This window comes from Tenrec ecaudatus, chromosome 6 (assembly GCF_050624435.1).
Source record: "Tenrec ecaudatus isolate mTenEca1 chromosome 6, mTenEca1.hap1, whole genome shotgun sequence".
NCBI lineage: Eukaryota > Metazoa > Chordata > Mammalia > Afrosoricida > Tenrecidae > Tenrec > Tenrec ecaudatus.
Genome location: NC_134535.1, coordinates 36,417,932 through 36,490,020, shown reverse-complemented (window position 1 = coordinate 36,490,020; position 72,089 = coordinate 36,417,932). Strand labels below are relative to the sequence as shown.

The following is a 72,089-nucleotide window of genomic DNA, read 5'->3' as shown; positions in this document are numbered from 1 at the left end:
CAATAAATATGAATGTCATCCATAAATCAGGAGAACAACTTCAAAATACATAAAAGCATTATAGGGATTATTTCAAGTTAAAAGAAGAATAAAATGCTAAAAAAATTAATTAAAAATAAACATCAGTCTCTCCCCAAAAGAGAATGTCTTAAAAAAAGCAAACTACAAAACAATACAAATGAAACAAAAATGCAACAGTATGAAAATCAACGTTAGTAACAAAGAGATGACATATCCAAGCCCATCGTGATATCAGTGCACATGCTGTGCAGGAGTGAAAATGAAAAACCCTTGTGAAATACAGCAAACTGTCCATGGTGTTGCCAGGAAGATAAAATGACTCAACCTCTCAGTTAAACATAAGCAGATCCTCTGACCCGAGTTTCTTCCTTCACTCTATTTACAACAGAACTGTGAGCTGGGACAGGCATGGGAATGTGCAAGGCAGCACTGTCCCACAACTCCTGTGACCGCAGGACAGAAATAAAATTAATTTTCATTTTATTAAAGCACGTTTTGTCTAATACTATTACAGAAAACTCTAACTACTTCCTTATAATTGAAAAACAAGCCAACGATGTTTTCAGAGAGCCTCAAGTTACATTCTAAGTAAAATTGGTAAAAGGCACGTGACATGCCAGCGTTGTGAAAGGGGTGCAGTCGTGTTCCATTGTAGGAGTAGACATTGGCAGGCATCAGCGGGTGTGCTGCATGCTCCCACGGCCACCGCCGCCCTCCTTTCTCTTTCTTTCGTTCTTCGATTTTCTTACTTGCCACGGGGCACTCTTTCTGAACGTGCTTACACAGTGTCTCCACTTTGAACCCTTATTCTTTATGTAGTAGTAGACCATGAAATCTCTTCTAATTAATACGTGCTGATAAAAATTATGGGAAAATGATGCAAGCGGTTAAATAGAATCACATCGAGAGATAATATTGCCCACAAAGCCACCATTTGATGACAATATCTTGCTTATGGGTTGATACAAAAACTATTGTCTGAGCATTTTAATTCTAGCACCATCTGTTGATTAGAATCAATATGAGCTCTAAGAAACTGCTTATGTGTTTGGAGCTGATGTGTAACGTATTACATACATTTCACGTAAGATCGTGGGAAGTGGGCTTTCTGTTGGTGTTTTCATGTGGCCTGTGTGCTTTATAGGAATGGACTTTGAAGTTAGGAGGGAGATGAGTGTCTTAATAAAATCCTCAATCTGAGAGCAATCTTAAATTCATCCATAGTAGAGGCATGCCAATGGACTAACCAGATACATGCAACCTGTCTGAATCTAAAATAAAAATTCTTTCTCCAAATACCTAAACACAATGAGTGCGGGATATCCCCTTTGCATATCGTGTCATAAAAAGTAAAGCTTACGTGATAAGTTTGGGAAAGTGGTTATGTTTAGTGATCCAAGAGGAGATGCATCTTGGAAATGACATCAGAGACGCTGGCCATGATCAAGGCCTTCACCCAGAGCGGGGTAGTTGAGTTTCTCCTTAGTGCTGATTGAGGCGCATCCTTACATGTTCCTGTACTTTTCTTTAGGGGGTTCTCGTACTCAGTAAATCAAAATAATGGGAGAGAAGAATATACCACAAATAACTAAAAATATTTACATTTTTAAATAAACTCTCTTCAACATTCAGGGTCAGTCCAAATGTGAAGAAATGGACGTTGTTCTCAGTCACAGTGCAACTGAGAGAATGGATATCTGAACTTTTTCTTGAGGAATTTGGGAATATCGGTTGTAACTAAATTTCCATAACACCTCTGGATGCTACTGAGGTCTCCGTATATCAAAACATCTAGAAATAACATACACTAAAGAAATATGTACAAGATTTTTGTTATTATTCGCACCACAGCTTATCATGAAAATAACAAAAAATGAAAGCAATTTGAGCATCCATTATTGATGGACAAGTTTGCCTGTTTATTTCAAGGGTTTTCCATAATAAATTACTAAGTGAAGAAGAAAGTTGCAGAAGAAATGCAGAGATGCCTTGATGCTGTAAAAATATGATCAAACACATTCAATTTATCTGTATAATGGTTTGTAAGAGACACGGTTAATTTGTTATTTTCAGAAATGCGGGAGTGGAAGAGGCTGAGGCTCAGTAGGAGACATTTGTTCCTGTTTCTATTATTTCATATGTCACAGTGCATGTGCATTCATTTTAAAAACAAAAACGTAAGGATATTTTTTAAAGAAAAGTATTTTCTTCACGTATCAAATTCATGGGACGCTGCTTTCTTTTCCGTGTAAACTCGTAGTGTTATTAGCTTCATCCGTTTAAAATATCCCCAATACGAGTTGTCTCTTGTCTCTGTCGCTAGCTTCCCTTGAAAGTGGGAGAGCTAGGCCAACTGTTCTTTTATTATAGAGGTTATGTAGGTACTATGTGTATTTACAGTGTGCCCAGTGGGTCTGCAGGCCAAGTTTAAAAGGGGGTTCTGAAAATCCCTTCCACTTACAACTTTTATCTATTAATTTTCTGTACTTCACTGCTCTACTCTTGTTTACCAAGGATTTCATCCAGGTTCTTTTGCTCTGCCAGCACCCCAGGCACACTGTCTCTTAATGCATTCCAGTTTCCATAGGATGATTTGCTGGCTTGATTCTCTAAGAGACAATTCTTTCATTGAATTTCAAAGCCTCTAGATTTACCCCAAGATAAATGTTGAAGATTGCTTGGGGTCCTGGAAAGTATCTGGCACTCTAACAGACTGGCCCCACCTTAAAATTAAAAGGCAGCCTGATTGAAATGCCAATGCACCTTCTCCATTAGTGTGTTCTATCTCCAGAAGATTCCTCTACCCGGGGCTCACCTTGACATCTTAAATCCTATTCTTTTGGGATCAGTTTCTTTCCTCTGGGAATCAAAGCAGAAAACAGATTTTGAGATTGTCCATTTCTCTCTGTGTGTAAGCAACAGTCTTATTTAAAATGCCACATTTTCCAGCGGACAATGATCCAAAATATCTATTAATGACAGATTCCATGTAATGGGTCACTAAATACTACAGATTTTAACCTAGCAAAATGCTATTAGAAATGCAATAGAACAGGTTTCCAAAACAAAGCCTTCTCGTAAGACCTGCCCAAAAGTCAAGGGTTCAAAGTTTCTTTTAAAACAAAAGAAATCTCTAATCTAAACCCTGCTCTCTTTCCCCTTCTCAATGACCACTAACCTTTCTTTGTCTTACCACATCTCTCCTAACTAAAACACAGTTCTCTTTTGTTAATATGTATGTTTTCCATGGTACTTGCTAGCATTCCTCACCACAAAAGTCCTGGTGGCACTGTGGTTAAAGCGATTGTCTGTTAAACAAAAAGTCAGAGCAACAAACCCACCAGATATTCTTGAAGAGAAAGATATTGCAATCTGCTTCCATAAAGATCAAAATGTTGTGAGCTAATGGGGCATTTGATTCCTCACCAAACTAATCCTGTCACACTGTATCCAGTGTTTTATTTTTTTTAACTTACAACTCATTTATCACTTCACTTCTTAAAGAATTTCAATGCTTCCCCAATACCAACAGGAAAACGTCTGATAATGGGTTATTCAAAGTATGTGCAAATCTTCCTATCCACATCTCTGTTCTCAGGATGGATATTCTGCCGTTGGTACTCTTCATGAAAGACTGCAGGCTTCAGGCCTCCTTGCATGTGATATGATGGTTCTTTTGTGAGAATAACTTTCCTAGTCTATCTGAGGAGTTTAAATTCCTTCTTTAAGACGTCACTATAAAACCTTTCCTAAGTCTCTTAAGCAAATAACAATGTGTCATTTTTATCTCCTAGTTCTATCTGATTATCTATTTTAGTGAATATGAGATTATTATACTCTAACCATATGACTCCCAATCTGACTTTCCTTGTCTCCCAATTTATGGATCTTTAAGGATAGGGATAACCTTCTCTCTACACTGTCTGATGCAGACTCTGATATGAAAACAATGAGTACAACGTGTGCTTCTTTGAAGACTATGAACACTATGCTGTTCTTTCCCCACTCCCATGGGACTCAGAAATCTCAGTATTCCATAAAAGCTCTTGTTAAAAGTTTACTAAGATCAGAAAATTAACTTGGGTGATTCCTCTGCTGAGTTATTTAAAGAAAATCCTCCTATAAGCCTCTGAAGATTCAGTGGAAAAATGATGATGAACTGAAATATATTGCCAAAGCATTCAACTATTAAAAACTGACCATTTTCAACAAACATACCTGGAACTATTTATAGGCTTTCCATTAATTCTTTCTTTTTTGGTTGGGTTGTTTTTTGTGGTTGTTGTTTTGTTTTACTCTGTCTTGTTTCTGTGATTATTGTCTCTGCATGTCTATCTAGATAAGGTGGGTGAAGTAAACAGTCTAGAGGAGAAAACAACTGACTGAGGGCTCCAGGGGGACACTGGAGAGGGGGAGGTGGGGAAAGGAAGTGGGTGTTAACAAACCCAGGGACAAGGGAAAAAATAGTGATCCAAAATTGATGGCGATGAGGGCATAGGATGCCTGGTAGGCTTGATCAAGGGCAATGTTACCGAGAGGAATTACTCATGTATATAGTAGCACATACAGAAGACAAAGAACTGAAAATGTCCTGGCTGTAGTCAAACATGTGGAGGAACTAAACGCTGAGTTTGAGGATCAGCATGAGCATATTTGGGGACATCAAGGTCAATTGGTATTATTTAGCCACAAAGATATGGCTCTCTGCTTTTTTGCATTGCGGTGGCTTGTGAGTTGCTGTGATGCTGGAAGCTATGTGTGTCACTGGTAGATCAAATGTCATCAAGGGCCACAAAAGTGTACAGGTTTCAGCAGACTTTCCGGATTAAGAACAGACAACTCAGAAGGACTCGGCGCCTCACTTTCAGAGGAAGGAACTTCTGAAAACATTGGGCATAGCTGCTGCTTCTTCTTCTTCTTCTTCTTCTTCTTCTTCTTCTTCTTCTTCTTCTTCTTCTTCTTCTTCAATTAAAACTCATTTTATTTGGGGCTCATGCAGCTCCTATCACAATCCATCCATCCATCCATCCATCCATCCATCCATCCATCCATCCATCCATCCATCCATTGTGTCAAGCACATTTGCTTATTAGTGTGAAGGGGCCTCAGGAATTCCCGGAAACTATGACCCTTTGATTCCCTTTAAACTTGAACCTGAACCCACCTCTGGGAATATATTTTCTACCAAATAATTATCAGGCCTATGAAGTGCCCAACATCACTTATAGGAATGTACTTCAGAACAATCAACTATATAATACAAAAAATGTGATATTTAACCCCTTCCTAAATTCAGAAGGCAGGTAACACCATGAAAGAAGAATAAATGGCACTCAGAGAGGAAATGAAAATAGGGTTGATAGAAATATAAGGTACATCAATTATTGAATGAGAAATAATGTGTTCTATATATTTTTATCCAAATTACAGTTTTAAAAGTTTACTGTTCAGAAAACCCTGTGAGGTAATTTGTCTCATAGAGTACAAGTCAACTTCTAGGATCTGTATTTTTGGAGTTGTACTATGTGTAGTGTATTGAGGACAGACAGACCTTCCTCTGTGGGTATCTTTTCCACCCACAAGAACTTGGCACTTGCACACCTTAAATTTCCTAGTTGCCAATACACCTCTGTGTTAGGTTGTGGGAATTCTTAAAATGTGTTCTCATGTAACTAAGGTCACTCAGTAGAAACAAATAAACAAAGACACAAATGGCAGAACTTTCTGTGTAATGACAACAAACTACAAACAAGCCAAAGTCTACCTCCCAAAATGTGATTACGTCAATCATGGTAAAAGAAAGAAGAAAATGAAACATTAATACTATATTATATATAATGTATATGTGTTATTATTTATATTATATAGTATTTTGTGGCTTTCATATTTGGATACCACACTCTGTTCACTGTGAAGATAATTCTTAACTGTTTATGTTCATAAAGCTTTCATGAACCCCAGTGTGTCTGCATACCTGCTCCCAAACCATGCCCCTACAATATAAATTTGTGGATTTTATAATGATGTGGAGAAGAGGATAAATGATAGCATTTACCTTGATTTGATGAAAATGAGAACAAACTAATGGTTGGGTTATAGGGAAGAGTAGAAGATAAATTTGGTAAATAAATATATTTTAAGTATAATGGCATCTATCACAAATCATAGTTCTAGTGATAGCCCCCCCCCACCCCAAATATATGTGGGTGGGGAAATTTTGTGAAATTTCCTCATCGGCCTTGAAACATTTTGAAGGGACCATGGCAATCCTTTCTTGAATGTAATTTAAAAGCTCTGATTTCCTTTACTCACCTTTCCTCAAGGTCCAGTCAAGGAGATAATAATATAGATAAGGTGATATTTTCAAAAGTATCTGAAAATGATGTGGACCTTACATGTCTTCTTATAAGAAAATGTTGAGAAAAATGGAAAAACCCACACAAAATGAGTTCTATAATATTGTACCTTCATCTAAGAAACTATAAATAATGGAACAAATGTTAGAACAAAGGTTTTAGACTTATAAGTATTTGCTTTATAAGTGCCTGGAGGAAAAATTGGCTGAAATAAATATGCAATTTTTTTTCCATCAATAAAATGAGAAAGAATTTGATTTGCTTTTCCCCAGAAGCATAAAAAGGAATTCATCTATGTCAGCTGTCCTCAACCAGTGGGTCGTGACCCCTTTCAAAGGGGTCGCCTGATTCGTAACAGTAGCAAAATGAAAATAATTATATGGTTGGGGGGTCACCACAACGCGAGGAACTCTGTTAAAGGGTCACAGCATTAGGAAGGTTGAGAACCACTGCTCTATGTGAACATGATACCTTCTAGTAAGAGGAAACAAGAAAATATTACCATCTAGCCGATGCCAACTCATAGTGAGCCCAGGGAAGTGTAGAAATCTACTGGAGCAGGCTCATCCTTTTCCCTTGGAGTGGCTGGTGTGTGTGAACCTCTGACCTTGCATAATGCTTAGCCCACTATATTACCAAGCCAACAACTGACTGCCATCGAGGAGGTGGCAACTCACAGTGACCTTATGGGACAGGGTAGAGCTGCCCCTGTATAGTACCTGTGCTTCTGTCAATATAATGGTGAGTACATTGAAATGGTCTCTTGCCCATGCCATAGGGCCCCCTACCCACTTTCATAAACCCTCTAATTGTAGAAGCAAAGAGCTTCTTTATTAGTATTTTAATGCAGGAGTGGGGGGGGGAATCTGGCCTCATGGCCCATGAAATCATTAATATCAGCTAACATCACACCCTCGCCAAACTGAAGCAGTTCAGTCATCATGCCAGCGGTGAGTTAAAGGTTTCACCAGTTTAGCTATCAAGTGAAGTTTTAAATACCCAAATGGCCTTTGGCAGAAAAACAATGCTGTACCCCAGATAAAGTATGATTCCTGGACAAGCACGGTGAGTATCAGGTGGAAGTCAAAAAGGCAAACACTCTGCTAACCATACCTAAGACCCTGGGCAATTATATTCGCAGTGAAGTGTAAGCGCAGTAACGTGCTGCAGCTGTTCCCAAGCTTGACGATAAATGATGACCACTGAGTGGGTGAGCTCGGGCGGTTTTTGATTTGTACCAATTCAATGCCTTAAGCCTCTTCGTTTCTCTGGGCTTTCATGCATAGGTATTACTCTTAGAAGTCTTCACCACGAGCCATTGCTGTTGTTATACTATTTTTCCTTACGTAAGGAGTCCCGACCATGGGGAGCTTTGGAGGTGAAGATTACACTTTGGGATGCTCATCACCAGGTGATCAGTATGAGACCACCAGGTTTACCAGGAGAAAGACGAGGGAGCTTTCTACTCCCATAAAGAGTTACAGTCTTGGAAACCCACAGGGGCCATTCTACCCTGTCTCACAAGGTCAGTATGAGTAGGCATCGACTTGATGGCCATCAGATGAGTTTTGAGAGAGAATGTAGTATGGAGTAGGTTACATATTTGGTCGTTAACCACAGCAGTTGGAAACGCCTGGGTTTTCTGTTGGAGTAAAATGAGGCTTTCCACTCCTGGAAAGAGTTATAGCCTCAGAAACTAATGGGGGCAGTTGTACTCTGTGTTCTCGGGTTGCTATGAGTCAGTGTTGACTAGATGATTGTGAGTTTTTCAGTTCTATTCTGTTTTGAGGAACATTACTAAAGGACTGCTTTGGCGTTTGGACTGGGAATGTGAATTTAAGGTATTTTAATGCTAGGGTGCCAGGGGCAGTGCAGGGGGAGTGAGTGATAACCAAAAACAGATCATTCAAAGCTTTAGGAACTCTATGATTGAGAAAAGTGTTGCATATGTAAAACACAGAAGAAATCTGGTTTTAGAAAAGAGAGAGGGAAACACAGCAAGACAGAACAAAGAAGTGCATATGAGGAGAACCAAAAATCTTATTGAACTTCACAATAAATCAAAATGAATAGAGACAGACCCAGCTGAGTTAGTTTCCAGGACTCAGGAAAAAGGGAAATTAAACAGTTGAGTGATAACATCTGTGCAATGTAGGGGAAACTTGAGTACTATTAAGAGAAAGGACAAAATATAAAGAATTTTATGAAAATAAAATAAAGATGTTTCACAGGCGATGACAAGCTAAAAAGGGAAAGGAAGATAGACGCTTAGGAATCCAGTTAGCCATCTTTGGGTGAAGGAAACCCTAGCTGAGGAGAGCAGACTGAAGAACAAATTACACCCAAGTTGATAGAAACAGGAGTAGAAGCTATGCAAAATGAGATAATGCTCTCATTATCATTAAATATGATTCCTGTTGTCATTGTTATGAATTATAGTAGAGCAGGTCAGTGTTATTAATTGCATTCACAATATTGTTCAACCATCAACATTATTCTCAAAATTTTTCTCCAGCCCTGCCCAAAACTCTACACACACTGAGCAGTAACTATCCATTACCTTATATCCATAAGTCCTCGGCAATCTTTAATCAACTTTCCATCTCTACACATTCATCTCTTCAAGATATTGCATACAAGCCTCTGGGATGTTAATTGAAAAGCTGGTGGTTCAAAGCCAGCAGGTACTTCATGTGAGAAAGATGCTGCGTTCTGCTTGCATTAAGATTAGGCTTGAAAACCTGTGGGGCTGGCTTGACTTAATGGAAATAGATATTCTTAAGCATACAAGTTTTAATCAGGCAACATTTGCCCTTTTGTGTCTGGCTTATTACACTGGACTTCATGTTTTCAAGATTTGGATATAGCCCACATATCCATCAACAAATGAGTGGGTAAATAAAATGTGGTAGATCCATACAATGGAATATTATTTACCCATGAAGAGAAAGCTCTGGTATTTACTACAACATGGCTGAGTCAGGAAGGCCCCTGGCCTGCTGTGTTTGAATTAAAGCAACAGGCAAATTCCACACCAGGGGAAAGATCTTAAGTTGCAGAAGAAATATAAAAAGCCAATAGTGAAAAGACTCAAAACAGAAAGATAGTCATTCCAAAAGTATACTTATAAGTTAAGATCTCAAAGTTAATTGTTTTCATAGACTTACTGGTAGAAAGGCAAAAGACAATAATAGCCCAGTTTTTAATAATGTATTAAATTCAGATGGGAGATTTTAGCACAAGAATGAATTGATTTTAGAAAGTAGATATTTTTTTTTTAATGGCGAAAGAAAATGGTATTTTAAACAGGATAACAAAGCATGCTATAAGGATCAGAGGGGGCCATGGGGCAAGGAGTCTGCAGATATAAAAATAAAAACTCTGTTCATCTAAGAGAATTGAGGAGACTCCACTCACTGACACCAAAGAGATTCTAATTCATAGTAAGCTTACAGCACAGGGTAGAACCGCTCCTAGGAGTGCACGAGAGAAGTAAATCTCTTCAGTAGAAAGCTTCATCTTTCTCTTCTGGAATGGCTAATGATTTCGAAGTGCTGATCTTGTGTTGAGTAGCTCAGTGCATATCCACTAAGCCCCTCAGGTTCCTTTCCACTCCTCTCTGGCACTGTGAGAAAGGAAATGATGTGGAGGCCACATCTGACCTTCTCCAGCTCCCAAAGCTGATTGCCACTCTCAAACCTTCCTTACCGATTCCAACACCAACTGCCCTCCCTCAGTAATCTCCAAATATCAGCTGCATTCTAGAATTCATTGCAATGGGCACACAAAATTCTCAGATGATACTCATGATTATGAAGTCCATTAAGGAAAAAACATGTTACAATTCAGGTGAGATATACTCAGGATACAATGGCTCACTCAGAGCAGATCATACTTACTGGCAGAGTCTCTCTGGCTCTAAGGGTCCTGGCCTGGCCTGGGCCCTGCTCTGGCAAAGCTCTTTTAGGGGTGCCAAAGGGCATGGCACTCTACCATAAACCCCAAGTCAAAGGCACTCGACTCCAGCCTCATGGGTCAGAACACCCAGCTCCCCCAATTCAGTACTCAGTGGCACCCCACTCCTGCCCAAAGCATTCAGCTTTACTTGCTCTGTAGATTGGAAGTCCAACTATCTCTCTCTATTCTCTGGTAACTGGTTCTGCTGTTTCTGCTCCTCTGATGTCACCAAGTTCTCCTGGATCAAGGAGGTTCAATAGGCAGGGATTTCAGGGCCCCAAAGATGCACTTCACACGCGACTCTTCTGTCTCGCTAGCAGTCAAATCCCTGCTCCCTGCTTCTGAGATGGCTCATTTTGTACCCAGCAGGTTGGCAGTTACAATGAATCATGGACAGCTGAACCGTAATCCAATCAGCATCGTCCCCTACCTGCTTGCCTAGACTCCTCAGGAAAATGAAGGTCGTTTGGTGGGAGTAAGCCAGGCTATGGTTTTTAAATTATCCACTACATTTCGGGCACATTTGAGTATACTTTATTCTTAAAATGGCGAGAAGCAGAAGACTTTCCTCTCACGTTTGTGTTGTTTCTCATTTTCTCACGGTTTTTGCTGTTTTGTTGTTCATTGTCTTTGTGTCAGTTCTGACTCATAGCAATCTTACGAGTAACAGAAAGAAACACAGCCCAGGCCTGTGCCTTCCTCGCAATACAGCCTTATAGAAAGCCATCTCGTGAAGGCCAGTTTCTTTTTCACTGCTCCTCTGCTTGGCCAAGCACGATGGCCTTGTCGAGGGACTGGTCTCTCCAGAAAATGTCCAGAGTATGTGAGACAAAGTTTCACCTTGCTTGCCTCTAAGGAGCCTTCTAGCTGCACTTTTTCCAAGACATCTTTGTTTTTCTGGAAGTCCATGGTATCTTTTATATCCTTAATGAGTACAATGCTTCAAATGCATCCTTTTTTTTTTTTTTTTTTGGTGTTTCTTATCAATGACTGGTTATTTGCTCGGCACACAGATTGAATAATATGGCAAAAGGATACAGCCCTGGCAAATACCTGCCTGATTTAAATCATGCAGTTCTAGTTCTGTTCACCCAAATACCTCTTGATTCATATACTGGTTCTGCATGAGGACAGCGTCGTGTTTTGAGATTCCCATTCATCTTAAAGCTATTGAGAGTTTGTTACACATTCAAATGCCTGGGCATATCAATGAAGCATAAGAAAATGTGTCTGATATTCTCTGCATGTAGCCAAGATCCAGCTGATATTGTTCCATGTGTTCTGAATCCAGCCTGGACCTCTGCTAGCTCCCTGTCAATGTCCCGCTGCAACTTTTGTCGGTTGATCTTCAGTAAAATTTTACTTGCATATGATTTTGTGATGTGGGTTTATTATTTGAGCATTCTGTTGGGTCACCTTTCTTTGTAATGGATGTAAACATGGATCTCTTCCAGTCAGGTAGCCAAATCAGTGTCTTCCGAATATCCCTAGCATAGATGAGTGAGTGATCCCAGTGCCTTATCAGCTTGTTGAAACATTTCAATTGATATTCCACCAATTCCTGGAGCCTGGTTTTTGGCTAATGCTTTTTGTGTACCTTGGTCTTTTTCCTCCGCACCATTGGCTTTTGCTCATATGCTACCTCTTGAAATGGTTGCTTGTTGACTAGTGTTTTTAATAAGGTGTTTCTCTGTATTCTTTCCATTTTCTTGTGATGCTTCCTGCATCTATCAATATTTTTCCCATTGAGTCTTTCAAAATTGCAGTTTGAGCTTAAAGGATCCTTCAGTGCTTTCCCTTTAAGATTTGCTTAGCATGTCCTTCCCTTTTGGTTTTCTAACTGGCGGTCTTTGCGCATTTCATCATAATCGTTTACTTTGAAATTTTGAGCTGCCTTTTGAATTTTTCTATTTGCCTCTTTGACTTCATCATTTCCTTCCATTTTCTTGAGCTACACACTGATTAAGAGCAAGTTTTGGAGTCGCTTCTGACATTCCACTTTGATCTTTCCTGTCTTTTAAAAAATTATTTTTATTTTATTGGGGGCTCTTATAGCTCTTATTATAATCGATACATATATCCATTTTGTCAAACACATCTGTACATAGGTTGTCATCTTTTTCAAAACATTTTCTTTCTACTTGAGCTCTTTTCCCCTTCCCTTCCTTGCCCTCCCTCCCCATGTCCCCTTGATAATTTATAAATTATTCTTTTATTTTTCATGTTTTACACCAACCGCTGTCTCATTTCAGCCACTTTTCTGCTGTCCATCCCCCTGGGATGGGGGCCATAAATTGATCATTGTATAGATTCCACTTACTCCCCACCCCTACCCTTCCTCCTAGCATCGCTGCTCCCCTTATTGGTCCTGAGGCTTTTATCTGTTCTGCATTCCCTGTGTTGCAAGCTCTTATCTGTATCAATATACATGTTCTGATCTAGCCAAAATTGTAAGATAGAATTGGGGTCATGTCAGTGGGGGGTAGGAGGACGCATTAAAGAACTAGAAGAAGGTGCTATACTGCATCCTGACTGGCTCTTTTCTTCCTTGTGGCTGTTCTGACAGGGGGTGACCAATTGACCACTGATGGGCATTAGGTCTCTACTCTGCCTGCCCCCTCATTCCCATTGATATGCTTTTTGTTTGTTTGTTTGTTTGTTTTGTTTGAGGGCTTTGATACCTGATCCCTGATCCCATTGACACCTCATGGTCACACAGGCTAGTGTCCTTCTTCCATGTGGGCTTTGTTGTTCTCAGCTAGATGACTGCATGTCTATCTTCAAGTCACTAAGACCCCATAAGCTATATCTTTTGATAGCTGGGCACCATCAGCTTTCTTCACCACATTTACTTATGCACCCATTTTGTCTTCAACAATCCTGTCAGGGAAGGTGAACATCACAGAGTGCACTGTTAGTAGGACAAATTATCCTTGCATTGAGTGAGTACTTAAGTGGAGGCTCAATGTCCATCTGCTACTGTAATGCTTTATAAATATGTGTACATAGCTGTTTGCCTGTCTTTGTATATAAATATATTTACATATATACATGCATGTATTTAGACCTCTATAAATATCATATGCCTCCCAGTTCTGTCCTCTATTTCCTTTTACTTTCCTCCCATACCATTATTATGTTTGGCTTTCATTCGAGTTGTGGTAATTCCTCTCAGCTATATTGCCCTTGATGGAGACCTTCCTCCCGCTGCCCCCCCCCCCCCGCCAAAGCACACTATGTCCTCCTCGCCACCAATTTAAATCACTTATTCTTCCCTTGTCCCTAGATTTGAAAGTACCCCCTCCTTAATTTTATGATGTCCTTGATGTAATCCCTTAGTTCATCAGATCTTCTGTAATTAGTGTTCAATACATCCTATCTCTTCATTAGATGTTCTCAAAATTTAGTTGGATATGCTCAAGGTCATATGTTGGCTCTGGTGTATTAATTTTATTCAGCTTTATCTTGATTTTACATATGTGCAATTGGTGATCTGTTCCACAGTCAGTCCCTAGGCTGTTTTATTGCTGCTTATACTGTTTATCATTTGTCTCTTCTCACAGATATATTCAATTTGATTTCTGTGTATTCCCTCTAGAGAAATCCATGAGTATAGTTGTTTTTTTGTTGTTGCTGAAGAAAGATATTCACAATGAACAAGTCATTGGTCTTGTAAAATTCTATCATCTGATAGCTAGTTTCATTTCTGTCACCAAGGCTATGTTTAGTCATTTGTTATTAACTGTCTCATCATTTTTCAAAAGACATTTGCCTCAGGGCCTCATCTCCGTGTGTGGTGCATTGACAGTGCCAATTTTACTGACATTGTGTTAGACAGGGTTCTCTAAAGAAACAAACTCAGAATGCTAATAGTTTTATATATACTTATACAGATAGATAGATAGATAGATAGATAGATAGATAGATAGATAACATAAGAAATAAACAGTTAATTAAATTATAAAGCAGTACAAATGGCTCAGTGCAACTGACTCCCGTGGGACAATTGTGAGACACTGGCAGTCCAAGTCTTGGGGCTGCCTGGTAGTCCTCTGTAGAGCAATTCAGGCTATCCTGGCAAAGGTAGCAAACAGCAAGGCAGGTCACCAGCAGTCAACCAGATGACAGGGTCTGACAGCCCCCAGCTCAAGAGATGTAAATTCCAGTGGTGTGGCAAAGCAGGTCTTGAAGGAACCTCAAAGTACAGTGACACAGTCCACGGCTTAGGTGTCCCACAGGTAGTATAGCTTGCAAATTGAGGCACAGAACAAGCAAGGCAGCCGTACACTGGTCTGATGATCAAAGAGCAAGAGACAAGAGAGGCGAGGCTCATCAAGCCATTTATCTTTCGGCCCTTCAATTAATCCCACATGTGCTCATTGGCCATGTTGGCACAATAAACGTTAACTATCTCAGACGTTGATCCTCATTATTTCACGTTAAAGAAAACATTTTTTTATTTAAAAAAATATTAACTAAATACTATGGTCATTATGTTTCTTCAAGGTTTTTCTGGTAGATGACTGATGAAAACATCACATTAAATGAATTTGACCTATAAAAACAATGATTAATTACAGTCGCTATCAAATCATATCCAGAAACATTGATAAAACCAATAAACATTTACCCAGAGCTTACGTCATTTTAAAGGTAAGGTACCCTGGTATCTGGTATCAGTGCTTATGCATTGGATCGCGATCCTCATGGGCAGCAGTTGGATACCCCAGCAGCTCTGCAGGAGAAAGCCCGAATTTTCTGCTCCCATGAACAGTTACCGTCTCAGAAACCACATGGGATTGCTATGAGTCTGCTTTGACTCCATGCTAGAGCTTAGTTTTTGATCAGCTGCTGGAAATTGTATAAAATACATCAATTCTATACGATACACAGTGCTATAATACTCTCACATCCAATTAGATCTGGTCCATATTCAATTCTACCATTATCCAATAATCTCACATCTACTCCTAAATTTATCAGTAAGGAGGAGAAACCACCCACAAGTAAACAATCCCTGAAATCAGGAATTCTTGAAAGTGTCATTCATGAAACGTTTGCGAAAGGCAGCGAAGTCGATCAAAAGTACAAGGCTACCATGGTTAGCGCACACGGCAAAGTCAGCAAGCTGGAGTGTGATTTCTACCATGGTTAGCGCACACGGTAAAGTCAGCAAGCTGGAGTGTGATTTCTATCATGGTTAGTGCACACGGCAAAGTCAGCAAGCTGGAGTGTGATTTCTACCATGGTTAGTGCACACGGCAAAGTCAGCAAGCTGGAGTGTGATTTCTACCATGGTTAGTGCACAGGGCAAAGTCAGCAAGTTTGAGTGTAATTTTTCTTTTAATTGACAGAATATACCTGTGGAAATATCCAATACCTTTCATCAAAGAAGATAGTGTACAATGATGTGACTATTGCTTAAGACATTTTTGAAAGAGTTTCAGGGAAATTTCATCAGGATCAGTTTCTAAATCACACTAGAAAATTATTCCCATAAAAAGAGTCATCACTTGGGTATTTGCATATTTCCACGTTAGCATCTGCATACCTATTTTTAAACACAGAAAACAAATACTTCTTGTTCAAAGAATACCTGAATATATATACATGAAGGTGACTAATGTAAATGGTTTTAATAAAAACCTGAGTCACATGGGACATAGCAATTAGTATGAGTGGCCTTAAAGTCCCAATTTCCTGACTTCTTACTGTAGTGCTTTCATTTGGTAATAGCTTCACAAGGCAAGAAAAAAATAAAGTGTGATTCATAACTTCTTTGAAATAAACAGACTAATTATTTCCCTTATGATTTCCTTGGGCATGAGAGGGAAATAATTTTGTAATATATTAACTTGGAATAATATTAATATACTCACCAATGTCAAAGCCAAAGTTCTGTGGTAACCTAAATTCTGGCAACTTTAAAGAGTCATTGTTCTAATTGAAAACTTCATTGTGTTTCCCTCCCAGCATGACGCGTGTGAAGTTACTATATCATCCCTATGATTCTGAGTCCAATGAGTGGAATCTGGTTACCATGTTGCTCTCTATCCTTGTTTGAAGTATTAACACAGTATTTTTATGTTCTTTTCTCCTAGTGTTAATGAAAGCAATTTTATACGAAAGTATATTCTTTAGTAAGGGAGTGTTGCTAATAACCTTATGGATATAAAGCGAGATATCCAAAAGAAACGGTCCTGAGAGTTGAAGTAAGATTAGAAGAGGGTGGAGTTAAAGATGAAAGCCTTAGCGTCATCACATAGTTTCCTGCTGTAGAGTCGTGTCTAACACATCGTGGCCCCAACACGAGAGAGGAGAAAAGCCCTCATGGATTTCTGAGACTGTGAACTCGTGTGGGGAACAGAGAGCCTCCTCTGTCTCCAGGGCTGATTTGGAACTGCTGACCTGGAGGTTAGGTAACCCACGGCGCTACCAGAGGTCCAGGTGTAATAACCATAAAGTTGGTCATTTAAATGTACTAGCTAGGGTGAACTCAACGAGGGACAACAGAAAAAGGAGACAAAGCGTTCAAACAATGGGAGGTGAATGAGACAAAAAGGAGACCACAAAAAAAGGATGAGAGGTGTGGGCTAGAAAAGAGAGGAAGACCATAGAAGCCTGAGTGTCCTTGACATCAGGAACTATTTCTCAAAATAGGGATTACGTGACCAGATCAACCGCTGCTGAAAGATCAAATAAGGCAACATAGGTAAGTGATCAGGTGAATGCATGGTGCTTAGTAGGTGTACAGTACATGTTTTGGTCTTTCACGTCTTGGTTGCTTTCCAAAAGGTCCCAGAGCTTAGTGGTTAAGAAGATAGGCTTAAGAGACTGTGAGTTTGAATTCTTCCTTAATATTGACGAACGAGCTGTCCTGTCTTGTCTGGCCTGCCATTGAATCAATTCAACTCATAGTGGTGTAACAAAAGATTTCCTGCTCCTGGGACATGTTCATGATTGTAACCATGCTTGAGTCCACTGGTGTGGCCATTTGTCCATCTGTTTCATCGAGTAACCCCCTCTTTTTGTTGGCATTATTTTTAATCAAACATGATGTGCTTCTCTAGTGGTTCGTCTCTTTTATGTGTCAGAATCAACTCCGTGGCAGTAAGTTGGTTTGTTTTCCAAGTCTTTTCTGATGAGGTCTTTCCATTCTTGGTCCTACATTCAGGTCAGTACCACCACCGTGAGTCAGTGTAGCATACATACCATGGTGACTTACGTTTTGCGATGCTGCTGGCCGCCATGTCACAGGTATTCAAACACCACCAGTGTCACCACTAGGGGAAGCGTCTAAGCAAAGCTTTCAGGTTAAGACAATTTAGGAAGAAAGTCTTCTGAAGTGAGATGACATTCTTCCAAAAATTAGTCCCGGGAAATCTTATCAATCACAGCAGAGTATTCTGTAGACTTAAGCAAGTCTTTTCGACCCGCAAGACTTTGGTTTTTAATATTTAAAATGGGACAATAATCGTGTCTACTTCAAAGAGATGCAGATAAAATATTCTATTCAATCTATAAGGTTGATCTTTTTAATTTTTTCAATAAATTATGCATTATTACAATTCCCAGTCCAAATCCATTGCTATTAAGCTGACTCCGCCTCTTAAAACACAAACTTACTGCCATCAAGTCAATCCAGAGTTAGGGTTACCTGTAAAGTGAGCGTAGAAGTGTCCTGGGTTCTCAGGCTATGATTCTTTCCCAGACAGAAAGCCCCATCCCTCTCCCTGCGAGTAGCTGATGGGTTGAACTGCTGACCTTCTGGTTGGTAGCCCAATACAATCCCCTAGATGACCCGGACTCCTGACCCAACTCACAATTTCTTTATGATTTCTCTAATGTCTACAGGTCTCCATGGTGTTACAAACGTTCATTTGTATCACTTTGCTTTTGCACAAGACTTATGGTAAAATCTGATTAGGGTTTCCACTTTTACCAAAAAGGGGTCGAGGCACCAGTGCTGATGTTCGTTTTGCAGTGAGCTTTTTCAAAGGCGGTCCACACTGTAAGCAGCGATAGCAGCACCCCTGAGCTACGGTCCCCAGGAAAACGCACATTAGGAGGCTGTAATGCACATGAGGGGGCTGCAAAAGGTCTGGGGATAAATGTGTGATAGTGGAATCATTCCATGAAATTTTTGAAGCCTCCTTGGTAAATTATTTCTATTTTATGTAATATACAAGTATTTATCTTATTAATCCCACTCTTCATCTCTTTTTGCTATTTTGGGTTTTATGTGCTATCTACTATGATTGGTAGGTTATTTGATGGACTGAGAAAGATAAAAAAAAAGTTCCCATCGAAATTCATGGTATTTGCCCCTTTGCCTTATGACATTTGGGCTTAAGAAAGGTTTGATAGGTGTGCTCTACTCTCAGACAGGGGAAACGGATGGAAGGATGACTTAATGATTATGCTTCCATAAGCAGTGAGACTTCTCACTCCCTATGGCGTGAAGTTCTTCCTGGAGTGTGGGCACGTGCACAGAACACAATGAGTGTGTTGATATGGATCCCAGAAACTAAAAACAGTGAGGAGTCTTGTTTGCCCTGTAAGAAAGTCGCATCCGACCTCCTCTGACTTCACAAAGGGGAGGGAAATCAAACTCAACATCAGCCCAAGACATTCCTCTACCCTCCAACTTTCTTTTCAATCTTAATGGGCTAAAAATGTATTGAGATGGCCACATGAAATTACGAAAACTAGTCACAAGTATGAGATCTATTGGGGAAGTTAACAGGTTACATCTCAAGCTCAGAGAAGCTCAGGATAGACTTCTTGCAGTAAGGAACCTCTGTCCTCAGCCTTGCCTGTGTGTATGCCTCTTTCTAGCCCTTGACCTCTCAACGACATGGTCCTTTGGCCTCTGTGAAGGCAAGTTCCACAAAGCATCTTTAGTGCTGCATACAGATGCCCAAATAGCACACCACTCCACCAAAAGATTCAGCCTGTAGGCACTAAGCTCTAGCTCTGTGGGTCGGCACACTTAGCTCGCTCCCTTTACATGCCTGGATGCAGTCTCCCCTCCCCAAGTAAACCTCCAGCCCAGAGGTTCTCAGTTTCACTAGCCCCGTGGTCTGGAAAGCCCACCATTCTGCCTTTCCTTCCTGGTTCTGAGACTGTTGCTCACCTGCTGCCACTGTTCCTTTGCCATTCCTCTGGTGCCACACTCCTCCTTCTTGGGGGCTGGGGAGACTCAGTACAGGAATCTCGGGATGTCTCCACTGCTGGCTCTTCTTTCATGAGCATAGTGAGATCCTCCAGCCCTACTTCTGAGATTTCAATTCTAGAAGGATGGCAATACTGAGCAGTCCCATCAAGGAAAGTCCCCTTCATCTTATCTGCATGTTCATTTGATGGGACTTACAAAGACGCTGGCTAGAAGAGCCATGGCAAGTGGTTTATCACTCTGCACATTGGCAGGATGGATGGGTTCAAAAGAAGAAATGATGTTTCAGTAAGAATTGGAATTGCAAAGGACCAGCTTCTTGATGGGATGGAGGAGCACAGTTAACATCAAGGATGGAGTTCTGAGAAAAGGAGGAAGCATTGGATGAATGCACACTTTTCTCTCCTCTGTTCCTATGTCAGTCAGTGAGCAGACTGACTGATAGTCTAACCAGAGGACAGATGGCATAGGAGACCAGATGAGGCAGCCTGCAGAAGTTAGCCTCCAGTCTCAGTCATGGCAGAGGAGCATGGAGCATAGAGTGCTTAGGAAAAGAGAAAAGACCAAGCACGCTTTGTTATTCTTTAGCATCACGATCCTAGTCAAGTCCCAGTAAATAATACAAAAAGCCAAAAAAAAAACCCCAAAAAACAAAACCACCCCGTTGCCTTCCAGTCAATTCTGACTCCTAGCACCCTATGTGTGTCACAGTCGTACTGCCCCACGGTACAAGGCTATGTCCTTTATGAATATAGCCATTCTTCTGGTGACTCTTTGGGTGAATTCAAGTGGCCAGCTCTCTGTACAGCTCAGGGGCTCATAAACAATATCCAGAAGAAAGAAGATTTTCTTGATGGTAATAGCTCCCTGGCATGCAATTTGCACAATCAATATCTGAGTTGTGCTTCGTCAAGTGTCTTACAACCATCAACTAGTTTCAACACAGTAGTAAATCAGTTGGAGTGTTTGTAAATTATATAAAAAATGAATGTTTAATCCAAACTCCTCTGGAAAATAACATTAAAGAGTTTGTTTATCTCTAAGATTTGGACAGAATTTCTCAATTTGACTACCCCCCACAAGAATGCCTACATTCCTGGTTTTTACTGGAAACTTATAAACTGTTGGCACCATGGATTTTACAAAATAAACAGATGGGCATGTCTCCATGACTCTATTTTATTCTGAGGATAGAAATATTCTGAGATAAAGGCAATGGTTCTATATTTCTTTTAATGTTTGCAAATAAAAGAAATGGTCAATGTCAATTTATCTATCCATCATTTGCTTGTGGTTGTTGAATTGAGCAATGATTGTCGTGGGAAAGTCTTCAATCATCAGTATTTTTTAGTACTGTAGAGAGTATTTTCATTTGTTTATTCTACATTAAAAAAACAACTTTTCAACATATACTATGAGACTAAGATATTTTAAAATGTGAGATAAGTGAAATATGAATCATAACAAGATACTTAAAATATTTTTCAATGAAAATAACTTTTATTTATAAAAGCCCCTTTTCCATATTTTGTAGAAGTGGGGGAGGATGCATGGAACAATCCAGGACAGAGTACCCAGTATTCAAGAAATTATTCACTATATATCAGTAAGTAAGCACAAGTAACTCCATGCTTTGTATTGAAAAGAGATTTTGATTCTGTAGGAAGGTGCTCAAGACTGGGAGAGAGGTTGATGCTAGATATATCTAAAAGCAGAGTCTGTGATGTAAAAAAAAACTAAAGAAAAGTGAACTTATTCACTACAGTTTAATAAGTAAACACAAATAAGCACAAATGTACCTTGCTTCTTGGACCTGACACTGCACAGTGTAGTACTGGACTTTATGCAGAGAAATTATGTGTAAAGAAACTGTTTCTTCCTTCATCTGGACAAATTTAGACTATATCAAAAGTTGAGTTTTCCAGTTTCCACTTACCGTGTATACTCATATAAGCCAAATTTTTCAACACGAACAATGTGCTGGAAAAACTGGGATTCGGCTTATACGCGGGTCAGTGGTACCCCAGAGAGGTGTAACATCTCCTGGGTGATTGCTGTTCTTCTGCTGTTCATTCAAAGCCCGGCTGACACAGCAGGGCTTTGAATGTTTGTTTACTCACATCTAACCAATCAGAGCCCTCCTAAGACGTGGACAGCTCCAATTCGCAGAAGCACCTGTAGTCATTCACTTATGCTGGCAGCTGAACTGGTAAGGATGTGTCTGTGGCTGTGCTCATCTCTCCCCTCTGGTCTCTGTGTTAATTCACATCCTGCATTTCCCACCCTAGGCTTATACTCGAGTCAATTTTTTTTGTGGTTTCCTAGGTAATAATTAGGTACCTCAGTTTATACTTGGGTCAGTTTATATTCGAGTATATATGGTAATTTCCTATGATTTTTTTGAAAAGACATGTCTTAAAATACTGACTCCATGCTTCTAAATTTGAGGTGAAACACCATAAAAATATGCTGCTTCACTACATATCAGCAAGTCACTTTTCTACATTTCTGGCTATTACATACAAGATTAGGAAATATTTTTTATAAATGCAAACATCCACTATTTAGACTCATTTTGCAATAAAATAACAATCTACATGACACTGTCATTTTCAATTGAGAGTTATGTTTTACACATACATATCTTTTGTTTTAAATTGACCAATACTATCATTAAGGGATAATAGTTATTCACTGTATTTTTCCAAATATAAAATCAGAAAAAGAGCAGGGGGTTATGAATGAAAATTAATAAAGAGTTATTATTTACCAATTCCAACACTTTTCTGTAAATGTGTCATACTATATTGGCTTACATGTTACTGTGATGCCAGTAGCTGGTATTTCCTGGTATTTCAAATACCACCAAAGTCCCAATAGTTAACAGGTTTCAGTGGAACTTCTAAACTAAGCACTCACTAAACACTCTACTTCAAAGGGATTAGTCACTGAAAAACCGGGAAACACTGTCAGATGAGGGGCCAGACGATGACCTGCTCACTTAAAAATGCACTCATCTTACAACTGGAGAAGAGTTGTCTCCTCAAAACAAGAGGTGACCTCACTGAAGTAGGTTGAGAAAGCTTTCTTCAGTAACTTGATGTGCTGATGGCGCACCACTCAAGATGAAAAGCAACAGCTGCACACACTCATCAATAATCAGGACGTTGAGTGTATAAAGCAGGAACCTAAGGAACTGGAAGTCAAAAAATTAAATAGAACCCATGACATCAATATCCTACGTATTGATGAGATAAAGTGTCCCGGTATTGGCCATTTTTAGTTGGATAATCATATAGTTTACGACACAGGGAAAGGACAGACTTAGCAGGAGTGGGGTTGCGATCATCATTAAATATATATATTTGTTCCAGATAACAAGTCAAAGTGTGTGAGGAACTTTCCAAGTCTGAGTTATTATTTTAAATATATATATATATATATATATATATATATATATATATATATATATATATAGTCCTGAGCCATCTGGAAGAACTTTGAAGTCTTTGATATTATACCAACTGTTATTCATATGTACACATCAATCACTAGAGCTAATGGTGAAGAAATCCAACTGTCTCACTATTTCAGTCTAAAATTCACCAAACATGTGATCAAAATGCATTGATAATAATTGGCTACTGGAATGTGAAAGCTTGAAGCAAAGATTAGTAATTATAAAATATGGCCTTAGAAACAGAAACTGGAGATAGCATAAAAAATGTTGAAATATCAATGACTTCTTTATTGCAATTGCTTTTTCCAACAACCTAAATGAGTATTATTCACATGGATATCCCCAGGTGTGATATACAGGAATCAAATTGGTTACATTTGTGGTAAGAAATGATGAAAACGCTCAATTTCATCAGGCAGAATAAGGACAGGGACTACCGTGTAACAGGTCACCAATCCCTCTCCAGTCACCTGTCTAGGAGAATGTACAGCAGAATGCGCCTTAGAAGTGAGAATGCTAAGATTTCTCACCTACATTGACCTTGTTATCAGGAAGAGTGAGTACTGCAAAATGACATCATGTTTGTGTCCAAAAGAGGATGACCTCAGTGAGCTATAATGACAAGTGACTCTACCCAGAAGCTGCAGTAGAAGGACTGTGGTGCTGACTCAGGGTTAGGCGATTTGCTCTGCTAGACACACTGGTGCTGAGACTTTGGATTAACTTGTACTCATTGTTGACTAACAACAACAGCAACAACATGCAAGAACTACTAGCACCGTCAGGTGGAATAATTAATTTAGGCAAAATTTGTTTACATTATTGCTTTCCGATTCTACATCAGTTGTGTTTTTCTTTTTATTTCACCTTTTGTTTAAGAGTAATTTTTCTAAAGGAACTCTTGTCCAAAGTAATCTGTTTAAACTTATATTTCAGAGAAAATTATTATAGAGTGGTTGATACTTCTGGTTGCCAAAGAAGCTTCATACATAGACCATGGTATTGAGGATCTTACATTCCTCTTTTTTTGTTGTTGTTTTGTTTTTGTTTGTTTGTTTTAAATGTTTTATTAGGGGCTCATACAACTCTTATCACAATCTATACATACATCAGTTGTGTAAAGCACATCTGTACATTCTTTGCCCTCATTTTTTTTCGAAGAATTTGCTCTACACTTAAGCCCTTTGCATCAGGTCCTCTTTTTTCCCCCTCCCTCCCTGCTCCCCCATCCCTCATGAGCCCTTGATAATTTATAAATTATCTCCCTTCACCGCTTTTTCTGTTGTCCATCCCCCAGGGAGGAGGGCACATGTAGATCATTGTAATCAGTTCCCTCTTCCAACCCCCTCTCCCTCTTCCCTCCCAATATCACCACTCACACCCCTGGTCCTGAAGGTATCATCCACCCTGGATTATCTGTGCCTCCAGCTCCTATCTGCACCAGTGTACATCCTCTGCTCCATCCAGACTTGCAAGGTAGAATTTGGATCATGGTAGTTGGCAGGGAGGAAGCATTTAGTAACTGGAGGAAAGCTGTGTTCTTCATCAGTGCTACTTCGCACCCTGACTGATTCATCTCCTCCCCTAGACTCATCTGCGAGGGGATCGCCAGTGGCCAACAAATGGGCTTTGGGTCTCCACTCTGCACTTCTCCCTTCATTCACTCTGGTACAATTCTTTTTTGTTCTGATGATGCCTTATACTGATCCCTTTGACACCTCATGATCACACAGACTGGTGTGCTTTGTGGGCTTTGTTGCTTCTGTGCTAAATAGCCGCTTGTTTATCTTCAAGCCTTTAAGACCCCAGACGCTATCTCTTTTGATAGCCGGGCACCATCAGCTTTCTTCACCACATTTGCTTATGCACCCATTTGTCTGCCACGATCCAATGATATGATACTTTGTTCTTTGATGCCTGATAACTGATCCCTTCAGAACCACGTGATCACACAGGCTGGTGTGTTCTTCCATGTGGGCTTTGTTGCTTCTGAGCTAGATGTCTGCTTGTTCACCTTCACGCCTTTAAGACCTCAGACACTATATCTTTTGATCTTTTGAGAGCCGGGCACCTTTAGCTTTCTTCACCACATGTGCTTGTACACCCGCTTTGTCTTCAGCAGTTGTGTTGGCAGGGTGAGCATCATAGAATGCCAATTTAATAGAAGAAAGTATTCTTGCATTGAGGGAGTACTTGAGTGGAGGCCCAATGTCTTTCCGCCATCTTAATTCTAAACCTATAAATATAAGCACATAGATCTATTTCCCCAACCTCATATATATTTGCATATGTACATGTCTTTGTCTAGACCTCTATAAATGCCCTTTGCCTCCTAGCTCTTTCCTCTATTTCCCTTGACTTTCCTCCTGTCCCACTATCATGCTCTGTCCCCACCTGGGTTTCAGCTATACCTCTTCGTTGCATTACCCTTGATCATGCCCTACCAGGCCTGACACACCTACCTCACCACCAACTTGGACCACTTGTTTTTCCCTTGTCCCTGGGTTTGTTGACACCACTTCCTTCCCCACCCCACCTCCCCCTATTCCATGTCCCCCCGGAACTGTTGGTCCCATTGTTTTTCCTCCAGATAGTTCATCCAGCCTATCTTATTTAGACAGACCTGTGGAAATAATAACATGCACAAAAACAAGACAGAGCAAAACCAAGCAACAATATACAACAAAACAACAACAACAAACCACTGACAAAGAACAAAACAAAACACAACAAATAAGAAAAGTTTGTAGTTAGTTCAAGGATTGTTTGTTGGCCTTTAGGAGTGTTTTCCAGTCTAGTTTGTTGGGGCACCACACCCTGGCACCCAAGTCCACCTTCAGCATTCCCTGGGGACCTTGCCACTCCATTCCCTTGCTGTTCCACTGCACTCCCCCAGTGCTTTACCTCGGTGTGGTGGAATCAGGTCGGGTGCAATTCCCACACTGTGTCTCTGGTGCTATCCCCTGCATGGCCGTGAGTCAGTGAGGGTCGTCATGTCTCATAGTGGGGCTGGCCATGTGGTCCTCTCTGTGGACTGGCTGCTCTAATTGGGGTCATTGACCTCAGATTAACGAGCTAAGTAAAGAGGCAAAGAGTACTGTAAAAAATGGAACATGTGTTCTCGATAGTGAGTAAAATTAGTGTATATTCAGCGAAGGTTTATGAAGTACTTGACGTTTCCAGCATATGAAACAACCAAGCGAACAAAGCAGTTGCAGTTTGGTTGATTTCCACTCATGGAGCGTCTACGTATTGCTCAGTAGAACTGTGCACCTTCAGGCCTTTCTTTACTGTGACCTTTCAGAAGTATGTATTTCCGGACTTCATCTCAGTGCACTGCTGGTGGGTTAGAACCAGCAATCCTTAGGTGAGTAATTGAGTGTCACCTTTCAAGGCGCCCAGGGAGGAACACCCTGGCAGACTACAGACCATCCAGGTAACTTGAATCGAGGAGAAAATCTCCGAAGTGATGGCTCAGTTATTTGGGATTCCTAAATATGTTTAGAGTAATAACTCAGAGTTTGACCGTTTCTATTAGACACAAAGTTTGCTTTTAATATTAAGGCCTGCAAACCTCAAGATGAACAATGAATATACCCTTTTTGACAAAAGTGAGTCTGTTAGCTAAAATATGTGCTTGTGGCTTATCAGAAAGAAGTGCATGGTAGCAGCTGAGTCTCGAGGAAAATCGGGGCTGTGCACTGTGATTCTGTGAAGAGGTTCCCAAGCCACTGAACACATACAAATGGTTCCAGTTGAAATACGTACAAATGTTGTTTTATATTCATCTGATTGCCATGTGAGGCTGATTTAAGCATATGGTGGCATTTTCAATCTTACGTAATTCCGATTGGGAATTGAAAGTACACATTCAGTCTTCAGCTGAACATATTAAGATCTTTCCTTGTTTTGTAACTAGTGTTTAAAAGCCAATTTGATCAATGAATCCATTTGTGTTTACAGGGTTTAATAAGTGAGAAATGGTTCTGGATTCCCAATTTAAAAATAATAATGGGGTTCTCGTTTACAAAGTGACAATAAAAACCCTTTTAGAGCTTAGATGAGTAATTTGTCCTTTGCTTTGATTGGTTAATCACATTTAACACGCCTCTTGTTTTGGGAATATCAAGCTAGCTTAGCTTAATTGGGTGAGTGTTGTTAATTCATGCTGATAATACTGCTAACTCAGACTCACCCGTGTTACCATAAGAGTAAGCATTAAATTCCAATTCTGTGAAAAGTTGTTAATTCTTATATAGTCTCACATGTCCAATATTTATTTAGTTCTTTGCCCAAGGAAGACAGTTTAACTCGTATTTGGTGTCAAAATGATTTTAACCAAATATCCTAATTTGTTTTCCAAAATTTCCAAATCTAGTCTGGTAGCAGAGGGCTATAAAAATCCTCAAGAAATTATCCAATTTTACCTTTCATCCAAATGATTTTTTTGTTTTCCAAATTCATTTCCACAGAAATAACATATTCTAGAGAGACATGTTTTAATTTCTGTTTGTCACATAATCTGTAGGAAGGGGGGAGTAATTACTACACACTATGTTTTTCTTCCCAAGGTATTTTTTGCACTTTAAAAACAGTTTTATTGGCCTATAGTTCACATAACATACAATTTGATAGCCCAGTCTCATCAAGAGGAATTCTACAATTAGCCCCACAATCAGTTTTAGCACATTTTCTTCATTCTTTTTCATTTATTTATGTTTTTGTTCATTATTTAGATGCACATTTATTTTAAATTATTTCTTCTTTTTCATTTTGTAAATGAGAACTAATTAAATTTGAGGATAAATTTTTGTGTGAGGAAATTGTTACTATCGTTCTTAAGCGGCCTTAAAGACTCGGCCTGGGTGCAAACTTACTGATAACATGATGTAGAGACATTGGGGTGGAATGACATTTTGTTTTATGGCGTACTAACTTACTTATTTTCTTCGATAACTCACCCAACATGATTGGGTGGCCCGTGAATCACCAATGGAAAGGATTAGTCCATTTGCCATTTCTCTGAGCACAGGAAAGGAATGTCAAAAGTAAAGAGAATCACTGAGAAAGAAAAGCCAACAATGAAGCTTGAATGAAAGCCCTGTCTAAATGGGCGGAGTCAGCAGAGACTGCAGCACCGAGATCATGACACAGAGCAGAAGCCACACTGAGCCAGGGAGGCAGAGCAGTGGAGCAACGCTGAGACTGTAAGCGACACGAGAGCAAAGCAGAGGGGCAGCCCTGAGACCAGGAGGCAGAGCAGTGGGAATCTCTAGTCCACTAAGCAACGCAGAAGCCACGAGTCCACATGGCTGAGAGATCAAGGACCAGAGAGAGCAGCATCTGACACCATGGATGAGAAAAGACATTGAAGACCAAAAAAAGAAAAAGAAAAAGGATCCACACCATTTTGTAACCTGTTCACTTCCTTCACAATTCTCTTCGTTAGGAATATTGTCCGTGGGTTCTCTGTGGGCTGTGGCAATGAATTACCAAAACCCAGCTGAGAATGGGGTGCCCTAGGACAGTTGGTGTCAGAACAGGATAAAGGAGGATAGACGGTGGAGCCTCTCTCTCTACTGTGGCACTCACCTTGGAGTTGGTGTGAACTTGCATTCTCCCTGTCCTTTGTGTTCCCAAAGAAGGTCAGACCTGTTTTTTTCAGATGGTTCCTACTTGACTGATGAGGCGATGGGGGCAATTTTTGAGTCAGGAAACCTAGGAAGAGAAAATCTATAGGATCTAGAGTTTAGATACCACCTGACTTAAGATATCTTTAATGACTTGTCCACACCTGTTGGCATTACTATGGTAGTTTATGCGTCTCTGTGATGCTGAAAGCTATGTCGCTGATATTTCAAATACCAGCAAGGTCACCCATGAGGGACAAGCTTTAATGGCACTTCCAGACAAAGAAAGATTAGGAGGAAACGCCTGACCATCTTCTCCCAAAGACTAGCCGTTGAAAACCTTATGAATTGCAGCAGAACATTTTCTGCCTCACTTTTTAAAACAAGATTCATTATCAGGAGAGATTATTCATAAAGGAAAACATGATGTTTGGTGAAATAGAAGGCCAATGATGGCTGGGAAAACACGTGGTGTGATGGTTTGGCACACCGATGAACTTGACCATGTTGGTGATCATGAGAATGGTACAAAATTGTTATCGCAATTTGTTCTGTTGTCCACAGGTTGACATGAGTCAGAGTTGACATGCTACAGCTATTTGTCCATCTCTATCTATATGGGCCATGCAGACAGATATGGAAAGTGGTAATTATGAGAAGCTACTTGCTACTGATGTTGTCCTGACTGCCTATAAATGGTGAAATTTTACTCATCTTCCAACTGATATGAATTATATCTATTCATTTTTTATAGAAATAGTATTTACTTTATTTGGATTTAAGTTCTATCAAGTTCTAAGCACCCCAAGCCCTAATAAAATGTCATCCACAGATCAGTACAACACAGGCCTTCTACAAGTTTGCCTAGAGTTTTTAGGAGAAGCGTACATAGAAGCGCAACTGTAACTCTATATGTGCTCAAAGGAATTTTGAAAATAGGACTAAAAATAAGAGATTGTTAATGTTTGCAGGGCATAATTTACTTGGTGATACCTTGGCAAATGTCAGAAAAAATAGAAGCAGGCATAGAGCAATCTCTTCTCTGGGTGGGAGTGAGTGATCCAGTGGACAGCTAGATGGAAAAAGTACTGAATTTGACATGAAAGAACTAAAAGTCTAGTCCTAACATACCTTTTTAAATTGAACTAAATTATTTGGACAGGTTACCTAATTCCATTAGCTCCCATGTCTTAATATTCATGAATATGCTAATCATATTCATTTTGCTACTTTAAATGTTTCAAGGAACTCACTCACTACTCACTGGGGTCTGGGCCCAAGTATTTTCTCTGCCTAGGTTTTCTTACCACTCGGACCAAGACCACTGTCATCAAGTCTATTGTGAGTCCTTGTTATTGTTAGTTGCTATCCAGTGGATTCCTACTCATAGTGACCCTGTGTACAACAGAGTGAGACACCACCGGGTCATGCGCCATCCTCACGATTGCTCTTGTGTTTGAGCCCTTTGCTGTGGTGTCCATCCATCACACGGAGGGCCTTGCTTTTTTTTCACTGTCCCACTACTTTACGAAGCACACTGTCCTTGTCCATGGATGGGTCTCTCCTCACAACATATCCAAAGCATAGGAGACAACATTTCATAATGGCCAGTGCAATTTCTATTCACTGCTGCCTAGGAGATTGACTTTTATGCGTTCCATTTCATTTGTATTTACTTCTAATGTTCCTGCCACAACCATTCCATGTTCCAGTTATTAATGGACTTTTTTTGCTATTCCTTTTCCTTTTCCATTGTGCTCCATTGGCATAAAGGGTCCTAAGTGCTTTGCTTTACTTTGAGGAAGCAGCTCTCCTCCAGCCCCATTTTGAGGCCCTTTGACTCTTAGGTATTTATTCTCTGCTACTCCAGCAGACAATGCCCTGCCACTCTTCCCAAGTGTTTCCCTGAGCAATATCCCTCAGAAGGGAACAGCCTTGTCTGCCCTCCACAACTATTCTCATCTGACAACTCGGCTGAACCCTGTTCACCATGCATGGTCCTGCTTCTTTTTGCAATACAGGTAACATTACTTCCAGCACCACAGCAACATACAAGCCACCAATGTATGACACACTGAGAGACAATTAGTGGTTGCCCGTTTCATTATAAATCCAAGTGTATTATATACACTGAAGTACATGGCTCAACGTATGTGGTTGCTTCGTATTCCCTATGTGCATTTATCTAAAACAATGTTATCCAAATGTACTGTTGGCAGTGACGGAAAGTTCTCGATACGCCACGTGCTCTGTCCAGGAAAGTAGCCAGTCCCCACATATGAGTACTGAACATGTGAACATGACTAGTGAAACAAAGGAACTACATTTTCATGATACCCAATTTTAATGATTGAAGATTTAATAACTACATGTGAATAGTGGCAACAGAGATGAATCATTTACATCGTTAATGAGTACATGCCTGCCCTTCCGTAATAGAGACTCTAGTTCATTTTCCGTCCAATCTCAAGTCCAGCCCTCACTTCTCTCTCTGTGGATTTTGTGCATTGCTATGATGCAGAACAGGTTCCAGCACAGCTTCCAGACTAAATCCAAAGAAAAATGTAGGTCTGATAATCAGCTTCCAAAAAGATTGGTGAAAACCAGGGATGACAGCAGTTCAATACCATTTGTTATGAGGGCCTCGTCCCCTGGGGTTCACAGCCGTGCCTTTCCTTCTGGGGCACAGTGATGTTTATGAGATGGCTTACAAACCAAACTCACTGCAATCAAGGCAATGTCGACTCACAGCTATCCTACAGGACTGAAGTAGAACTGCTCCTGTGGGTCTTGAACTTCAGCCCCGGCAGTTAGCCATCCAATGCATATCCATTTTGCCAACAAGGCTCCTCAGACAAATAGAGTGGCCCGACAGAATATGATGCCCAAAAAAGAAATCATTGTTAACAGATTCCAATGGACAAAACATCAGAATTTTTTTTATTTCTACAATTTGTACCTTAACATATCTATGAAAGGCCCTTGCGTCCTTTCAGCAGAAGACACAGAACTACCTGGTGGTTCATCAAATATACTCCTTCCCTTTTCTGTACATCAGTTCCTCATCTGTAAAACGAACTGACTGACTTTCGTTAAATCATACTTAAAATTCGTTCCATCTGTAGAGAATGGGCAGAAATGTATGTGAATTGCCGAGAAAAGCCTCATTCTGTTCATTCCTGCCTCGCCGTGCGAGTCTCTCCAGCATGTGTTCCTTACCTCTTTGCCTCTCATTCTTGCCTGTCCATAGTTCAAAAGCCTTCTCTTGTCTGAGTGATTTGTCCTTTGAGGTTTGTGCTGTCAGATAGGTTTATTTAGACAGAGTCCAGAGAGCCCCATGTGGTGCTTATGAATTCTAATGAAGAAGACAACGCCAAATGGATTAAGTTTATCTGAAAAAGGAAGTCAAACTGTACTCAAAGATCAGAAGGGAAGATGAACGCTATAAAACAAACTCAGGATAAAGAACCCCTAAGTTTAAACCAAAGAACCCCTAAGTTTAAACCAAATGAACATGGGAAATATGGTGTTCTTTCACAAAGTTAGAAAAATTTGTGTTTCAAAGACTCTTTGAGTACGTAGTCGTTGCAGGCCCCCCAGTGCAGATGTTTGGCGTGCCACCTGGAGTTCTTGAAGAAAAACAAATGTGAAAATTCTCTCTGGTCCCTCTGGCTCCCCTGGTTCCCTGCACCCTGAGAAAGCAATCTATGACACAAGCGCCACCTTTTGGAGGAAATAGCAATAGCTGCAAAGAATTTATAAATTTCACCCACTCCTACCATCTAGTCAATTCTGACTAAGAACGACCCTAAGGCAGAACTGATCCTGTGGCTTTCAGGGTGAGTTTGATTTAGGTTTGATAACCCTTTACAGGAGTCAAAAGCCACATCTGGTGGTTTAGAACTGCTGACCTTGAGATTAGCAGTCCAAATGAGAACCCACTGTGCCCTGGGGCTCCGATAACAAAGGGGAGATACATAGTAATACGTTAAACTTATATCATTTAGACATTCTACGTGAACACAATTGTGTTCTAGATTCGCCCATTATCTGCAGAGTTATCCATAGTTTGTTATTATCTACACAATTGAATCACTTTGTGTAGTCAATAAAACGAAAGTAAATGTGTGTATTTCTGGTATTCTCTGCTTCCAACTTTCAGTGTGTGACAATGTTTCCGCGCCGTGCACTTTAACATTTCACTGGCTCCTTCCTTGGGAATGGACAGCCGATTCCTCCACAGTTTGAAACCACCTGCAGCTTGACTGGAGAAAGATGGAGATTTCCACTCCTGCGAACAGCTACATGCCCAGAAAACCCAAGGGCAGTTCTACCCTGTCCCGGAGGGCACTATGGGTCAGTGGGGACTTGGTGCCAGGGAGTTGTTTAACATTTTCTTCATATTTATAGTGACCAATGAACAAAAAAGATTCTGCAACTCTCACACTACCCCTGGCTGTGTTTACTGAAACTTTTTCAAATGCTTTGGCATCAGGGTTGGTTTCGGGAGTCGAATTTTATATTAAGTCACTTTAAGATAGCTATAATTTGACCGATTCCTTGTGATTTTTTCTTCTCTCTCATATTTCCCCCCAAAAATGATAACTAAAGTTATGGAGATTGGAAAATCTGGTAACTGGCTAATTGTTCCCATGTTTCTCAGGGTTCATTATCTCAATACAATTTATGCGTACAAAAATTAAAGTGGGTATGCTTCAGCATTTAAATTTTAGACCAAATCTCACCTTCTTCCATAAATAAAGTATAAAATGTGCAATGGTATTTTTGTCTGAAATGAAACACGCACTTGAGGGGTTAAGATACTTTTCTGGAAACATTCCTTGAGTGTGGTCAGATGCTTGGCTGTGCACTGAGTAAGCAGTTAACTCCTCGCAGGCCGATGGTGGGGCAGCTCGCTCTTCCCTGGAAGAACCACATTGCAGAAGGCTTTCCTAAAAGTGACAGATGGAAACCTTAGGGGACAGTGCTACTCTGTCACATGGGGTCAATCTGAGTCAGAATCCCCACAGTGGCTTTGTATTGGGTTTGGGTTTAATTCATACCAACTTTGTGTATTTTCGGGAAATGACTGGCCTTTCTACTCCCATACACAGTTACAGTCGGTGGAATCCGCAGGGGGTCGCTATGGGTCAGCATTGACCGGGTGGCAGCAAGTGAGCTGTGGATTATAATTCCTTTCCTGCTCTCTTCCAAATTTGAACAAAATCACTCCCCTCAAATCTATACATGCGAGAACCATGAACGACACAGTATTAGAATAATTCTAACGTGGAACAGTAGAGTCGGAGTTAAAATTCCTCAGCACAGTCTTCTGAGGTTGTCACTCGCAACTCTCTCTTTCCAAAAATCTCAAAATAGCTTACAGTGCCACGTAGCATATGTGGAAAAATAATGAGGCCTTCCAGCGTGCTTTCTGGTGGACAATATCCTTGGCACAGGCCAAAAATCATAAAGCCAGATTTTTTTTTGGTCCACAACGTTATCCAGAGTTTGATTTTTAATACTTTAGCAATCACAACTTGACACAATCATTTGACAACTTGGCATGCTCGGAGCTGACTAATGGGCACTTTCGGGTCTGGATTTTTATGCATTTTTTTCTTTGCAGGACATCCAGCAGAATTTGGGGATCAAACCACTACAATAAATCTACCACCCTGGAACTGACATGAACGCTGACATTTTAAAGGTATCACTTAGAACTTTTTTTACAAAAGTGATTTTGCAACTTTAAACAAAAAAGAAATACAGACGACTTCGGTGGGAATTTAATACGTTGAATGAGCTTTTGGATCCCAGAGGCAACGTGCTAGCATTTTCTTGAATACATCCCTGTATCGTCTATGTTTAGGGGTATGTGAAACCTTTGCGATTTGGCCCCATGCCCATTCCATTTGAGGTTGCCCTCTTGCATTCCTGCTGTACCCAAAACAATCAGCAACCAGAGGCATCTGAAATACACGCTCTCGGATTATGCTTTATGGTCGGTATGAATTAAAGGAATGAGTAGAAAGAAGAAAAGATGAAAACATGTCTAGGGTGTGACTGAGAGGACTTACACTTAGTTGTTGAAGGTGAAGCATAGGCGGGTCATAGAAGGCACTAGTCCATGCCTTTATACCTGTACATGCACCGCTAACAAAGCGCTTATACATACACACAAGCTTTAGGCAGGGCCTTTCAGGGCTGCAAGACTATGAAGGGGAGCTGCGCGGAAATAATAATGAAAATAATTTGCTTATAATAATTTCAAATTTTCACTTTCTCTAGATCATAGCTTAAACTAAATCCATATTTTCTATGATATAGTTTTAATTAAAATTCAGACGTTAGCAAAACATACACATTAAGTAGGACTTTCCACGGAATTTATGTACCCAATTTGTTTCCTGCTTTTATTTCAGCTCCACTTGCACACTGTAGTTACGTTTTAAGTCCTTCAGCCTACAGGCAGGGAAGATACAGCAATGTGCTCCTTAAACTCTGCAGCCACGAAACCTGGTTGGGCTGCTCTGCACTGTTCTGTGGGGCTCTGTGAGCAGGAATCCACTCGATGGAGTGGACTCATCTGTTTCTTGGTCTACATTTGCTTAATTATTGTAATCAACAGTCATGCATATTAGGCCATCTAAAATGTTTCTATTCATTCCATGGCATGAATGGTTAATGCAGCCAGAGTCACTTTGGAAGGGGATAAAAAAGTCTAGCAATCTACTTCTGAGAAACCAGTCATATGAGAGCCTTTGGAAGACAATTCTACTGTGACACCCTGGGAGTCACCATGGGTTTGCATGGACTCAAGGCAACTGGCTTTATATGGATACACATAGTCTGCATACACATGTATATGTGCACGTGTATGCTGTGTAGGCATATAGGTGTGTGTATGTCATTTGTGTTCTTCATATTTTGCCACAATGTATAGGTAGGGCTTGGATTTAGAAACAGACTGATGACCACTATTAAGAAATGTATAGATTTTACGAGCAATAAATAAAGCCACCATAAAGTCAATGCACAAGAATTAAAATCATTTTTACTCTCAAAGGGAAAATATCTAAAATACAGAGATTCTTTCTTGACTCTAATGTTATAAAACTTAAAAAATCGTGTTTTGTTTCTTAAAATGAAACAGTAAGATAACAAGGACATTTAATCAGAGTCAGGAACTGGAGGCATATTTCCCATATCTCCTAGTTAGTGTCTTGGGCAAGTCAATAAGCTTTGGAAACTACAGATTTTTAGCCTCGAAAACAAAACACCAACCCACTTTCTTGAACATGTAGGGTTATTGTGAAAATAATATGTGGCTAAAAGATATACAATCTCTTGGATGCCGTAGCATACGGTGCACTTTTTCCTCAAAAGGTATTTAGTAAAAAATAAAGTGATGCTGAGAACTTTAAGTGCTTATCACTACAGCCACCTTGATACAAATGCTGGATGAGCATGATTGGTACACCACGATTGGTACACTACGGTTAGAATGGAAATAGAGAAACACCGTTTAGAAAGTCTTTAATATTGCTTTTCATAGAACTTCCGCCCTTATACAGATTTCCCCAAAGTGCTTCTTCTAAGAGGTCTCTCTAGGAGACCTCCACCAAACTCCATATTTATATTCATTCCAGCATGCATTTAACTCAAGTAAATCCTCCAAAGAATGCCTCACTTCTAAGATGCAATTTGCCTGAGATTTTTCGATGTCAGCATTTGAATGTGAGAATACTTTTAGGCATTCGTTCATTTGTACATCCACCATTCATCTGTCTGCAATGCTGTGACACACATTGTCATATTTGAATGTGGAGAATAATGCAGGAAAGGCAGAAGCTGAAGAATAGAGGCTCTGAGTACGTGTACTCACCCTGCTGAATATCAGCCTTGGCCAGCTTTCCTCAGTCTTTTCCCACTACCGCAGATGAACTTTTGGGTTAGAAATTTAAAAGGTGATACTCTACCCCATGCCTATATAATATTTCATTGTTTAATAAGTATTGTTAGCTATATTTGCTCTTGATCTCTCAATGAGGATGTTATTCTCCACTCAGGAAGGCTCAGAAGGTGTATATAGTAAGACATGCAGTTGGCCTTAGTGCTATACCACAAAAGTAGATCAATGCTAAAGGCACAGTACCCAAATGTGTACTTGTGACTTTGTGACTCCACGTGCATCAAAATAGAACTGAGCACCGTAGAGTTTTCAATAGTTGATCACCAGGCCTTTCCTCAAAGGTGTCTATGGATGGACTCAAATCTTCAACCTTTAGGTTGACTGGCAGTTATGTTAGTGTTACCTGTTTGCATAACCAATGCACTATATGTGTTTGTACACACACACACATGTATGCATTGAAATCCCCTATGTATGTATGAATCAATTCTATATGTAGATACGCTCACACACACAGGAACATTATGAGGTAGAACCACAAAAATTCACATAGGTTCCAACTCATAGCGAGCTCATGTACAACCTAACAAAACACTGTTTGTCCATGTGTCATCTTCACAACTGTTGCTATATTTTAACCCATTGTTGTAGCCACTGTGCTCATTCATCTAGTGGAGGCCTTTCTCCTTTATGCTGACCCTCTACTTTGGCATGCATGATGATACGATGAGCAAAGTATGTGAGACAACTCTGGGCACTTTGGATCTAAGGGACATTCTGGCTGTCCTTCTGAGACAGATTTGATTATTCTTCTGGCAGCCCATGGTATTAGTCAACATTCTTCAGACACACAATCATTCAAAGGCATCAATTCTTTTTTGGGTCTTCTTTATTCATTGTCTAACTTTTACATGCACTTAAAGCAACTGAGAATACTATGACTTGGGTCAGATGTACCTTATTCCTCTAAGTGATAGCTTTACCCTTTAACTCTGTAAAGAGCTCTCATGCAGCAGATTTGTTCAGTGCAATATGTCTTTTGAATTCTTCGGTGCTTTTTATAAGCATTGATTGTGGATCCATGTCAAATGAAATTATTGTCCATTTCAATCTTTTCTCCATTTTTATGATGTTCTTTAATGATGTGGATGTAAAAACTTTAATTTCCTTTATGTTTAAATATAACTTAGACCAACTTGATCTTGATCGCTGTTTCAAGTATTCTTTGCTTTCACCAATCAAGGTTATGTCAATTGCATATCCAACGTTGTTAATGAGCATTACTACAGTCCTCATGCTACTTTTGTCTTCATATAAGCCTGCTTCTTGGTTTGTTTGGTAATCATACACATTGAGTAAATACAGAGAAAGGATACAACCCTTACGTATACCTTTCCAGCTTTTAAATCACTGGGCAGATCCTTGTTAGAGACAAACAACTGCCTGCATGTTTATTTGTAGGTTTCACATTTAGCTCAATGACCTGTTCTGAAGTTCTAATTCTTATCAACGTTATCTGCAGTATGAACCACACGGTCAACTGCCTTTGCATATGTAATGAAATACAAGTAAAAATCTTTCTGGTATTCTCTCAGCCAAGATCTATCTGTCTGGATATACACATATATGCATGAGTGTGTGTGTTCTACATATATATGCACCTAAGTATGTATATATTTTGGTTATATATAAGAACTATAGATATGAAATGCATATGTATATATATCCTATATGTACATATTTATGGTTCATGTATCTGGTTGGGTCTAAAATGAGCCTGTGGATGACACACTGAGTAGCAAATAGTCCAGGTTTTTTCTAATTGGCAGGAGCCTTAGGACATAGCTGATAGTGTCACTCTTCATTTTAATGTATGTTTTAGCTTTTGCTGCACCATTAGGTGGCAGTTCTCTTTTAATATGCTGACAATCAAAAAGCTAAGAGTGGTCAAGAAAAAGTGTGTGCAGTGAGCTCAATTTGGTTATGCTCGCTCTTTTAAAATTGACCATTAAAGATGTTTAGAACTATTGATTATATTGACTTTGCTTTTATAAGACACAGCTCATCATTTGAAGCATTTGGTAATGACTTTGCTACTAAATTTTCTTTCCAATTTCACTGTAGCTTAAAAAATGTTGAGGTTATCTAGATTAAGGTCAATTAAAAAGTAAGTGGTTCCCAAATCCCTACTTTATGGATTCTGACATAAAGGCATTTTAGTTCTATTCATAATTCTTCCTCTTTCCCTTCACATCCTGTCTCAAACTTAGTGTCTGTTCCTTCCACCAGGATCCCTCACTCTCACCAACCAACTGTCTCTACTTCATTTCAACCACTCTCAGCCACCTGCCTCGCCACTCCCTCATCTCTCTGCCATAAACAGGGCCTGTAAAGCAGTTATTATTGCCTGTAAAGCATTTGAGATTATGCATATTCCCTTTGCATTGTGTGGCCTGGAAGCTCCAGGAAATGGGCTCATATAATTTATATAATTATAATTGTCATGACTCAGAGGACTACAGTATTCGAATATCTCATCAGTAAGAGCAATTGCCCACTACACAGTGCAACACTCTGCATTTTCCTTCTGTCTCACTCTAACCATCCAACCAAGTCTGCTCTTGATCAAAGATTCTAAGGTATCAATTAAGAAATTAAATGTAACTAAGACTCAAGATGAATTACTTAGAAACATTGCAGATAAGGGGATGGAATATATATTGATGAGTAACAGAAAATACATAATGCATCATAGACTCAGTGGGAAGTAATTAAAGATAATCCTAAATATTCAGCCAGTAATTGATTGAATGACAGAGAAGAACTTTCTTTTTAATTGGCCTTTTATAAATGTCAACAATTTACCATTACCAGTGCTTATCTTTAAGCACTACTGTTTTTACAATAATTATCAAAATTTGGAGTACACTTCATAGAAACATTTAACTCCCAATATTAAGTTGCATCTAACTAGAAAAATAACTTAATCAGTATATTAAGTACCATATTATTTGATGGCTTTAAATTACATATCCTTTGTTCAAATACAATCCTTTTCTTTTTTCTGGAAGATCTATAAGTATGTGGTATTCTTAAAATCATATAAAACCTCAGTGAGTGGGCTATTTTATGAATTCAATCTTAACTGGAAAATGTAAATAACTCTGAAACAAAGTATAGTTTGTATGTTCTTCCAGAAACCACAGCAGGGTCTCTCATTAAATACTTATACTTGTTAGAATAACCCAGCACCACCACCTGCTGTTTGAGATAGAAAATTCAATTTAGCATGCTCAATTCACAGTTTGGAAAATTGGAGAAATAAGCCCAGTGCAAGTTATAAGTCACTGTAGAAATAAAGCCCTATTTATAAATTCTGAAGTGTTTAAATAATGGATTTTTGAGCATATGTGCAGATCTTTATATATAACAATTTTACAAAAGAAATAGGATGAACAAAACAATTAAAGCCAAGTTTAGAAATACATGACCACTTTATACTCTGTTGAACCTTAAAGCCACATATTCCTCTCAGCTTGTGCTCTTTTGCATATTTCTCTAAGGGTTTATTTCTGGTAACATATAGATCATGAATGTAATGCAGAAGGAAAGCATGGTCTTCAATTAGGACAAACTAAGAGGTGAATTCCAGTGCTACATTTGCTTGTTTAACTACTGCACAATCAGGCTCAACTGCTAACCAAAGGGTTGGTAATTCTAACCCACCAGTCTCTCCATTTGAGAAAGTTACAGCAATCTGCTTCGGTAAAGATTACAGCCTTGGGAAGCTTATGTGGTGGTTCTACTTTGTTCTGTAAGATCACAGTGATCCAGGATCAAGCAGTACGTTTTATTTTTATTTACTAACTTTATCGAATTAGTTAAACTTATTGAAACCAAGGTTAAGGTTTTTATACTTAGAATATCTGCATGCACCTGTTAAAATTTTATTAGACTTCAAAATAGTATTTGTATTTATTAGACTTCAAAATAGTATTTTTAAAATTCCCAAACATACATTAGTACTAAGTTATTGGTTTCACAATTATACTATTTTAAATGTTTCTTATATATGAAAAAAAATGTTAAACTTCAATCTCTTCTACGTGTCCAAAGCGATGTTTGTTAACTTTTCTCATTCTGCAACATGCTAACATAGGCTCAGTTTTAATTGACGGGATGATTTTTGTTACCATCTTTAGTGTTCCCCGTTTCTGTATCCTTTGGAATTTAGTGAATCACTGCAACTTATACTCTAGATTTAAAAGTTTCAGCAAAGGTCAGATCAAGGACTTATGTGGGAGAGCATGAGATAGTATAGCATGCCATGTGTTTTAATAAGTGTAAGGGGTAGAATTAAAATCCTACACCATATCAATATGGTAGACCATATAAAACCTAAGGCCTTATCTCACTGCCACAGAGTCCAGGCAGACTCCCGGTGACCATAGATCAGGGTAGAACCATCCCTGTGGTCTCCTGGCACTGTGACTTTTTAAGGACGTAGAAAGCTTCATCCTTCTTCCATGGGGATGGGGGGTTTCAACTGTGGACCTTGCTGTTAGCGGCCCAACATGTAATCTGCAAGTCTACAAGACACTAGACATTATAGTTTTTAATAGCCAGGCACCATCTGCTTTCTTCATCACATTTGCTATGTATCCATTTTGTCTTCAGCAATTGTGCTGGGAAGGTATCAAGGAGTGCCAGATTATTAGAACAATGTGTTCTTGAGTTAGGGAAGCCTAAAGTCCATCTGCTATGTTAATACTTAACATATATGTACATTGATCTCTATCCCTTTCATTCTAAATTAATATATTTACATACATACATGCCTGTAGTTATACCTCTATAAAAAGCTTTCGCCTCCTACTTCTTTCCTCTACTTCCTTTAACCTTTCTCCTCCCACTATCATGCTCACCCTCCACTATCATGCTCACCCTCAGATTTATTGCACTTGGTCAAACCCAACCAGGAATTATACACCTTCCTCACCATCAGTTTTAGATTGCTTGTTGTTCCCTTATCCCTGAGTTTGTTGGCTCCCACTCCCCATCCCTGCCCCCTCCTTTTCCATGTCCCCCTGGGACCATTAGTCCTGTTGTTTTCTCCTTGGGATTATTTGTCCTGCCTATCTTATATTGAAATAGAGTGAAAGCAAAAGAAATAAGTTAATTTATTATTTAAAAAGGAAATAAAAATAAAGGAAAGATAGTTTAAGGTATGTCTGCTGACCCTTAGGAGTGTTTTCCACTCGGGTCTTAAGAGGGCCAAGTCCTTTGCCTCAGTCAGAACTCGATTTTCAGGACTCTTCAGAGACTATGTTACTTTGCTCCCCTTACTATTCTATTGCACCGTGCAGTTCATGAGGCAGCACTTTCCACACAGTGTCTCCAGTGCTGTCCCCCATAGTTCTATGAGTCAGTGAGGGAATGTCCTGTCTTGTGATGGGGCCGGTCCTACTGTCCTCTCTGTGCACTGGCTGCTCGGAGGAGGGATGCCGTTGCTGGAGCTTGGTGGGCCACGATGAGTTCCATTATATATATATATTTCCCTCTTTGTCTGTACCCCTGTGGTCAGGACAGACCCGCCAGTGTCCCTGGGCTATAGCTTCAGTGCTCACCTCTGTATTACATTCTTCTGCGAAAGGGGTCAACATAGGGCAGCTTGTGCCCAGCTCAGTTGTCCTCTCTATTAGTTTGCTTCTCTGTGTAGGTATATTGCCCTCAGGGCTTGCTGCTCTGGGATAAGATGTCCATTGTTTCTGACTAAAGGATGTTAGGTCCCCGAATATAATTCTTCTTTGAAATGCACCATAAAAAGCTGAAAAAGTCTAATTTTACTTTAAAAATGTTTATTGTGAATTGGCTGAAGGTTTATAGAGTAGATCATCAGTTTTGCAGTCAATAATCCATGCACATTTTCTCTCATGTTATTCATTGAAATTCCTTTGTACTTTTTGCAGCCATTTCCCCCTCTTCTTTTTTCTCTCTAATGTCTATGTGGATAGGTCAATCTGAGAAAGATATTGTCAGGGGCTGTTAACAGACCTGAGATGTGATCCTGATGTCTCCACCCATAATGGTATACTTCGAAGTTAATGTAGAGTTGTTACTTGATACTTACAAATGTTATCATTGCTGAACTTCTACACTTTCTACTTGATTCTAACACATTCACAATTGCATACAACACACTTGTCCTCACAATCTCTGAGCCCATTGTTGCAGCTATTGTGTCATCCTTTCTGTTGGGGGTCTTCCTTTGTGCCCACAAAGCATCACGTTCTTCCAGTATGAGGCCCAGTCCATATTATGTAAGACAAACTCTCCAAGCCATCTCTCCTTAGGAATGTTCCTCTTGCCACACTTATTCAATCTATATTCTGAGAAAATAATCTGAGAAGCTGAATCATACAGAGAAAACTGTGGGGTCAGGATTGAATGAAGTCTTTTTTAACAACCTGCAATCTTAGGATGATACAACTTCGCTTGCTGAAAGTGAGGAGGGCTTGAAGCACTTGCAAAGATCAGGAGTTCAGCCTTCAGTGTGGATTACAAGTCAATGTAAAGATAACCAAAAGCCCCACAAGTAGACTGGTAGGCAACATGAAAAGCAGGGAAAAGATTGAAGTCCTTAAGGATTTCATCATAGTTGGACCCACAATCATTGTTCATAGGAGCAGCAGTCAAGGTATCAAAGGACAAACTGTATTGGGTAAATATTCATGAGACCCCTCCTTAGAGTATGGAAAAGCAAGGATGTTACTTTAAGGATGAAGGTGCATCTGCCTGATCCAAGGAATGGTATTTTCCACATAAAACTCATGTGTTAGTCTGGATAGCTAGAGAAACAAATTCATGGACATACATATATGTTTAAGAAAGAGGTTTATGTACAAGAGAAGTTGAATATTGAGAAAATATGCCAGTCCAGTCCAGATCAAGTTCATAAGTCCAATTTAGCCCATATGTCTGATACCAATCTATAAAGTCCTCTTCAGAATCATGAAACACATGTGATGACGCCGAATGCAAGAAGATCATGAGCCAGTGGGCGGGACATCTTGTAGATCCAGTGGTGTTGTAAGCATCTCAGAGCTGGCAGGAGTCTCCATATGGCTTCTCCAAGTCCAGGCTTCTGGCTGCATCAGGATAGGCCCATATGGCTTCTCCTCAGGAATGCCTCACAGGGAGTCAGCCTTATCATTAATGCATCTCCAAAGGAGGGAGCAGTGAGACTCTCCTGCCTCCAAGGAAGACAAACCAGATTTCTCAGAATTCTCAGGAGAAAGCTATGCCCGTATGGAGGCCTCATTAGCTATGATCCTATTGACAGACTAGACTCTACTCCTCCCCTCTTAATCCTCTCAAGCCCCCAAATGACTCCAGATTCTATAACTAACACACCACATATGCTTATTAAAAATGTCCATTGGTTATGGAAGACCAAAGAAGAATCAATGTATTTGAATTGTAATGATGGCAACAAATATTAACGACACCACAGACTACTAAAAGAGCCAACGAATCTGCCTTCGAGTAAACACAGCCAGAATGCTAGTTGGAGGCTGATGGCGAGACTTCATCTCATTTAGTTCTGAGATGATGTTAAGAGAAATCAATCCCATGAGAAAGACATAATAAAATGGAAGGGTTTGGTAAAGTAGAGGGGCAGTAAAAAAAAAAAAAGTTCCTCAACGATATGGCTTGACACAGTGCCTGCAACAATGGACTCAACATGGGAACAATTGTTCTTACCATGCAGGACCAGGAATTATTTCATTCTGTTGTTCATCAGGCCACAATGACTGAAAACTGAACCCTTAGCAGCTTAAACAACAACAAGGAACTGGCTGTACTTCTCCCAAGACAGATTTAATAATTCTCTAGCATTTCGAGGTATACTTAATATTCTTCACTGTGTTAGTCTGGGTTGACTAGAGGAAACATTCATAGACACTCGTGTGTATAAGAAAGAGCTTTACATAAAAGAGCAATTGTATTTTGAGGAAACATCCCCGTTCAGTCCAGATCAAGTCTGTAAGTCCGATATTCTCCCATACATCCTATACTAGTCCATAAATTCCACTTTGGATTCACAATGTATATGCAATTATGTTGAGTGCAGAAAACTCACAGGCCAATGGGTAGAGGGTCTTGTGGATAGAGTGGCAGTGGAAACATTTCAATGCTAGCAAGGATCTCCATGGGTCTCCTCCAGCTCTCTGAGTATCTCAAAAGCAGGAAAGGGAAGGTAGAGTGAGTGTGTCCAGGCTCCAGGGAGGAAGGCAGGAGTTTCCAGAATCCTCAGGAGAGGCCATGCCCACATAGAGTCATCATTGGCTATGACCTGATTGACAGACAAGGCTCCACCCCTTCACTCCAGTTGACAGGAGATTATGTAACTGCCACATTCACTAATACTATAATCCAATATGCCCCTTCTTTGGTCTTCCTTTTTCAAAAATGGCTATTACTGTAACATACACAGGAGATTGCCAGAACTTAAAGAGATATTCAGAAGAGGAAGTGGAATGAAGGATATGATATCATTGTTGATGTTAGATGAATGTTAACTAAAAGCAGAAAATATATGAGAAATATTTTCCTGTGTGTTACTGAATTAAACTGTATGGATCACAACAAATTATGAATGATACTGTGAGGAATAAAAATTCCAGACCACTTTATTCACATAGAACTTGTACATAGAACAGAAGGCATTCAAACAAAAGGAGATTTTGTGTGGTTTTAAATTGGAAAGATTTTGTGATTTTAAATTGGAAAGATTGTATCATTGTATTAATATTTATTCAATTTTTATGCTGAGAAAATAATTCACTAAAATGAAATACATGAAGAAGAACACAGCATTAGGATTAGAGGAAAACCCAATAACAACCTGTGATATGCACATGATACAGTCTTGTTTTCTGAAAGGTAAGACAGTTGAAAAACTTGATGAAGGTCAAAGAATACAACATTCTGTATGGATTATACATCAATGTAAAGAAAACAAAAATCCTTACAAATGAATAGATAAAAAGATAATAATAAAATGGAAAAATATGCTAAAGTTGTCAAGGATTTCATTTTATTTGGATCAACCACCAATGTCTATGGTAGCAACAGTGAAGAAATCTAGTAACATATTTCATTCACCAAAGCTGCAAAAGACCTCTTAAAACATTTGAATATATATAATATGGATATATTTTATCTTTTAAGACAGGGAACCTTATAATTCTTTTTAGTCACAAAAAGAATTTGAGAAGCAGAAGAGAAGTTCCAAAAAGAGGATTGGGGAAGCTATGCTAATAAATCTCTATCCAGAGATAAAACAATAAAAAGAATTAGTTATAATTATCCTGCTGTGTTTTCATGAACACCCGTCCCATAAAGGGTTTCCTATGTATGGCATTACAATAACAAACACCTGGTTCAGTGTACGTTGTGAAGCTGCAAGGACTTAAGAACTCATAAAACATTGATGATTCCTAAGCCAAATAATAAAGTAATTTTGTCATCTCTAGAAATGGACAAATAATCTACATGATATCTCCAAGCTGTTGCTTACAAATCCACTGTAAGGATATTGCTCAGCCAACATTAAGGTAGAGAGGCATGTGATACAAACATATTTTAAGAGAATTTAGTTTCATAAACATCCATGGAATATTTATAGAACTGCCTCAACATATTCACATTAATGATACTACTAATGCATGGTCTTCATGTGAACTTGGCACTTAGCATTCAACATTGGAAAGAGAATGTTTATATCAGCTCAATGTAGCAGATACACTAAGATTATTGCATCACATGGTCTACCTATAAAATGAAGCATAAAGTTATTTCAAAATTATCCTTAAGTAAATTAATTCTATTTTATTTCAGTATTCTAAATTAAAACATAAAGCAAAACTAGAGTCACATTGTTTTCTCATTTTGTCAGATGCAAAGTTATACTTTTCCTTATAAAAAGTAGATATTTTGAATTCTGCAGACCCAAGCAAGCTCTCTGCCTTATTACTGTAGATAGTGCAGGTTAACAAGCATCACATGGACCCCCAAAAAGGGAGATATTCTTTTCATATTATAAAATATTTCTATCACTATAAATGATAGTGTCAATTCCTACAATATCATTATTATTACAAAAGGCAAAAAACAAAACAAAACACTGAGGCTGGAAGCATCATAGATTCTTCAGAGGTTTCCAGCACGTATGTGGCTGAGGGCACAGAAACTTGAACTTTTCTCCAAGATATTTCACACAATTGGAATGAGCTTTTCGCAGGATTATAAATACAAAAAAAATATGTCATTTTGTTTTCTTTGTGTTTTAGCAGAGATTAAACATAGGTTATTTGTCCATATTGTCATCATTGCTTTCATCTTTAAATGACGATGTAGTGCAAATATTTTTTATGCTGCTGCTATTCCTGCTGTCATTATCATTTCCCTTGCCAACCATTTATTCATATGTTATCTTTTTATTATTAACACATTAAGATCACTATATATATTTTAATATATATCCTCTCCATTTCACTCAATTTTTCATTAAGCTGGGGAAGTTTTCCTCCAAGAATTCTCTCACTATTGTTGCAGATGACTTCTTTGTTGTGTCTTCCTCCAGTAAACCAATAAATTCTAATGTTGTTCCACTTCATAGCATCAGACATAGCTCTATGGTTTTCTTCAGCTTCTCTGATGATCTTATTAGATTTTTTTTCACGTTAGTTAATGTCTGCTTTTAACATCCAGGTCACTGATGCAGTTCTCGGATACCTCCAATTGATTCTCAAGATCTGTGTTTCTGCTATTGGTTTTTGTTATCTCCTCCCTAGCTCCTGTGTTTTTCCCTTTGGTGTATGGCCTTTATCTCCTCTATCATTTCATTCTTTTTCTGTATTATTTCCCTCATATCCTGTATGACTCCAAGCAGCATTCTGAAAATTTCTTTCTGTGACAACTCAATGTCTGCTTCTTCTATGTATGTTGTTATATCCGGGACATCTTCTGCCATTGCATTTTGTTTCTCCTGTTTTTTTCATTGAGGTTGTTGGGGCTGATGGCTGTTTGCATTGCATTGTTTTAGAGGAGCCAGGTACCATTTTCCAGGGAGTTGAAGAGCACTAGTTCTCTCTGGGAGACTTGTAGAAATGCTTCTTCAAACCACCTACAGCTAATTTTACTATAGGATTAACCTACCACTTTGTCCTCCTGTGTCTTCCCTATCAGGGGAGTGTCCCAGAAGACTGATGGGTTGCCTGCTTTGGTGTTGCAGAGGTTGGGCAGAGGGTCCTGCCATGGAATGCTGATCAGTGTTGGCTGAGCTGCTTTATGCCCGGAGGTACACAGGCAGGAATTTCCCAGTGAGAAGTTGGGCAGAGTATCTCCTGGAGGGAAAGCAGGACTTTCCCTCACCTTGGGCTAGCTCACAGGGTGGAGCTCACCTAACTGAGTGTGGTGCAGGAGTAAATGCCCTTGGCTAAGAGGAATGGTCTGGAGGTCAGCAGTGGAGTGTGAGAGAACAGGAAAGAAACAAAGAAGAGAAAAAAATAAGACTGTAAAAGTTTAGACTGTGCAGGAATATAGGGAAGAGAGGGAAACAAAAGCAATATGTAGCTGAGTTCCACTCCCCTGCCCTTGGAACTGCAAGGGTTTAGTCCCTGCCCGGAGGCAGAGGTGGCAAGCCACATCTGAGCAGAGAAAAAGCCCCTGCACAGCCCTCAAAGACCGTGGGGGGACAGAGAGCAGAGATATAAACAATAGCAACAATGTAGCTGAACCCCATTCCTGCCCTTGGAGCTGTGAGGGTTTAGTCCCCCCCTGAGGCTGCCGTGACAAGGTGTGGCTGTGCTGAGAAAAAGCCCCTGCTCAGACCTCCAGGGATGCAGGGGAAGAGAGAGCAGAAATGTAAACAGAAGCAACAATGTAGCTGAACCCGGAACCCTGCCCATGGAACTGCAAGGATCCAGTCCCTGCCCTGAAGTAGGTGGTGGGAAACTGTGGCTGTGTTGAGACCAAGTCCTCCTATGGGCTCCAAATGGTCCCAGATCTGGCAAAGACAATGGTAGGGCCAAGGTCAAGCCCCAGCCGGCTTCTACTGAGGTAAGCCAAAAGCCCCCAGCCCCTCAAAATTCCATGGGTCTGTTCCTACTTATCTTTATGATGCTCTTGTGTTCCAGCAGTGTTGAATTTCCCTCTAAGCAACTCTCCTGGGCTGGATTCTGCACCGTCCCTCTGGTATGGTTCACTCCGTCACCATCTTCCTGGAAATCTCCTTTTACTCAATTTTTAGTGTACCAACCACTCATCTCTCATGTCTTATTAGACTCTTTTCAGATCTTCAGAACATTTTTGGGACAAATTATATTTCAAACCTTCAATATATTGTTTGGATAACGTAAATAATTTCCAAACCTTCAGCTTATTAATACATCACTGAATAAATATAATTCATGAAAGTCCTATTCATCTGTCAGTTTTCATACTCTGGTGGCTGGTGTGTTGCTATGATGCTGGAAGCACCGCAATGGGTTTTTCAAGCATTGTTAAGACCATCGATAGCAGAGAGCTTCCAGCTGAACTTTCACACTCACACAAGGAAGAGCAAGCATCAATTTCTGGGGGAAAGGCCACTGGAAACCTTATGAACAGCAGTGTAGCCGTGGAAACAATGACAGAAAATGAGCTCCTCATATCGGAAGATATTCACATATGACTAGGTAGGAGCTGCCCCCTCAAAGTAGAGTCCCTTAATTAGGAAATAGAACATCGCTTTTGGATCTTTCATTTCCTAATAAGGCATGGCTCAAAATCAAAAGATCTATTCATTAATAAATGCTGCAAACATCTATTAATAATCAAAACATGGATGCATGAATTTAGGAAAATAACTTGTCAAAAGTAAATGTAGCAGATAAAAATAGATAGCCTATGCATTGCTCTTATATATAAAGTTATTTCATATATATATATATATATATCCATGGATTTGTTTCTCTAGTCTATGCAACTAACACATTATGGTACCAGGAGTGGGGTACTAGAGAAACAAATCGTGAAGAAGGAGAGTAGATGCTTATTCGAGCTCTGCCTCGTGGTAGTTTTTTTTCCCTTTGATTAGCCTGAGGTTAGATATGTCCATGCAGTTTAATGGGTTGTCTTCTGGAAAGAAGTTGGGAAGTTAACGTTTTGATTCTTTTCCTTGGCTCTAGTCTTTGGTTATTCCTGTGTGAAATGATGACAATGAATGTGATTAATGAATATTTTGAGCTCAGGGGGTAAAAATCACCCCTTGAATTTCTCAGAGCTGTTTAGTGAAATGGCTAATAGAAAGCCTGGCTCTGGCTGGATGCTGTCAGAGGCTGAACCCCATATTTTGTATAAATACAATAGTTTAGATAAGGATTAAGATGAGCTAGATAAGGATGGAACTTGACTATTTTAAGAATTGAGTTTCGTATCTGATTCTACTTTGTTTATTCTGATTTCTTCTGCTTATTATTGTTCAAATAAGAATTGATAGAAATGATTATTAGGAAGTATGAAAATAGAGAGCTTGTCAGCCCAATTGCTTTGAGTCATTAAAATTTGAATCTTTAAATGGGTTAGGACATGACTGCAAAGAAAACTCTGAAAAGATAAGCCCTACCCAGGACTTTGGGATACTCAAGATATTTGCATTCGGAGAGACCTGCTTAGAGGATTGTTGACAGATTGAAGAAAAAGATGAATTCTTTGGATTTTTGAAGTTTGAGCTGGTAGTTTTTGTCAGAAGCTGGAAAATATCTGGAGCCATGAAGAAAACTCCTCTCTAGGACTGAATGTTAAAATGATCCTGTAGCAGCCTGAAATGCTTGCTAGGTGACCACTGTTTCCACTTGTGAGTGGAAGTGATAGAAGCACAGCAGTAAAAAGATGACTTAAGTCTGGCCACTGATACCCATGGACCTGGTTAACAGGGACTAGAGAAGATGAGAGTGGACTGACTGGTCTGAAGTTCATGACCTAGCCCAAGGGATCTAGGATTATTGAGAATTTGTGATGGGTCCATGGTCTAAAGGAAAGGTGACCAATGGGCACCCTGGTGAGGATAAGTGGGGCAGCACACATTGAGTTGACCAGAACCCAACCAGATGAAGAGAAAAATTTTTGAGCCTGTGAACTGGTGCATGTTGCTGCTGACTTTATGGATAGCCTGTCCTGATTTGACTTTCCTTATGGATGCAGACTTGCAGGTGCCAAATGGAATAAAGATCCTTCACATCAAAGAATAGGATTGTCTCCTCAGAGCACTGGGTTGATGTAAGTGGGCAGTATAGAAACTGGATACCCAAAATGGAGTGGAGAAAGGAATGAAGTGGTTGGCTTACAAACTTTCATAGGTAGAGAAATATATCCATAGGATTATAGGATTAAGGTGTCGGTGTTACTTAACTGTAATTGTTAGGCATAGAATATTATTGTGTTGTTCACTTATAGAATGTTATGTTTAAATGTGGCTTTGGCACATATTGAATTGTATGCATTTTAGTTTTTATTGTTAGGCACAGATATGATTTTATTATTATTTGTTTAAAAATTATATATGGCTAAAGGGTTGTGTGAAAGTGTCACATTGACAAGGGGTGATCTCTGGTAGTTACATAATCTGTTGTCAATTGTGAACGGGTGGAGGTTAGCCTGTCGTTCAGGTTACAGCTTGATCAGCTCATTTGGAGGCACTAAGGAGATAAATAGCTTGCTGGAGGTGAGACACATGTAGATTCCCTGTGAGACATGCTTGCTGACAAGACACATGGAGCTAAACAGCCAGAGGAGCCACGGGGAGACTCCTCCTGGAGCACTAAGATGCAGACACTGTCACTGGATCTACTAGAATTTCCACCCACTGGCCCCTGATCTTCCTGTATTTAGCATTATTTCATGTGTTTTGTGAGTCTGAAGAGGATTTATAGATTGGTATTGGACAGATGGGCTAATTTCAGACTTACGGACTTGATCTGGACTGGGCAGGTATGTTTTTTCAATATTCAATTGCTCTTGCATATAAAGTCCTTCTTAGACACATATGAATCTCCCTGATTTGTTTCTCCAATCTACCCAGAATAACACAACATTTAGAGACTATTATATGGGAAATATGGCAAACGAGCTTTTTCACCCTTCACCTTATTTCCTTTAGGTATGGACTATAAGTTTTTTAGAGAGTTGAACTTACCTAAACACACTACATTTGAAAATACAGGCAATGATTAGGCAAGTTACTTTTAAACACCCCTGACTTTTCTGTTTCAAAACCTGCAGCAAATGAGTAGATGTAAATTTATTGGAAATCTACTATGCTCATTTTAAATAAAATTACATTTATTATTCAAACCAGGCTCTTATATAATATTCACCACCCCCTGGTGAGAAGATCATAGTTTGGATTTGCTACTTTGCCAAATTTACCCTACAAACAAGCAGCAGCGCCAAGGTGCGTCCTTAAGTCTATGTGATAGTGAAGTAAATGGTCTTTCTCCTAAATTCTATTAGCTCACCATTTGCAAAGCTGAAGTGGAACATTTTGTATTTCAGAAGGCTGGTCATTAATATTGGGATGTCTATGAATAAGAGAAATCAAAAGAATGCATGATGCTATGAAAAGAACATGAGTATGTTTCCATGTACACACTTTCAAGTACATTGTGTGCACATTGTTGACTTGTCTAAGAAGATGGGAAAATGGGCTGAGGGAAGTCTGCCCAGAGTAAAGCATGGCTGTAGGACAGGAGAAGACGAATCAGGGGTGGGATAACTGTCTACAATTTAATTTATCCTCCAATCCTTCCTGTTTTTAGATCTCTGCATTTCTAATATTCATTGGGTGGCTGTTTGTATGCTTTGCCCTTCCCATTGATAACATTCCTTTACCTCAATGACAATTCAGCAAAACCCAGTGTCTTAATTTTTTATGTGGGGCCTTCATGGTCACAGGATGAAATATGGTTGACTGAAACCTCAAGTAGCTTTAATAACATAGGAAGAAATGGGATGCAGATGCCTACATTCATACCAAAATGAGAATTTCTTTCTATGGACACAGAGTGGACACTGAATGTGAGTGAGACCAACTCTTCATACCTCTACTCTAGTGAAACATAACAGAAAAGGCAGGGATCCTACAGTTCTAGTTCTCTTTGTCTTGTACATTCCACACCTTGGACTTCTGCTGCATCTGGGTCTGTAGCACAGGCCACCTCGCTCTGAATGACAAAGAAATCCAGGCCCATGTGCTTGCATCTGTGACCATTGTGTCCTATGCATTAATTGTTTGCTGGCTTAATAGTAAATCACGTCTCTTCTCTGTCATCCTAGTCTCCAATGTTTGGACTCCGACCGGCTTGGCATGCTGACCTCCTTTAGGAAGATTATTCTAAAAGCTAAGAATTAATGCAAATTATTTTGTAATTATTAGGGTTCTATAATGTATCTTAGTTTTCCCAACACCTTCATGAGAGAGGAGATAGATATATTTTTTATTTTCCAAGTTGTAGAAACTGAGTCTCAGAGCTATTACATAATTTTTATAATTCCTCATTGGTTAATCTGGGTCTTGAATTTATATCTTCTCATTCATAGACTATCTCACATACCATACTTCATTACTAAGGCAGATTAAGGAATGACACAGAAAACATGCAGATACTATTTTAAAATAAAGACTGTCCCCATTATTGTCAAATTTGCTGAAAAATAAAAACTGTTTAAAAAATTTTTATAGTCAAGATGTCACGTTGATTACTTTGGTGTACCGAATTCAAGACATCCCGATATCCAGAAACACTTCACATGCATGCACAACCTAGACAATGAAAAGGAATATGGCCACTTGAATTAGGGTGTTGGTGACAATATTGGGCATACCATGGGCAGCCACAAGAATGCAGTTCCAAATTTGGACAAGCAAATATATGTAGAAATATGGCTAGAATACTCCTTAGAAACAAGGATGGTAAACTATTTTCCTATTTACTTTAGGCACAATGGGTGGAGCAACCAAGTTCTGGAAAAGGATATCGTGATTGGTAAGATAGAGGCCAGCAGCCAGGAAGAGACACACCCTGTGATGGAGGAATACAGAGGCTCTCCAATGAGTTCACGCACAGCACCCACTCTGAGTACAGCACCAGACCAGACACTGTTAGTTCTACTATACAGTAAATCACTGGCTGGGAGCAACCTGATGGCACTAGGGGTTTCCATAAACTTCAAAATAAACACAAAAGGAGTTATATCTGGCTGAAGAAGAAAAATCACAGAAATTTTCCTGTTCAGCTTTTGAAATGCAAGTAGCAAGAGAACTGTTTTGGAAGAGATTCTGAATACGAGATTACAAGGCTAAATTAATCTAATTAGCAAAGTGCGAAGAAAACATCCAGAAATAAAGCCATATGCCATGTAATAATTTGTAGGTAAACAAAACCTACCTCAATATTTATAAAGAAAAAAATCATATTTGTATATCAATTGGTACCAAAACATTCACGATATTTCCTCATAAACGAGGTTTTTAGTTTAAGCTGACCTCTGAGTAAGGTAAGTCAATGGCCTGTTATATAGTCAAAGCTTAGACAATATTGATTGCATGGATGAGTGGATGAAGAGAATTATTTCTGCAGACAAAGTTGAGAAGGGAATAGAATTTGCTTCTCCCAAATATAGATCTTTTTAGGTATCATCCAATAATTAATTCTGAAATATCTTATTTCCTTTCAAATTTCTCTCTTCTCTAGTCCTCCATCTCCCCTTTTCATTCCCCGTCCCCTCCTCTCTTTCTTTAGAGAACATGGGTCTGTAAATGTTACCTAGTGCCGTACACATGAGGAAGTAGCCACTGGGAGTTTTACGGCTCAAGATACAATGGAATGTGGTTGGGAGAAAAAGATAAAACATGAAACCTGTTGTAATAATAGGTGCTCCTACTCTTCCCTATATGCCTGCAACTTTGTCTGTATTAACTCATTTACTTCCCACAACAGTGGAATGTATATGTTCCTATCCACAATTATTTATTTATTTAGTGTGTGTCTGTGTGTGTGTGTGTGTGTATGAGAGAGAGAGAGAGAGAGAGAGAGAGAGAGAGAGAGAGAGAGAGAGAGAGAGATGCCATTTAGAAAAAGGCAGGAGAGTTGACATTCTAATTATGTCTTTCTGAATTCAATGCTCTCTGCTGTTCTCCTTGAACTTAGAACACAGGTGTGCTATGATTCAACTTCTTGATTTTCAGATGAGGATAAAAGGTAATCGATCCAGTAAACTTACTTGAGAACATGTGAACATGAAAGTACATCAACAGGGAATGACTGAAGTTTCAGCTGGGTTCTGTAGAGGACATAAATGAGGGACATCAGTGCTGAAAGGACAGAACACAAAAAATATATTTACCTGTGTTTCATTGACTATTAAAAGACATTCAACTGTATGGATCATAAATTATTGATAAGCATGCAAAAAATGAGAATTCCAGCACATTTAGTTGGCTCATGCAGAATCTACACAGACCAAGATTTAGTTGTTCAAATAGCATGAGAAGATATTGTGTGGTTTAAGATCAGGAAACATTGTCAGGGTTGTTTCCTTTCCCTAAATGCACTCAATTTGTATGATGAGCAAATAATCTTAGAAGATGGACTATGTGAACCAGAATGTGGCAAGACAATTGGAGATGGATCATTAATAGCCTGTGATATACAGTTGATACAATCTTGCTTGCTAAAAGTAAGGATGATTTAAAGATAAAGATCAAAGGCTATAGTTGTCAGAAAGATTTACAGCTCAACATACACAAAATAAAAAGTAACATAATGATAAATGAAGAAGGAAGAAGAATCAATGTCCTTGGATTAAGTTTTGGGCAAGAATACTAAAGATACCACGAACTGTCAGTAAAATGAAGACATCTAGCCAGAATGCTCCATAGAAACAAGAATGGCAAGACTCTGTCTTATGCACTTTGCACATATCATAAGTACCCGAAGAAGGACCTCATTCTTAGTAAAACAGAGGGTGAGTGCAATAGAGAAAAACACTCGGATTGTCACAGCAGCTGCAAAGATGAGCTTCACACATGGTGAGCTTGGTGAGGATGGCTCAAGACTAGGGTTTCTATGAGTCAGAACCCATTTGATGGCAAGTAACAACAACCTGGTCATTATAGTGTTTACACTAGGCTGCTGTCTGCAAATTCAGCAGTTTGAAACCACCAGCTGCTCCACAGGAGGAAGATGAGGCTTTCTACTCCCGTTTAGAGTTACAGAAACTCACAGGGGAAGTCCCATGTTGTCCTACAGGGTCACTGTGCATTGGCATCAACTCAACAGCAAGCAGTTTTTCGTTTTGGTGACAGTAGTGAAAAGTGATATGACAGGTGCCTGAACATTACAAAGTGGATTTGGCTCTGGGTGCTTTTCCCACACCAGGAACCTTACATTGAGCAGATCCATGCTCTGGAACTTGAAGATAAATTAAAAAGCATGCCCTATGTACAGATGCATACATCTATACAGGAAGGCTTGTTAACGACCAACAATATACACATCACATAATCTTGCTTGCTGAAAGTGAGCAGGACTTGAAGCCGGTGCTGATAAAGCTCAAAGAAGGCTTTCAGTGTGGATTACAACCCGGTATAAAGAAGACCCAAATCCTCACAACCGGACCAGTAAGTAATATCATGATAAATGGAGAAAACATTGAAATTCTCAAAAATTTTGTCTTGCTTGAAGTAACAATCAGTGCTCACGGAAGCAACAGACGCGAGATCAAGGGAAGGACTGCATTTGGTAAATGTGTTGCGCATGACCTCTTTTAAAGGGTTGCGTAAAGTTATTTTAGAGCCCTTGCATTTTCAATGGCCTCACATGCGTATAAAGTTGGGCACTGGAGAGAAAATGTCAAACAACAAGCAATTATTTGAATTGGGTGCAAAGAATACAGAAAGAACCAATTGGTCTTAGAAGACAGAGAGAGGATGTTTCTTATAGGTGACGATGGTGAGACTTCATATCTGGTGTTTTCTCCTGAGTATCATGAGCTATTCATCTCTAGAAAAGGAGTCTGAGATTCATAAAACAGGAGCATGAGCTAAAACAAGAAAGACTCGAGGTAAGACGGGTGGACAGAGTGACTGCAGCAATGGACTCAATAGGAGAAGTCTCCAGCACAGCACAGAACTCGGCTGCGTTTCCTTTGGTTGCGTGCAGGCCGGCTCTTAGCTGGAATCAACGTGAAGGCACCTAACAGCAACCACTTACCAAGATCCTGCATTCTTACGAGGCTGACCATTGTATAATTAAAAGATAAATGAATCACCACGAAAGATTCTTTGCCTTTCATGTCACATGATCACAGGCAATTGCTGTTCCTACTCTAGAAATCCTGGTCAAGCTTCTTCCCAGAAAGCTTCACTAGATGTTCTCTACACCTAGTGATGACAAGCCTGGGCCGTTACTTTCAGTGATTGAAATCCGTGTGCGGGTCTAGAGCTTTCTGCCCGTGCGGCATGAAACATAGCTACGGATTTGTAATGCTCAAGCTTATCAAAATTATCAATTAAAGCAACTGTAGTTTCTCCGCTCTTTCTAAAATATTGTCATTAAGCTAAAAAGCCTCCAAAATTGTGCTTAAATGACTCTATCTAGCACCTAAATTTGATAACTAAATTTCAGTGAGGTTTGGAGAGAAAAAAAAATCCTACTTTACATGATTCTAGCCTTTGCTGAGTTTCACATACTTCCTGGTATAAATTTTACCTCAGGAGAATTAAGATGATGATTTATTCAAAGGAGAAAAACAGTTTCCTGATTAAGTCTTTAAGGGATGTTAGTATATCTGCTGTCAAAATAAACTTAACATTTAAAAAATTGAAATAATGTTACTTTGGGTTCTTCCAGTTTAAACTGAAAACTGGCACATGTTTAGAAACACCAACTATAAATTGGGTTTGGTGAATATTCCCTGAAAAGTAATAGAGCATTCTTTCCTTTGAAATGACAAAGTAATGGCATTAACAGTCCATGTTTACAGTGCAACACTGGACTCAAATGAGAATGGGAAACTCTTCCAAGGTGAAATGCAAAGATTGATGATGGTTCTTTACTTTCCAAAGATGAGCTTTCCAGACCGGGACATAAGGTGGGATGGGAATACACACAGGAGTGAGTTACACTGCTGGAATGTTGAACCTTACCAGACCTAAAATTATCTGGAAAAAACAATTACAAGAGCTTGAATTGCAGCCTATTCTTCATGGTTTGTTCTCAAATTCCACTATCAACCACCTGAGAGTGAGACCACTGTTGTTAGTTGCTAGGTAAAAAGATTTTTCCACTCCCAGATAACTTCTGTAAAATCTAAGATTCTTGGAGCTCAAATAGATGGTCCTCATGGAAAATCAATTTTAGAATGATTCTTGTCAGTAGAAAGAGCCAGAAGGCCCTTGCTGGCCTTGTCAATACTGTGGGCTTAATGAATTCAAGCCTGCCTTCTTCTATGCCCGGGCATTTCAACTTTGTATTCATTTGTGTCTAAAATATGCATTCTATTAAAATGTAAACACCCCAAGTCCTAATTTAAGCCCTAATGTTTTCATCTCCTATCCTACTCTAACTGTGCCTATCCTACTTTAACTGTGCCTATCCTACTCTAACTGTGCCTATCCTACTCTAACTCTGCCTATCCTACTCTAACTCTGCCTATCCTACTCTAACTCTGCCTATCCTACTCTAACTCTGCCTATCTACTCTAACTCTGCCTATCCTACTCTAACTCTGCCTATCCTACTCTAACTCTGCCTATCCTACTCTAACTCTGCCTATCCTACTCTAACTCTGCCTCTCCTACTTTAACTCTGTTTGCCTATCAATAGCTATGTATATAATGGCTGTTGTACCTGGAATTTGCAAATGGTGCTTGGCTGTTGATCAAAAGGTTGGAGACTGTGGTCCACCCAAAGATTCCTTGGAGGAAACTCTTGGAGACCATTTTCAACAGGTCACAGGCATTGAAAATCCTGTGGAGCACAAGTCTACCTGGACACATGTGAGGTCGCTAAGAGTAGGAAGTTACTTGATGATGACTGCCCTTCGCTGTTTTCAGAATGGTGTTTAGAAGACTGAGAAAGAATACATTGAAACATAGAAAGGAACATCACTAAGATTGCAGAGTCATGGCTGCTGGTTGGTAGCGGAAACAACAGGAGGGTTAGAGGTAGGGTTGGTGGTGGCAGTGGGGCTGGCAGGTTTGTCAAAATGATGCATGATGTGTGATGAGGGGTGGGGGGAGTTGGTGGTGGGGAGGGACAAAGACACATACAATGTTCATTTCCTAACTCTTCTTCTGTTTTAAGTCATTAGCAATTGGCAATTGGAATGGCAAGAATGGAAAGTAAGTTATTAAGACAAATTTGACATCAGATCCCAAAGAAATATCTCGTTGTATCTAAGACGCTAATGAAAGCAGAAAATAGGATAATCTTTGGCCATTATATGGGGATAGCTTTTAGTTTAATAGAAGTCAAACTGAAATATAATGATATCGGGGTGGGGTGGGGTGGGGGAAAACAGAGGATAGGTACTTTGGCAATATAATTAAATGAATAGTTAACCAGAAACTTTAATTCTAGTCCAACCATGTGAATTTGGATGTCACCTCTCATTTTTTTCATGTTTCCTACAGTTAGCCAAGTTCTGGGTAAGTAGAACATATATCTGTGAAGGCATCATAGGCAATGTTTCTAACAAATGTTTCCTAAATGTCTTTCAAGGGCCACCAAGTCTCCAGACTGTAATACTTTGCTATACTTGGCTTATGTCCCTAATAGTTAGTTATATATTTATTTCCCTTACCAATGCCCTACTAGTCTAGTCAACACTCTACCATTCCAAGAGGTGATTCACAGACTTCTTTTGAAAGATGTAGTTTAAGGTGCACTGAAGGCGCTAGTGCAAATGAAGGTCCCGTGAATTTAAGGATTTCAACACAGTGGTGCTGTGCTAGACAATCTCGCCAGTGTATGGAAAGAAATTTGGAAGGCAGTTAGCCAAAGAACTGGAAGAATTTTTATTTGAATATACAATTAATACTCATGAAAACAGCAGCCAAGACATCAAAGGATGTATTTCATTGGACAAAATGACGTATGCCTAAGACTTCTTTTAAATAGTATTAAAGAGTAAAGATGTCACTCTGAGGACTAAGGTGTGCCTGATCCACACCATGCTATTTTCAGTTACCACATATAAGAAGAATTGATGCATTTAAATAATAGTGTTTGGAAAGAAATATTGAAAAGATCATAGACTTCCAAAGAAACGACAACAAAAATACCATCTAGGAGGAAGTATATCCAGAAAAATATTTAGATGTGATGATAGTGAAGCTTAATCGAATGTAGTTTGGCCATACTCTCCAGGGAAACAATATCTGGTAAAGGACATCATGCTTGGTAAGGTAAAGGGTCAGCCAGAGACAGGAAGACTCTCCATGCAATAGACTAACCCCAGGACTGTAACAGTACACTCAAACAGAACAGCAATCAGGAGGATCATGCCGGCAATGCTTCTATCTGTTAGATACAGATTTGCAATGAATTGGAGCTAATTTTAAGGCCCCTGGCAATAATGGATTTTTATTCACTGAAACTGACCAACCTACCACTATAACAAAGGTAAAAGCATTAGGAAATAGGTGTTTCACCTGAAAGATACATTGTCTCTTTCCTAAGGTACAAGTCACATCCCACGTAAAATGCAGTACTCTTGAGTGGATTCTGGTGCTTTCAAACGTTTTAGGAAAAATTAGAAGTGCTCGGCACGGTTTCCAGAGCTAACACCTTTCAGATCCTGATTGCTTCGGCTCTCTAAGACTGACACAAGAGGGATCGACTTTGAAACCTGGAATCATGGTCTGGTCATCAATTCCACTGTCAGAGCATCACAGTCTACCAATTCCATATTTTATGACATTATTTATAGAGTAACGAATAATTTTATCTTGGAAGAAGTACAGCCTGGATGTTCCTTAGGATAAGGATGGTGAGGCTTTGTCTCACTTACTTTATTTTTTGATGTTTAATTATGTTTTATTGGCTATACAAATGTTTGGGGCTGTGTTAATCAGCAGATTTTAAATAATATTATGAACAATGGGAATTATGCTCATGTGGAATTTGATTGTTTGATTGAAAATCAGTAATAGTGTGTGTCAGGGTTGTGTCCTTCACAGTAGTTGATCTATATGCCAAGCAAATAATCTGAGGTAGACAATATGAAGAACTCAGCATCAGAACTGGAAGATTTATTAATAACCTTTGCTACAACTTGGTTGCTTAAAATCCCAGAGGACTTGAAGTCTTTAATAATGTCTATTTAGTACTTCGCGAGGTCAGCAGGTGTGCAAATGAAGACCAGCAAGAAGGAGGCTCGATTCCCTGCAGAGTCAACAATTGTGTTTGGGTGATGCTGGAAGCTCTAGCTCTGGTATTTCAACTACCATCATGGTTGCTCAAAGTGAATAGTTTTCCATTGTTTCCAAAGTAGAATCAGACTATAAAGAAGGAATGGGCTGTCCATTTAGAAGGAATTAGCCACTAAAATTTTATGGATAGCATCAAAACATTGTCATATACTGAAGACCTAATGAACAGACTCAGAACCTTGTCAGAGATAGGGCCAGAAGAAGAGCTGCGTGAGGAGGTGCTGCCTCCTCTCAGGAGAGTCAATCAGAAGGAAAGGGAGTCTAGCCTTCTTGATCTTTAGCTGCTAAAGGGGCAGACTCACAGTGAGAAGGAAAAACTATGAAAAATCTACACATAATTAAAACTTGAAATGATGAAGTATGAATTTAGGAAGATTGGAAGCCACCAAAAATGAAATGGATTGCATAAGGACTGATGTCCTAGGTGTTAGTGAGCTGAAATAGATGGTTATTGAAATAGACTGATATTGGTCATGTTGAATCAGAAAATCATATGGTTTATGATGTCGGAGATGATACAATCAAGAGGAATGGCATTACAGTCATCTTCAAAGAGAACAGTGAAGTCCAGGGTGGTCTGTGGTAGAATTGTGCCCATGTGAATTCAAACAAATCCAAACAATACAATTATTATTCAAATTTATGCACCCACCACAAAAGCTAATGAAGAAGAAACTGAAGAATTCTACCAACATCCTTAGTTTGAAAATGATTAATCATGCAATCAAGATGCATTGATAATTATTGGAATTCAAAAATTTAAATCAAAGCAGAAGGAGCAGTAGTTGGAAAATCTGGTGTTGTGATAGAAACGAAGCTGCAGAGAGCACAATAGAATTATGCAACATCAATAACTTGTTCACAGCAAATACCTATTTTTAACAATATAAATGGCAACTACACGTGTGGACTTCTCTAGATAGAATACACAGAAATCAAATTAATTACATCTGTAGGAAGAGACAATAAAGTAGTCCAATATTAGTAGTAAATCCAGACCAGGGGCAGACAGTGGAACAGAAAATCAATGTCTCATGTGTAAATTCAGGCTGAAGTTGAAGAAAACTCAAACAAGTCCCTCAGAACCAAGATACAACATTGACTCTATCCCATTTGAACTCTGAGAGCATCTCAAGAACACATTTAATGCATGGTTGACTTGGTAGCCCATGGTAAAGTGTTCAGTCTCGATTAAGGCCCAAGTACAAGCCAAAGCTGTTTCTCCAAAGGAAAATCGTTGTCTAGTGTGCTTGGCAGAGCTTTGCTCTAAAATTCTGAGTGCCTGTGCCATGATTCGCCAATATGAGCCCGCCAGAAATCCAAAGTGTATCTCCAACTGCCACTGATGCTTCAAACACCATTCGATCAGCTAGATCATATGGTCCAGATGGCAGAGGGCCATGCATGGCGGCCTGCACCTTTGGAGGTGTCGTTTCTCTTTCTTGGACCTATTCAAACCCAGCAGCTTTTGAGTTACCTTATAAGTCAGTCAGAACAGAACACCCACACGAGGGATATGTTCCCCCAAATCAAAAGATAGCCACCAGACACTGTATCCCCACTGACCTGTGAGAAGAGCCAGATGCAATTTGAACCCTCACTTGAACAGGACTGTCTCAACACTCCTTACACCCGCAGACCCATAGGAATGTCACCGAAGTGGAAGGCATCTGGATTTTGGTTGATTTGATTTCTCACCAGGCAGCATGTATATGATTTGCCAATAAGTCTAGAGCATAGCTTCTCAAATTTATTTGACCAACAACCCCTTTTCAGTATTAAAATGAGAATACAACAAACAAAACAAAAACTCCCAGTTCTCAACACCCCACTGGAAATTAAAACGGTGTGCTATCGTCAATAATCCAGGGTAAAGTGTGCGTAAGAATGTGCTTCTGCTGCCCCTTGGATTAGTCTAGTTTCTTCCATGGTAGCCTCGTCAACTTTGAGCAAGGCCTGCCTTGAATTATTGATACTTCTTCCTCAACAGATCCAATTGATACAAAGTCAATGTAATGGATTCACTACCTCATTTAATTTAGACATGTTTTCTGGAGAGAACAGTTCCTGGAGAAGGACATTAAGCATTATATTATATTATATATACACAGATATATATGAAGGTGTGCACCCCAAAACAGGACAAAAGTTCCACCAAGCAGAGCTTTAGTAGCATGCATTTTTCCCGCTAGGTGAATATCCAGCAACTTGCTCTGAGTTACGGCACCCAGGGGTGTCGCCTGAGGGTCTCTCTGGTCACAATGACTTTTTCATAAAAGCAATTTCATTAGAACCTTGGTTTTTTTGTGATTGTTGATTTAAAAGAAAAGCAAGAGGATGTGAAATTTTGTTTTCTGCTCAGGAAAAATGCCACACAAATCGTTGTGATGTTGAACACAGCTTACAAGGACAGCACTGTAGGAAAAATTCAAGTGTCTGAGTGGTTTTTTTTTTGTTTTTGTTTTTTAAAAAAAGGTGAAATGTTGATTGACGACAAGCCTCATTCTCGACATCTGTCAACTTCCGGAACAAATAAAAATGTTGACTTTTAGTGCATTTGGAGTTTGCTCTGTACAGCATGCTAACAGTATGTGACAAAAATAGACCTAATTGGTGGCAGACAGGGGACTGGTTTTGCCACCATAACAATACACCTGGTCACATAGCCATCTCAGTGCGCCAGTTTGGGGCAAAAAACAGCATGCTTCTCTTGCCCCAGGCACCATACTCACCTGACCTTGCTCCGTGCAACTTCCTTTTGTTTCTGTGAGTGAAGAGGGACATGAAAAGACTGCGATTTGATGACATAGAAGAGGTGAAGAGAAAAACAAGGGAATGCTATCAGCCATATGAACAGATGAGTTTGAAAAATGTCTCCAAGAACAGAATTGCAGATTTGACAAATGTATTAAGTGAAATAGAGAGGGTCTTGGAGGTGATAGGTTATTTTGTATAAAAATTCACATACACAGTTATGAAAAATTACATTTATTGGGGGATACCCCCAATTTACATATATAAACTCACTGCTCTTGAGTCAATGATGACTCATAGTGACACCATGTGTGTTTCTGAGAATGTAACTTTATAGGAGTAAAAAGCCTACTTTCTCCCAAGGAATTGAAGGTGATCTTGAACTGCTGACAATGGGGATCACACCCCACACTTAACCCCCATACCACCACAGCTCCTTTGATACAATAAAGGGTCAACAAAAGAAGAGGAAACACCAGTGCCCGTTAAGACAGCCGGAACTGAGAGCCTGGCACAGGACCAGACCTGTGCACTCTGTTGTGCATTGAGTCCTTGTGAGTTGGAATAGTCTTGATGGCAACTAGCATAACAACAAAAAATTACTTAGTCCTGCTCGCCTCCAAATTTAAGATGTAAACTATTCTGACTACAAGTTAATAGAATATTTACCTGGAAATGTCTTATATAAAACATGAGAATCGATAGCCAATGTGTCAAGCGTTCTAGTGCAAGGATGTTCTAAGATGAATGAAACAGTTTCAGGAAAGGTATCAAGACTGTAGCTCTGTATTTCTTCCCTCTCTGTCATCAACAGTAGACTCCAGTGGTTTCCTTCGATGCTGCAACATGGCTGCTACAGTTGCAGGGGCCATCTGAAGATTATGCCTATCCCATGGATCCAAGGGAGAATTTCCTCTAATCAGCGGCCTTGGAAAAGGTAGGCACCCTTTGTAAGTGGACCCTCACTGACTCCCCTCACCCTGTCTCTGTCCAGGTTGGACTGTAGTCTCAAAACCAAATTGTTCCCTCTCCAGTAGAAGAATATCCAGCTATTTATCCATATTCATTTGTACATAATATTAAAGGGACACAGCCCTGGTTGTACAGTGGTTAAGTACAACCACTCCGTGAAACCACCAGTCTAGTGGCAGCAGGAAGAAGTGGCATGCCAGTCTCCTCTTGTACAGATTATAGCATTGTGATAAGTCTACCCTGTCCTTTGCGGCCCTATGGATGAGCTTGAGCTGTGGTTTTAAGTAGCTATTGAATAGAAGCTTATATCCAGAACAAGTTGGCCCTGCCAGCAATGAAGAAGAGTTGGCGAGTATCAATGGCAATAAAGTACATGTAGAAAGCACTTTTTTTTCTTTTTTATTTATTTATTTTTTAATTTTTTTTATTTTAACAATTTATTGGGGCTCATACAATTCTTTTCACAGTTCATACATATAATGTAGAAAGCACTTTTAAGAGCATTGAACTTTTGAGCTCTTACAGATCATGGGTGTTATAAAAGTTGCTCCAAAAAAGGGAAGTACTGGAAGCTGTGTCGGGAAAGGAGAGTGATAAATTATCAAGAATGATAGAACTGATATGCTTTAAATGTTCCTGACAAGTGAAATAGCCTTTGGGAAGGCCTTCAGATGTAGTTTTCCTTTGGTGCTGGGATTGCTGACCAGGACACTGGGCTAAAGCTACATTGCCATCTAGTGGCGTGATAATGAGGTGACCAGATGCATTGCGTTTGATTAGTGGCTGAGTGGGTTTCATGTTAAGAGTTGAAGGCACACTGGACTAGGAAAGGGTCACCTTGTTTATGTCTCTTACTTATAAACAAGAAAAATGAATCAAGAGAAGTGACTCAAGTTTTATGTTACAAAGAGTTCATTTAAGAACCATCTTTCCATTGTTTACTATTTCCATCAACCACGTAGCATATGGAGTGTGTACAATATGGAATATGCATAAGTGCCTTGAAATAGGAGTATTCTTAAATCTCAAATTGAGGTGATATGGCTGTTTTAAGTATAAATTCAATGATAGGATTTATCAAAACACTTTATAAACAATATAGTATTGAAAGGAAACAAAAGTTGATTGGAGATTATTTTGTAAATGTTTGTTATGGATACAGAGGCCGTTTCATTGTTATCATTTGCTATTGAAAGACACTCCTTTCTTCCTTTATAGCTTATTTCCTGATATATCCATAGTTTATTTCTACGCAGATGGTTTGGGCAGCTGCTATATGCCAATCATATTCATAGGCAGGGAGAACAAACAAAAAGACCAAAAAAAACTGTGCTCTTGGAAAAAATCACCACCTAACAATAAAGACAGACACGAATAAGTGCAATGTTATATGAGAATAGGTGTTAGAATAGAAAGCAGAAATGGGTAACAAATTTAATGCTTGCTCATAAAAAAAGAGTGTGGAGTTCTGCTAGGATGGGTTCCAGAGGAGTTTCTGAACACGAAAAGCTTCATATTGGAAAAACTGAGTTAGTTTCACAATATATTTAAAGCATGACTGGGATATGTGTAGCAATCTCAGAGAGGAGGAAATTCTAGATCTGGAACTGATATAACGATGGAATGCTAGAGCAATACCTACTGCATGGAAATTAAGTTGATTCCTCTTCATGATGAGTCCATATGTGACAGACAGAATAGAATTGCCCACAGGCATTTCTGTGACTGTAATTTTAATGGAAGCAGATTGCCAGGCCTTTATTCCTGGGTACCAGTGGGTGAACATGAACACCTAACTTTTAAGTTTGAAGCCAATCACAAATTGCCTGCACCACACCATTCTCTGATTACAAAATATTCCTGTACTTGCACAGATGTTTTCAGAAGATTAAGGCTCAGCTTCCAGAGAGAGAGAGAGAGAGAAAATTTGTTTTGTGACCAATCTTATATAACTAGTAACAAAATATGAAGACTAATATCATTTTAAATTGTGGAATAACATTAACCTAGTCAATGGAAAATGATAATCAACTGATTTCTTGAAACCCAAAGCCAAACTCCCTGCCATCGAGTGTTTGATAACTCATCCAGACCCTAGCACAGTTAGACTGTTCCTGTGCTCCTGTGCTCCTGTGTTCCTGTGTTGCTTAACTCTTCATGGGAATAGAAACCACCAGCTTTTTCTGGTGGAGCAACGGGCAACTTCATTCAGATTATTTGACTTGTGTCTTGGAATTCCTTTGATAGAATATGTTAATAGATCTTAGTTTTATCCTACCTCCCTTTCATCATGCTAGCCTTTAGAAGACACCTTTTTAGCCTAAAAGCTACACTTTTTTTTTTTCAGAACTCCTCTAGTCTTCTACATCCTCTGATGTCCAGAGAATTTCGTTCAGACAGATTGATTGATGGCTATCGATCCACACATCAGTCATTTTTAATGGTTCCTTTCTGGGACATCTCATGATAAGAAGTATTCAATCACAGTAGTGCAGACAATTCTTCCAAAAGAGAGATTTTGATCTGTCTATAATGAAAGTCTAAAACCTCATAGCTTTCTAAGAAAATAGCCAGGTAAGACATTAATGAGAAAAGAAAGCAATTTTCCTAGATAAATGGAAACTTTCAATTGTCTTTTAAGAAGCTGTCTGTGTTTTAAGAACTTGTTTCAAGCCTCTCTCTCTTTTATTTGCCCACCATAGAGAATATAGTTTTCATAATAATGTTATCTTCTGGTGCTTACATTATTTCTTCTGCCTTGAAGTTCATTCCACTCCTTTACACTTATCTACACCTTGTCAATGGCAGCTACATTTAAACCAAAGTCAAGAAATTATATTCTGTTGACTTCCTGAGATGGAATAAGTGAACCTTCAATTTGCTCCCTTGGCACTTTGTACTATCTTACAATGATTGATAGATTGATTGATTGCAGGCGAAGACAATTTTTCAGGCCTCCCTGTCTTATGCCTTTTGCAATGAATGGGTGAACCTCTTCCACGCAAGACACTATTCTTTCATCCCTTGAAATTAGGTGAGTCTTGTGACTTGCTCCAGCCAATAGGCAGACACCGAAGATTCATGTTCACTCCTTTACTAAAACTCAGATAAACTTCATTGCTTGAAATCAAAGATTGATGAGAGTCTTGGAATAGGACAAGGAGGACTGTTAGCACAGTGGTTGCAATACAAGTTGTTTAATTGGAAGGTCGGCAGTTCAAACCCACCAAGTACTATGCAAGACAATAATAAGGCAAGAGTTACAGTCTTGAAAAACCCGGGCAGCTATGAATTAGATTCAACATAATGGCAACCGTTTATTTATTTAATAAAAGCAGACAATTGCTCTGGTGGGACAATGGCTAAGACTTTCCACCCATTGGCCTGTGATCTTCCTGCATTTGGCATCATTGTATGTGTTGTTTGAGACTGAAGAGGAATATATAGACTGGTATCGGATATATGGGCTAATATCAGATGTATGGACTTGATATGAACTGGGCTAGGATGTTTTCTCAATACACAATTGCTTTTTTATATAAATCTCTGTATTATATACATGAGTGTCTCTGAATTTGCTTCTCTAACCAACCCTTTCTAACACAAAAAACTACAACTTAGGAAACTCTATTTGCCAGTTCTCCTCTGAGTGTTGCTAAGTAAAAATACCACTTAAGTCCAAAGTATTTGAGGACTAAGGTGCCATGGCCTTTTAAATCACCTCCGATGCATGTGAAAGTTGGACACTGAATAAGAAAGACTGAAGAAAAAATGATACATTTGTTTTATGGTGCTGGCAAATAATATTGAAAGTACCATGGACTACCAAAGAACAAACAATCAATCTTGGAGGATGTACAACCAGAATTCTCTTTAAAGGCAAAGGTGGATGACTTTAGCTCATGTACTTTGGACATGTCAGGGGAGACCAGTCTCTGGAGAAGGACTTCATGCTTGGTAAAGTATGGGGAAGTGAAAAAAGGAAGGCCCTCGATGAGATAGAATATCCCAATCAATGGGTGCAATAATGGGGTCAAACTCAAGAACAATTGTGAGGATGGCCCAGGACCAGTCAGTGCTTCATTCAGAGGATTGACAAGAATCAGAACCGACTCCACAGTACCTAACCATAACCACAGCACTATACCCTATCTTCTAATGACCTTAGATCATAACCTTTAGACCAAGTAGCTACCAAGGCAACTCTTATGAAGTAGCTATTATCAAATTTGTAGAGCCAATGAGGGCAAAACAAAAGTAAATTAATAATTTTCTAATATATATATATATATATATATATATATATATATATATATATATATATATATATACTTCATACAATTATCTGGGGGCACAGCGGTTGGTGTGTTGGGCTGCTAATTGTAAGCACCTGTTTGAAACTACCAGCTACTCTATGGGAGGAAAATGAGCCTATCAACTCCTGTAAAGATTGACAGTCTGGGAAGCCCACAGGGCAGCTTTACTCTGTCCTATATGGCCATTGGAGTCAAGATGAACTCAATGGCGCCGAGTTTGGTTTGGTTGGTGCAATATCCTGCATTATTCCATTAACCATGGTCAGTTTTTATTAATTGATAAAATATATTAGTGGGTAATATGAATTTATTTCTTCATGTTAGCCCATTTAGATTGTATGATTTTCCTTGGCTGAACTCTGAAACAATATCTGCCAGCTGTCTTGGAATAGCATCCTGGAAATCAGAAAATTGCGTGTGTAGAATGAGTGCTAATTCTGCCAAAACTCTGTGGAAATCACCAGTCATACATGCCCAAACAAAGAGAAAGTACTTTATATCGAGAACCGTCATTGATCACCCATGAGACTGACCCCACAGATCATAGGGAGTGAAATGCTTTCTTTGAGTTTTATGGCTTCTGTTGAAGGTGTCATTGACTTTCCCTAGCATTCCGTGAAATTGTGACATTTGGATCAAGGCAAGGAAAGTTAAAGTGCAAGTGAAATCCATTGTTTCTCCTCCCCTCCTTGAAGGGCTTCATGCATCATTTATTTTTCCTGCTACACCCATAAGGGGACCCCGAGAGGGACTGCAGTTAAGCGTTGGATTTCTAACTGTACCATTGGCATTTCACACCCTGCAGCGGCTCTGCAAAAGAAAGCTCAGGTGTTCTGCTCCCACATTCCGTCACCGGGAGATGGGATCAGGGACAGTGGGTCCATCCCTAAGATGAGAACTTTCAGTTCAGAACCTAAGCATGTCAAGAACTTTCATCATCTGGACGTTTCTGACAAGTGTTTGCAGGACTTTTACAATTATGGACCAATAGCAATTCATGTACATGTGTGTTAATACCACCAGTTTCTTTCTACTTGATTCTGACTTCTGGCCACCATACATATTTCAGAGTAGAACTTGACTTTGTAGGGTTTTGACTGATAAAATTTAAAGAAGCAGATCAACAAGGCTTTCTTCGCAGACATGTCACTATGAACTTGAACCTCTAAATTGGATAGCGTTAATCATTTGCATAAGCTAGGAAGTTGGATGTTGCATAAGGAAGAGGAAGCAGTGCTTTTGAATTAAGGTTCATATGAAGAATTATTGAAAGTACCATGAGCTGCCAAAGGAACAAATCTGGCTTGGAAGAATTACAGCCAAAATATTCCTTAGAAGCAAGTATGGTGAGACTTCATCTCACAGATTTTAGACATGTTCTCAAGAGAGACCAGTCGCTAGAAAAGAACAACATGCTTGCTCAGATGGAGGGGCAGCAAGCAGAGGGAGGCCCTCAACACGATGGCTTGATACCGTGACTACAACAACTGAGCTTACGCATGGCAGTAATTGTGGGGGTGGGGCTGGACCTGGTCAAGCTTCATTCTGTAAGGTCTATGACAGCACCTAACAACAGCAGGAACTTCATACATATACACACAATATACACTCATCAACCATTAATTAAAGTCCAAGCATCTGTGATTGACATCTACAATAGCAGTCTACCCCTCATCCAGCATATAAAATCAGGTATACTCTGGAAAGTGGTGCTATTCTCGAGAAAGTCAGGAAAATCTGAGATTCCCAAGGAACTTTATATATTCTGATCATAAATAGGGCCTCGCTCTCATTCTGTAATGGGGCCCTGGTGGTAGAGTCGTTAAACTTTGACGTGGGACCCACAGAGTCTGCAATTTAAAATCACCAGCAACTCCTTGGGAGACTGATGGGCCTTTCACCTCCATAAGCAGTTCCAGTCTTGGAAACCACTGCGGGGCTCTATGAGTCAGCATGGACTCAGGGTCAGGCCATGTGGAGCTTTATATAAGCAAGTTTGTGAGGTCTCACATTCTGAGCCCCCAAGTTATTCTCTTGAGAGCTGCCACCGACACTGCCTCAGTTTACTTGGCATTGTCTTGATATATAAGTAAGAAACTGTGGAGGAACTATGAAATAGAAACTGGAAATAATAGTTGTTTACCAAGAAAGAAGTTTCTCCCAGGTAAAATTAACCCAAAGATATCTTCAGGTCTAGATATCTTCATGGTCTTCCATTTTTAATTACCATATTTTTCACTTGGTCTTTTCATCCCAAATGCCTATTGAAACTCAAGTAGCACATTCTAACAGCAAAAAGGAGAGAAAAAAACAAGGGAAAAAATGGATTTTTCACTAACTGTGTATCTTATTTTAAAGCTACCTAGAAAGTGCTAACCAAAATACTCTGCTGCTATTAATGGCTGGAGCTTATTAGTCACAGGCCAAATTGAATAAAAAAAGATAATGAGAAATGTGGTCTTTTAGAATTCAGTTATAATAGTTTGTGGTTTAATTACTAAATATAGAATGCTTAGAGGACAACTAGTCACATCTGTTCTATGGAGCTGGCAATATGACAGAAATAGTTATGATGATCTGGCATTGAACTAAAATTATAAAGAACTCACAGGTAAAGGTCAGACAACTCAGATTAGGCACTGAGAGTCTCAAGTGAAATACCATATTAAGGCATTCGGGAGCAAGAAAGGAAGAAACAGATTACATTGTCTTGTAAATTAAATGTCCTGGTCCCGGAAGTGCGCATTAGGAGAATCAAGAGCAGGAATTTGGGCCTCAAAAAAGCAGAAGCTGTCAATCAGTTCCAAATACAAGATCATTACCTCTGCATTCTTTAGAAAAATCTCACTGACCTGAATTGATTAATTGTAAATACAATTTGGAGCTAAAGAGCTAGCAACTTGTGGTGACATCACAAATCAGGTGTTGAGAGCAACTTCTGGTAAATATGGAAACACTTCCCCAGCAGAAAGAGGGGTCAGCGCCTGGCTCTT

The 72,089-nt window shown here is 39.4% G+C and overlaps 1 long non-coding RNA gene across 1 annotated transcript; it reads left to right on the top strand.

The window, feature by feature from the left end:
- Positions 1-32,384: 32,384 nt before the first annotated feature.
- LOC142450774 (uncharacterized) lies at positions 32,385-54,262 on the top strand. The gene is made up of 3 exons (XR_012784958.1): positions 32,385-32,438; positions 34,229-34,309; positions 53,558-54,262. It is a non-coding gene; the product is annotated as an uncharacterized LOC142450774 (long non-coding RNA).
- The last annotated feature ends 17,827 nt before the right edge of the window (positions 54,263-72,089 follow it).